The sequence below is a fragment of the Cynocephalus volans genome, chromosome X, assembly GCF_027409185.1.
Source record: "Cynocephalus volans isolate mCynVol1 chromosome X, mCynVol1.pri, whole genome shotgun sequence".
Lineage (NCBI taxonomy): Eukaryota > Metazoa > Chordata > Mammalia > Dermoptera > Cynocephalidae > Cynocephalus > Cynocephalus volans.
Window position 1 is genome coordinate 95709497 of NC_084478.1, and position 72089 is coordinate 95781585.

A 72089-nucleotide genomic window follows, 5' to 3' on the forward strand; every position below is an offset into this window, starting at 1 on the left:
AAATACTTACATAAAATCTCGAAAAATACGTATAAAATCTATGTGAGGAGAATTACAAAGCTCTGATAAACAATATCAAATAAGAACAAAAAAATGTTGAAATATTACATGTTCATGGATAGGAAGAATCAGTATTGTCAAGATGTCAATTCTTAGCAAATTGACTTACAAGTCCAATGCAATCCCAATCAAAATAGTAGCAAATTATCTTGTGGTTATCAGCAAAATGATTTTAAGTTTATATGGAGAAACAAAAGACCCAGGAGAAGAAACTCAGTTTTAAAGGAGAAGAACAAAGTCAAAGAACTGATAATACCTGACTTCAAGATTTAATATAAAGCTACAGTAATCAAGGCAGCATGGTATTGATGAAAGAGTAGATAAAACAAACAGCAGAACATAATAGAGAGCCCAGAAATAGACCCACATAAATATAGCCAATTAATCTCTGACAAAGGAGCAAAGTTAATACAATAGAGAAAATATAGTTTTTTCAACAAGTGATGTGGGAAAAAATTGTATATCCACAGGCAAAAAAAAAATATTCTGGCCTCAGACCTTACACCCTTCACAAAAATGAACTCAAAATGGACCACAGACCTACCTATAAAGTGCAAAACTATAAAACTCTGAGAGGATAACATAAGAGAAAATCTAGTTGATCTTGGATATGGCAATAATATTTAGATAACAATACAAGAGGCATGATCTATGAATGAAATAATTGATAAGCTAGACTTTACTAAAAATAAAAACCTCTGTTCTGTGAAAAATGTCAAGAGAATGAGAAGGCAAGCTACTAACTGTAATAAAATATTTCCAAAAGATTTATTTGATAAAGGACTGGAAAATATGCAAAATATGCAAAGAGCACTTAAAGCTCAGCAATAATAAAATGAAACACCCAATTGAAAAGTGGCTAAAAGAACTGAACAGAAACCTCACCAAAGCAGATATAAAGATGGTTAAGTATGGGCCCTGTGGTGCCGGCACACAACAAAGCAGGTAGGCCTTGCTGCTGCTGCTGCCCAACTCTGTCCTTGGCCTGGCCAAGAGCACATGGAGCACAGAGATGTCCAGCAAGGGCGGCCGAAGCTCGGCAGAGACCACATGCCCTGCAGTACTGGTGCGTGACCCAGTAGGTAGGCCTCCCCACCTCTGCCTGACTCCATCCCCAGCCCGGCTGAGTGCATGCACACCAGAGAGGCAGCTCCCTGGAGAGGCCCAAGACCCAAGGTGACCACACACCAAAGGCACTAGTGGCCAACTGAGAAGACAATGAGACAGCTATAGCAAATTGGCAGCCCCAGCAACATCCTAGCCAGACAATAGTGTAAAACCAGTGAATTGTGAAATCCCCTGCCACAATGACTAAACATCAAAGGAAAGATACCAGAAATATGAAAAATCATGAAAGTGCACCACCAAAGAGTAATCACGCTCAAGCTATAGATCCTATATAGAACAAGAAGACCTTGAAATGTCTGACAAGGAATTTTGAGTAATAATTCAAAGGAAACTAAATGAGATACAAGAAAACACAGCTAGCCAACACGGTGAAATAAGGAAAAGTATACAGGACCTGAAAGAAGAAATGTACAAGGAAATCAATGCCCTGAAAAAGAATGTAGCAGAGCTTGCCGAGCTGAAGAATTCATCAATGAAATAAAAAACACAACAGAGAGATTAACCATCAGGTTTGCAGAAGCAGAAGAGAGAACTTCTGACCTTAAAGATGGGCTGTTTGAAATAACACAGGCAGATGAAAAAAAGAAAAAAGAATTAAAAGCATTGAAGAAAATCTAAGAGAGATATCAGGCAACCTTAAGTGCTCAAATAAAAGAGTAATGGGTATTCCAGAAGGGGAGGAAAAAGGAAATTGCATTGAAAACATAGTCAACAAAATAGTGGCAGAAAACTTCTGAGGTATAGGAAAAGACACAGATCTTCAGATTCAGGAAGCTCAAAGATCCCCAAACATATACAACCCAAAAAGGTCTTCTCCAAGATATGTTATAGTCTAATAGGCAAAACTCATAGACAAAGAGAGAATCTCAAATGCTGCAAGAGAGAAGCGTCAAATCACCTATAAGGGAGCCCCAATCAAACTAAAATCAGACTTTTCATCACAAACCCTAAAAGCCAGAAAGGAATGGGATGATATATTCAAAATACTGAAAGACAGAGATTGTCAGCCCAGAATATTCTACCCCGCAAGGCTATCCTTCTGAAATGAAGGGCAAATAGTATATTTTTCAGACAAACAAAAACTGTGGGAGTTCACTACCACAGGACCACCCTTACAAGAAATTCTCAAGGGAGTACTGGGTTTGGTAACTGAAAGACAACTACCACTGCCATAAAAACTGAAGAAAAATCAAAACCCACTAGTATAATAAAAATGGCATCAATGAAGAGAAAACATCAACAACAAAAGGCTATCTACAACCCAAGGAACCAACAAATACAGAAAACAAACAGTAAATCAAAAGGAAAGGAACAAAAGACACTTAAGACATCCAAACAAAAATCAGTAAAATGCTAGGAGTGAATCAACACATTTCAGTAACAACTCTTAATGGAAAAGGCTTAAATTCCCCAATCAAAAGACACAGACTCGGTGACTGGATTAAAAAGGAGGACCCAACTCTATGCTGCCTTCCAGAGACCCACCTCACCTATGAAGACTCACATAGACTCAGAGTGAAAGGATAGAAAAAGATTTACCATGCAAACCGAAATGAAAAACGAGCTGAAGTAGCTAGTTATATCTAATAAAATAGACTTTAAACTAACAACCATAAAAAAAGATATTGAGGGCCACTACATAATGATAAAAGGATTGATCCATCAAGAAGACATAACAATCATAAATATATATGCACCCAATGTCAGAGCAGACAGATTTATAAAGAAAACTCTATTAGACCTAAAGAAAGAAATAGACACTAATACCACTGATAGCAGGGGACCTGAACACAACATTGTCAATATTGGTCAGATCATCCAGGCAAAGAATCAGCAGAGGAACATAAGATATATACATCATTCTAGACCAATTAGACTTGGTATATATCTACAGAACATTCCATCCAATGACCTCAGAATATTCATTCTTCTCATCAGCACATGGATCATTCTCCAGGATAGATTACATGTTAGGTCACAAATCAAGTCTCTACAAAGTCAAAAAAAATTGGAATTATCCCATGTATTTTTTCAGACCACAATGGATTAAAATTCGAAATCAATAACAAACGAAATCTGGACACTGTACAAACACATGGAAATTAAACAGCATTCTACTTAATGACATATGGTTCCACGAAGAAGTCAAACAGGAAATCAAAAAATTTATTGAAACTAATGAAAATAATGATACATTATACCAAAACCTGTGGGATACTGCAAAAGCAGTAATAATGGGGAAATTTATCACATTAAATGCTTACTTCAGAAGAATGGAAAGATGGCAAGTGGAAAACCAAACACTTCACCTTAAAGAACTAGAAAAACAAGAACAATCCAAACCCAGAGTTAGCAGACGGAAAGAAATCATTAAGATCAGAGCAGAACTGAATGAAATTGAAAACCAAAAAACAATTCAAAAGATCAACGAATCAAAAAGTTGGTTTTTCGAAAAGATAAATAAAATTGACAAATCATTAGCATGGCTAACAAAAAAAAGAAGAGAGAAGACTCAAATAACAAAAATTAGAAATGAAAAAGGTGATATTACAACTGATTCATCTGAAATACAAGGAATCATTCGAGACTACTATAAACAACTATATGCCAACAAATTTGAAAATCTGGAGGAAATGGATAAATTTCTGGACACACACAAGCTCCCAAAACTGAACCATGAAGACGTAGAAAATTTGAGCAGACCAATAACAATAAAGGAGATTGAAGCTGTTATTAGAAGGCTCCCAAGAAAGAAAAGCCCAGGACCAGATGAATTCACAGCAGAATTTTACCAAACATTCAAAGAGGAATTGACACCGATTCTTTTCAAACTATTCCAAAAGATTGAAACGGACGCAAATCTCCCAAACTCATTCTATGAAGCAAACATCATCCTGATACCAAAACCAGGTAAAGATATAACCAAAAAAGAAAACTACAGGCCAATATCCTTGATGAATATAGATGCAAAAATCCTCACTAAAATACTAGCAAACAGAATACAGCAACACATACGAAAAATTATTCATCACGATCAAGTGGGATTCATCCCAGGGATGCAAGGTTGGTTCAACATACTCAAATCAATAAATGTGATACACCATATTAATAAACTCAAACACAAGGACCATAAGATCATCTCTATAGATGCTGAAAAAGCATTTGATAAAGTTCAGCACTCATTCATGACAAAGACCCTCTATAAGTTAGGCATAGAGGGAAAGTATCTCAACATAATTAAAGCCATATATGCCCAACCCACTGCCAATATCATCCTGAATGGGGAAAAGCTGAAAGCTTTTCCTTTAAGAACAGGAACTAGACAAGGATGCCCACTCTCACCACTCCTATTCAACATAGTGTTGGAAGTACTAGCCAGAGCAATCAGAGAAGAGAAGGAAATAAAGGGCATCCAGATTGGAAAAGATGAAGTCAAACTGTCCCTGTTTGCAGATGACATGATCCTATAAATCGAACAGCCTAAAACCTCTACAAAAAAACTGTTGGAATTGATAAATGATTTCAGCACAGTAGCAGGATACAAAATCAACACACAAAAATCAGTAGCATTTCTTTTCTCCAATAGTGAACATGCAGAATGAGAAATCAAGAAAGCCTGCCCATTTACAATAGCCACCAAAAAAATAAAATACTTAGGAATTGAGTTAACCAAGGAGGTGAAAAATCTCTATAATGAGAACTACAAACCACTGCTGAGAGAAATTAGAGAGGATACAAGAAGATGGAAAGATATCCCATGCTCTTGGATTGGAAGAATCAACATAGTGAAAATGTCCATACTACCCAAAGTGATATACAAATTCAATGCAATCCCCATCAAAATTCCAAAGACATTTTTCTCAGAAATAGAAAAATCTATCCAGACATTTATATGGAACAATAAAAGACCACGCATAGCCAAAGCAATGCTGAGCAAAAAAAATAAAGCTGGAGGCATAACACTACCTGACTTTAAGCTATACTACAAAGCTATAATAACCAAAACAGTATGGTACTGGCATAAAAACAGACACACTGACCAATGGAATAGAATAGATAATCCAGAAAGCAACCCACACACTTACTTCCATCTGATCTTTGACAAAGGCACCAAGCCTATTCACTGGGGAAGGGACTGCCTCTTCAGCAAATGGTGCCGGGATAACTGGATATCCATATGCAGGAGAATGAAACTAGATCCATACCTCTCACCGTATACTAAAATCAACTCAAAATGGATTAAGGATTTAAATATACACCCTGAAACAATAAAACTTCTTAAAGAAAACATAGGAGAAACACTTCAGGAAATAGGACTGGACACAGAGTTCATGAATACGACCCCAAAAGCACGGGCAACCAAAGGAAAAATAAACAAATGGGATTATATCAAACTAAAAAGCTTCTGCACAGCAAAAGAAACAATTAACAGAGTTAAAAGACAACCAACAGAGTGGGAGAAAATCTTTGCAAAATATACATCTGACAAAGGATTAATATCTAGAATATATAAGGAACTCAAACAACTTTACAAGAAAAAAACAAGCAACCCAATTAAAAAATGGGCAAAAGAGCTAAGTAGGCATTTCTCTAAGGAAGATATACAAATGACCAACAGACATATGAAAAAATGCTCCACCTCACTCAGCATCCGGGAAATGCAAATCAAAACCACACTGAGATACCATCTAACCCCAGTTAGGATGGCTAAAATCCAAAAGACTCTGAACGATAAATGCTGGCGAGGTTGCGGAGAAAAAGGAACTCTCATACACTGTTGGTGGGACTGCAAAATGGTGCAGCCTCTATGGAAAATGGTATGGAGGTTCCTCAAACAATCGCAGATAGATCTACCATACGACCCAGCTATCCCACTGTTGGGAATATACCCAGAGGAATGGAAATCATCAAGTCGAAGGTATACCTGTTCCCCAATGTTCATCGCAGCACTCTTTACAATAGCCAAGAGTTGGAACCAGCCCAAATGTCCATCATCAGATGAGTGGATACGGAAAATGTGGTACATCTACACAATGGAATACTACTCAGCTATAAAAACGAATGAAATACTGCCATTTGCAACAACATGGATGGTCCTCGAGAGAATTATATTAAGTGAAACTAGTCAGGCACAGAAAGAGAAATACCACATGTTCTCTCTTATTGGTGGGAGCTAAAAATTAATATATAAATTCACACACACACACACACACACACAAAACCAGGGGGGGGGGGAAGAAGATATAACAACCACAATTACTTGAAGTTGATATGACAAGCAAACAGAAAGGACATTGTTGGGGGGGAGGATGGGAGGGAGAAGGGAGGGAAGTTTTGGTGATGGGGTTAGCAGATGGAAAGAAATTAAGATCAGAGCAGAATTTAATGAAATTGAAAACCACAATACAATACCAAAGATCAATGAATCAAAAAGTTGGTTTTTTGAAAAGATAAAATTGAAAACCATTAGCATGGCTAAATAAAAAAAGGAGAGAGAAGATCCAAATAAAAAAATTGGAAATGAAAAAGGCGATATTACAACTGATTCATCTGAAATACAAGGAATCATTCGAGACTACTACAAACAACTACATGCCAACAAATTTGAAAATCTGGAGGAAATGGATAAATTTCTGGACACACACAAGCTCCCAAAACTGAACCATGAAGACGTAGAAAATTTGAACAGACCAATAACAATAAAGGAGATTGAAGCTGTTATTAGAAGGCTCCCAACAAAGAAAAGCCCAGGACCAGATGGATTCACAGCAGAATTTTACCAAACATTCAGAGAGGAATTGATGCCAATTCTCTACAAACTATTCCAAAGGATTGAAACAGACGCAAATCTCCCAAACTCATTCTATGAAGCAAACATCACCGTGATACCAAAACCAGGTATAGATACAATTAAAAAAGAAAACTACAGGCTGATGTCCTTGATGAATATAGATGCAAAAATCCTCAATAAAATACTAGTTAACAGAATACAGCAATGGGAATGAGGTGGAGGTTGGGGGTGGGGTGGGGAGGGATAAGTTGGGTAAAGGGCATAAAGAAAACTCATGACTTGTAATAATAATATACTTATAATAAATAATATTAAAAAATAATTGGTGAATGGATAAGTAGACTATGATACATCCCGAGAATGGAATATTATTCTGCACTAAAACTAAATGAGCTGTCAAGCAATATGAAGACATTAAGAAAACTTAAATGCATATTACTAAGTGAAAGAAGACAATATGAAAAGCCTACATATTTTATTATACCAACTATAAGACATTTATTCCGGAAAAGCCAAAATTATGGGCATGGTCAAAAGATCAGTGTTTGCCAGGGGGAGGGAGGTAAAGGACAGAATACACAGGATTCTTGAGACAGTGAAAATACTCTGTATGACGCTACAGTGGTGGATACATGTAAGTATACATTTGCCAAAACACATAGAATACCCAATACCAAGTGTGGATGCTAAAGTAAACTACGGACTTTGGGATATAATGATGTGTTAACTTAGGCTCATTAATTGTAACAATTGTACTATTGTGATGCAAAATGTCAATAGTGGGGGAGGTTGTACATGTGTGGGTACAGGAGTATATGGGAATTTAATATACTTTCAATTTAACTTTGCTGTGAACCGTAAACTGCTCTAAAAATGAAGTTCATCAACTAAAAAGACAGAAAGCTGGAGAAGCTCAATCAATTTCAGATGGAGCAGATTTCAGAGCAAGAAAAATTATCAGAATGAAGAGGGGAATTACGTAATGAAAGGATTGATTCTCCAAGAAGACTTAATAAGCCTTAATGAATATGCATTTAACTTAGTGTGCCAAAATATGTAATACAAAAGCAGATAGAAATGCAAGGTTAAGTAGATGAATCTACTTTAATTGTTGGATACTTCACCGCCTCTCTGTCAATAATTAATAGATCCAGCAAGCAGAGAATCAATAAGTACATAGTTGAACTTCAGTAGAAACATCAATCAGCTGACAGTAGCTAACTTTGAGACGTCCTATACAGCTACAGTAATCAAGACAGTGTGTTATTGGTGAAAGAATAGGCAAATAGAACAGACTAGAGAGCCCATAAATAGACCCACATACATATAAACTGAATGGATCATACATCTAAATATAAAATACAAAACTATAAAGATAACTTAGGAAAACATCTAGATGGCTATGGGTTTGGTGATCCCTTTTTTGTTTGTTTTATATGACACAAATGCACCATTCATGAAAGAAATAATTGATAAGTTGGACTGCATTAAAATTAAAAACTGCTGCTCAGTGAAAAAAACACTGTCAAGGGAATGAGAAAACAAGCACAGACCCAGAGAGAATATTTGCAAAAGACGTAACTGCACATGATGTTTACAGCAGTTTTATTTGTAATTGCCAAAACTTGCAATGAAGTAAAATGTGCTTTCATTGGTGAGTGGGTAAATAAATGTATACATCCATGTAATAGAATATTGTCCCACTGCTACAAAAAAGAAAAAAATGAGCTATGAAGACATGGAGGAACCTTCTATGTGTATTATTACTGAGTGAAAGGAGCCAATCTGAAACTTCATGCTGTGTTTCCAACGATGAGATTCTAGAAAAGGCAAAACTATGGAGATAGTTAAAAGATCAGTGATTGCTAGGTTTAGGAGGGAGAAAGGGATGAATAAGCAGAAAACAGAGGATTTTAAGGGCAGTGAATGTTACACTTCTCACTGTGTAACAGAGATGAAAAAGAGGATTACTCAAAGCATCATGAATGTGATAAGAAGCCCAAAAGGACTGCACCTCAGCAACTCCTTTGTTAGGAGAAAACTGGGTACAGCCCTGATTCAAAGTTAGGTTCTGTTTTTTATTGTAAAGGCAAGGAAGTTGCATATGAAAAATCAGTTGATTCAGTCATTTCAAAAGGACACAAAGACATGGGCAGTGTGACAAAAGTTATCTATGGCTAAGTATAGATTAAACAATGAAACTAGCAATATCAGTAAAATTAACGTCACATTCCAAAGTACAATTCCTGAAAAGCTAAGTTGGTCAAACTGTTTCATTATCTAAAGTATAAACTCTCCTTAAGCAAAAGTTATATTCTTATGAAAAAATCTAAATACAATTATCTCTAAAGTTTCCTCCAAAAGACAGCTTGCCCCTAGCAAACATTTTTTCACATCTCTCCCTTCAGCAGTTCTTAAAATCTCTTAACAGGATCGGTATGACAACCACGTGTTAGTTCTAAAACCATTAAAGTATACAATCCCATACTTGAACAGTGATTAGAGCTGATTAGATGGGCTGTTGCCACACTATCTGTAGACTGTCGTCTATTAACCGAGGACTGTTGCCCCATACATGCATTTACCTAAAAACCCTATTGTAAAAATCAAATGAGAACCAACATATATTTAATTAGAATTGATTAAATGGGCTGCTGCCATGCTAACTATGGGCTTTGGCCCCCTGACCAGAGACTGTTGCCTCATACATGCATTTACCTAAAATCTTTATTCTAAAAATCAAATGAGAATCAAGATTTCTAACCCTCCACAAGTGAAACTATTCCATATGATACTATAACAGTAGGTACACTCCATTATAAATTTGTCAAATACCATGGAATGTAGAACACCAAGAGTGAACTGTAATATAAGCTATGGACTTTCAGTGATGATGTCTCTGTAGATTCATTGATTATAAAAAATGTACCACTCTAGTGTGATTTGTTGATAGTGGGGAGGCTGTGCATGTGCGAGGTAAGGGGGTGTATTCCTATATACTCTCTCTGGGAATTCTGCTAAATTTTTCTGTGAATGAACAGGTGTTTTAAAAATAAAATATATTAAACATATTTGTGGGCATAAAGTTGTTAATACTATTTCTTTGTTATCATTTTGATGTACAAGGAATCAGTAGTGTTGACTTCTCTTTCATTTCTATATTAGCAATTTATGTCTTCTGTCATTTTTCTTTGTCAGCAGCATAGAGGCTTATCAATTTTATTTATCTTTTCAAAGACTCAACTTCCGGTTTTGTTTATTTTTATATTGATTTCCTCTTCAATCGCTTTGGTTTCTTCTCTCATTTTTATTATTTCTTTAGTTTGCTTGCTTACATCTTAAATTGCCCTTCTTGTTTTCTTGGGTGGAAGCTTAAATTATTTATTTTAGATCTTTCTCTTTTCTAATATATGCAAAACTCCCTCTATTCACTTTCTTCACTCTGTCCCACAAACTCGACAAGTTGTGTTTTCATTTTATTTGGTTCAAAATATTTTAAATGTTTTTCCTGAAACTTTTCTTTGACTTTTTATTTAGTAATGTGCAATTTAATCTTCAAATATTTTGTACTTTTTAGCCATCTTTCTGGTATTTGTTTACATCCAGCTTATATGTTTATGTATTTGTTTATATATGTGTCTATGAGGTACATATAATCTTTGTTTCATAAATAATTTGGGTCTTTTGTGACACAGTAATATAATGTGTAATTAGGTTCTAACTGCCTAAGAAAGTACAACTTAAATCGTGACAATTAGAAAACGATTCTACCAATTTTGACATGTGGAACAGCAATAGCGTAAGTTGAATGTCAAATTTTTGATTCCTCGGTGCTAACAGATGTTTGCAATCATGGCCTTGCAGAGATATATACTGTTGTTTATGAAAAGGTGTTTCCTTTTGATAAGAAATATTGCTACAACAGACACTAAACAGATCATTATCATTCATTTAAAAAACATAACACTAAAATAAAAGCTCCTGCTACCCTTCCAAAAACAAACATTTTGAAACCTACATTAGTCAGTTTTCTGTCACTTAGAATACCTGAAACTGAGTAATTTGTAAGGAAACAAAATGTACTTGTTACCATCTCAGAGGCTGGGAAGTACATGGTCGAGGGACTCATCTGGTGAGGGCCTTCTTCTTAGTGGGGACTCTCTGCAGAATCCCAAGGCAGCACAGGGTATCACATGGTGAGAGGTCTAAGAGTGTGTGTTAACATGGTCACTTGCTCTCCTTATAAAGCCACCAGTGCCACTCCCTTGATAACCCACTCATCCATTGGCTCATTAATTCATTAATCTGTAAATGAATTAATCCATTCATGATGGCTTTATCTTCATGATCCAATCATCTCCCAAAGGCCTCACCTGTCAAAACTGCCACATTCAGGATAAGCTTCCACATAAACTTTGGATGGGACAAACATTCAGACCATAGCAGGCACACACAAAAGGTAAAATACAGTTTGTAATTTGCAAGCTTTGTTTTTGAAAGTACTGAAGTTCAATAAAATATTTGAGCTCCTTTTTATAATTTTCAAAGTATTTTCACACCCATTATTTCATTTGATCATTGCAGTCTTGGGATAATAATTATTCTCTACACTGTATAGATTAAAAAATTAAAAAAATATATAAGGTTTATAAAATTGCTGCCTAGAATAAAATCTAGTCTCCTTGCTCCATGTCCCACACTCTTCCTGGCACAGATGTTAAAATATTTCCCAACTCATTTTATATATTGAGAACATTAATTTCTTGTTTGTTCCAGGCATGTCACTTTTTCATACAGACACCACACTACTATAGAAAAAAAATTATATTGACATAAGTGTATATAGAGTATATATGAAAATTATGAAATATCTACCAAAATAATATAGTTTCTGCACCTTCAGTTTACAATTTACTGAACATGAGACTGGCATGTAGAGGGAGATGTAAACATTATTGGAAATAAAATGCTATCATATTTACCTTTACTGTGTATCATAGCAGTTTCCAATTTCTTTCTATGCATATGCTTATATGTTTACATATTTGTTTATATATGTGTCTATGAGGTATATATAAGGTTTATATAAATAAGGTCATACCATTTATCCTTTAAAAATTTATACTTGTCCATTCCCTTTTCGTTACACAAACACCCTTACATTCCATCAATAGAATGAGGGTAATATTTGGGATTAAAAAATACTTTTTGTTCAATGATACTCTACTCCCTACTCAGTTGAGATATTAATCATGTTCGGAGAATAAAAAGTATTCTCAGAGACACAAGGAATCAGTAAATCTACCACCCACAGACATATTACGTAAAATGTCCAAATTGATTAAGTTAAAATTACTAACAGAAAAATCATGTAGGCAAGAAAAAGTAAGTAATAGTGATGCATGTAAATCTTTAATGTTAACATAGCCATAAATATAAGGCAAATATAAAATTTACATTTGAAATTTGTTGAAGTAGAGCTTTTTATTATGGTAAGATATGCATAACATAAATTTGCCATTTTAACGATTTTTAGGTGTACAGTTCAGTGGTATTTAGTACATTCATATTCTTGGGAAACACCATTCACCTCCATAATTTTTTCATCTTTATAAACTGAAACTTATTACTCATTAAACAATAATTCCCCATTTCCCTCTCCCTGCATCCCCTAACATCCACCATTTTATTTTCTGTCTTTATGAATTTGACTACTCTATGCACCTTGTGTAAAATAAATCATACAATGTTTGTATTCTTGTGTCTGCTTATTTCACTTAGCATAACACCTATTATATTTATCCATGTTGTAGCATGTATCAGAATTTTTTTACTTTTTAAGGCTGAATAATGTTCCATTGTATGTATATACCACATTTTGTTTATTCGTTCACTTGTAAATGGAAACGGGTTGTTTCCACGTTTTGGCTGTTGTGATAAATGCTGCCATGATAATGGATGTAAAAATACCTGTTTGAGTCCCTGCTTTCAATACTTTGGGGTATATACCTAGGGATGAAAATGCTGAATTATGTGGTAATTCTGCTTAACTTTATGAGGAAGGGCCAAACTATTCCATAGTGGCTGCACTATTTTACATTCTAATGACAGGACAGTGCACAAGGTTTTCAATTTCTCCATATGCTCACCAACATTTTATTTTATCTTTCTGTTTGTTTCTTTATAAAACACATCCTAATTGATGTTGATATTTTGATTTACAGTTTTCTAATGGTTAGTGATGACCATATTTTCATGTGCTTATTGCCAATTTGTATGCCTTGTTGGGAAAAATGTCTTTTCAAATTATTTTCTCCTTTTTAAAAAATTGGGTTTAATTAGTTGTTGTTGAATTATAGAAGTACCTTATATTTTCTGAAAATTAATCCCTTATGAGACAGATGATTTGTAGATATTTTCTCCCATTCCTTGGGGTGTCTTTTTACTCTCTTGATAGTGTCCTTATATGAACAAAAGTTTTCAATTTTGTAAAGAACAATTAATCCATTTTTTTTTTTTTTGCTACCTGAGCATTTGGTGTCATGTCCAAATCTAACATCATGAAGCTCTCCCCCTATGTTTTCTTCTAAGTGTTTTATAGTTTTGTCTATTACATTTAGATCTTTAATTTATTTTTAGTTAATTTTTATATGGTAAAAGTTAAAGAGCTAAATTCATTCTTTCAGTTGTGGATATTTAGTTTTCCCAAAACCATTTCTTGAAAACACTGCCCTTTACCTGTTGAAAGATCTTGATGAAAAGCATTTGAGCTTATATGAGGGTACTTTGAAAAGTTCATGGAAAAATAGAATTAAAAGATAAATCAAATCTTTCCATGAACTTTTTAAAGACCCCTGATGGAGTTTGGATGGGTTGTCCCCTCCAAAACTCATGTGGAAATTTGATCCCCAATGTGGCAGTGTTGGAAACTGATTGAGTCATGAGAGTGGACCCCCCCCATGAATGGATTCATGCTCTCCCTAGGGGTGGGGGGATTAATGAGTGAGTTCTCACTCTATCAGTTCCCATGAGAGCAGGTTGTTTAAAAGACTCTGGCACCTCCTCTCTTTCTCTCTCTTGTTTCCTCTTACCATGCGATCTGCTTGTACCTGCTGGCAGCCTGCCACTCTCTGCCATGAGTAGAAGCAGACTGGGGTCCATGCCAGTTGCAGCTGTCCCAGAATCATAAGCCAAATAAACCTCTGTTCTTTATAAATTACCCAGTCTCAGGTATTTCTGTTATAGCAACACAAAACTGACTAATGCAGAAAATTGGTACCAGAAGTGGGGTGTTGCTACACAGATATCAGAAAATGTGGAAGTGCCTTTGCAACTGGGTGTTAGGCAAAGGTTGGAGAAGTTCGGAGGACTCAGAAGAAAACAAAAATGAGAGAAAGTTTGGAATGACTCAGAGACTTGTTACAAGGTGGCAAGCAGAATACTGATACAAATATGGACTGTAAAGACCATTCTAAGGAAGTGTCAGATAGAAATAAGAAGGAATTTATCAGAAACAGGGGCAAAGATCTACCTTGCTGTGAACTGGCAGAGAACGTGGCTGCATTCTGTCCATGGCCTAGGACTTTGTGGAAGCTGGAACTTAGGAGTTGTGAACCAGAGTATTTGGCAGAAAAAATTTCTAAGCAGCAAAGCATTAAGGAAGCTGCATGGCTACTTGTAACAGCCCACACTTAGTTATGGTGGTAAAGGCATGACATAAAGCCAGAATTAAAAGGGAAGCAGAGCATAAATATTTGGAAAATTTTCAGCCTGGTCATGTGGTAGAGAAGCAGAGAGCATGCAATGGTGCAGTCCGGAGACCATTAGCTAAGAAGATTAGTGCAAAAGAAAAGGATTATCAAGAGAAAAAGAAAAAGGCCCTGAAGGCATGGCCAAAGCCTTTGGGGCCAGCCCTTCCATTTCAGGCCCAAAGGACTTGGGAGACAAAATGGTCTTGCGGAACAGGCCTGAGGCACTTTAAAGGGGCTTGCTGCCCATGGCCACATTGGGAAGCTGCTCCCCACACCAGCACCCCAACTCTTTTGGCTGCTCCAGCTGTGGCTAAATTGGCCCCTGGTGTGGCTGGACCTAAAACTTTGGAAAATACAAGCCAGAAGTCTTGGCAGCATCCTCATGGTGTTAGGTCTGCAGGTTCACAAAATGCTAGAGCTGTGAAGGCTTGGGAGCCTCCACCCAGATTTCAAAGGATGTATGGAAAAGCCTGGGGACCCAGAAAAAGATCTGTCACATGGGCAGATTTACTTCATAGAGTCTTCTCTAGAGCAATGCCAAGCAGAAATGTGGAGTCAGAGTTGCAGCAGAGAAACCCCATCAGTGCCATGTCTAGTGGAACCATGAGAGCAGATCTGCCATGGAGACACCAGACCTGTAGAGCTACCAGTGTGCAACATCAGCCTGCAAGAGCTAAAGCATCACCTGGGACCAGGAAAGGCGTAGGAGCAAAGCTGCCAGAGGACTTGGGGACTCAACCCCATACCAACAAACAGAGAGCTTTGAACATTGAATCAAAGTACTCGATTCACCAGCTGTGAGATTTAATGTATGCCCTGTTGTGCTTTGGACATGTTTGGGGTCTATTTCTTCTTTCTTCTGGCCTATTCCTCCATTTTGGAATGGGAATGTGTACCCAATGTCTGTTCCACCATTATATTTTGGCAGTAGATAAATTTGTCTTTGATTATTACAGGTTCATAGCTGGAAGGAGTTTAGCTTTTGGTCTCAGATGAGACTTTGGACTTTGGATTTTTAAGTTGGTGCTGGAACAAGCTAAGAGTTTTGGGACTATTGGGATGGAATAATTGTATTTTGTATGTTAGAGGGACATGAGGTTTGGGGGACCAGGGGCAGAATGATGGAGTTTGGACGTGTTGTCCTCTCCAAAACTCATGTGGAAATTTGATCCCCAATGTGGCAGTATTGGAAACTGACTGAGTCACGGGGGTGGATCCCTCATAAATGGATTAATGCTCTCCCTGGGGGTGGAGGGATTAATGAGTGAGTTCTCGCTCTATCAGTTCCCATGAGAGCAGGTTGTTTAAAAGACTCTGGCACCTCCTCCCTCTTTCTTGCTTCCTCTCACCATGTGATCTGCCTGTACCCACTGGCTGCCTGCCACTTTCCTCCATGAGTAGAAGCAGCCTGAGGCCCATGCCAGATGCAGCTGTCCCAGAATTGTGAGCCAAATAAACCTCTGTTCTTTATATATTACCCAGTCTCAGGTATTTCTGTTACAGCAACACAAAACTGACTAATAAAACCCCTAATATGTGAGAGTATATTTATAGCTTCCATATTCTATTCCATTAATGTATACATCTGTCTTTATGCCAATGCCATGATGCTTTGTTTAGCATAAATTTGTAATAAGTTTTAAAATCAGGAAGTGTGAGATCTCCAATTTTGTTCATCATTTTCAAGATTTCTGCTTGATTTTTGTTTTTATTGTGTCTATCTCTTTGTTTAATTTCTCATACATGTCCTGGATTTTCTTTTCGACTTCACTGTGACTTCTGTCTATTTTTTTCATCCGTCATGTTGAGTTTCCTTAGTATTGCCATTTGGAATTCCTCTTCTGGTGATTCATCAATTTCCTGTTGTTTGGGGTCTGGTATTGGAGAATTGTACTCTTCTTTTGTGGGAGTCATGTTTCCCTGTTTTTTTCATGCTTCTCACATCTCTGCATTGATGTCTGGGTATCTGGTGGTGTACTCATTTCTTTTCATTCTAGTAGTGGTTTCTAAAGGGAGAGACTCTTTACTGTAGAAATCTTCTATATTCGGAGTCATGTTTAGCATTTAAAGTCTGAATCTGGGTGAGGGCAGTAGTGCAGACTTTTCATGACTTCTTCAACTGTGTTGAATCTTGGAGTTGTCTATGGGTGCCTTTGTGGCCTAGGCAGTGGGGCCCTTGGCAGTTTTTTGTTGGGGTGGATTTCTTGTTGTGGTGGGTGATCTGCTGTCAACCAGAGAGCAAGTGTACACTGTTGTAGTAGGTACTGGCAGGTCTGTAGAGGGCCAGTAGATCAACCATTGGGTCTGGAGCAAGCCTGCATGAGTGCTGCAGGTCCCAACAGCTCTCTAGAATTGTGGATGGCTGTGGGGTAAGAGGGACTACCACTGGGCTGGCTGTCAGTGCAGGACCCATGGAGTCAGAAGGTCCATGGGTTATTCAAGGCTGGTGCACACAGACATGGGGAATAACCGCTTACTGAGATTCCATACGGATTTTGGGTTACTTTTTTTTTTTTCATTTTGGCAAAATCACTGTCAGGATGTTGATAGGGACTGCATTGAATTCATAGATTGCTTTGGGTAGCATTGGCACCTTAACAATATTAAATTTTCCAATCCCTGAACTCAGGATATCTCTCCATTTACTGTCTTCCTTAATTTCTTTCAGCAATGCTTTGTAGTTTTCAGTGTGCATGTCTTTCATCTCCACAGTTAAGCTTACCTCTATGTATTTTATTCTATTTGATGGTATTGTAAATTGAACTATTTAAAAAAATTCTTTTTTCAGAATGAACATTTCAGTGTAAAAGAACATAACTGATTCTTGTGTATTGATTTTGCATCCTAAAACTTCACTAAATTTGTCTATTAGTTCTACCAAGTTTTTTGTGGACTGTTTAGGAATTTCTACCGATGAGTATGTCATCTGCAAATAGAAATAATTCTACTTCATTTCCAATTTGGATGTCTTTGATTTTTTCCTGTCTAAATGCTCTGGCTAGAACTTCTATTACTATGTACAGTAAAAGTGGCAAAAGCAGGTATCCTTGCCTTGTTCCTAAACTTAGAGGAGAAGCTTTCAGTGTTTCATCACTGAGTATATGATGTTATCTGTGCATTTTTCATATATGGCTTTTATTACATTGAGGCACTTTCCTTACATTCCCAGTTTCTTGAGTGTTTTAATCATGAAATAATGTCTATTTTAGTCTGTTTGGGCTGCTCTAACAAACTATTTTTTTTTTTTGACCGGTAAGGGGATCGTAACCCTTGGCTTGGTGTCGTCTGCACCACGCTCAGCCAGTGAGCCCCCCGGCCATCCCTATATAGGATCTGAACCGCAGCCTTGGCGCTACCAGAGCCGCACTCCCCCAAGTGAGCCACGGGGCCAGTCCTAAAATAAACTATTTTAACTGGGTGCTTTATACCATCGAAACTTATTTCTTGCATTCTGAGGCTGGGAAGTTCTAGATTAAGGTGCAGGTAGATTTGTTGTCTGATGAGGGCCCACTTCTGGTTCATAAATAGCTGTCTTCTCACTGTGCTTTAATACACTGAAAGGGGCAAAGGAGCCCTCTGGGGTCTTTTTTATTAGGGAACTAGCTCCATTCATAAGGGCTCCACTCTCATGACCTAATTACCTCACAAAGGCCCCACCTCCTAATCCTATGGCATTGGGGGTTAGATTTTTCAATATATAAATTTTGGGGAGGGGGAGCACAAACATTCAGTCCACAGAAATGTTTTGTCAAATGCTTTTCAACATCAATGGAGATAATCATGTGTCACCCCCTTTCAATCTGTTAACGTGATAATTACATTGATTGATTATTGTCCCACTTGAGCATGGTATATACATTTTTAGTTATGCTGATAAACTCTGTTTGTTGGCATTTTGAGTGTTTTTTCATCAATATTAATAAGAGATATTGGTCTGGCTTTGTTGTAGCATAATGCTGGCCTCATAGAATGAGTTGGGAAGCTTTCTCCCTCATCAATTTTTTGAAAGAGTTTTTGAGAGATTGGTATTAATCATTTCTTAAATATTTAGTAAAACTAAACACTCAAAATACTGACAAACAGAATTCAACAGCATATTAAAAAATTTATACACCATGCCCAGAAACACACTCATAAAATTCACAAAAATGCCTTGTACTTTAAGATAGAATGTATACATTTTATCACTTAAAAATTTCAGTCATTTCTAGACATTACTGTATTTTTTATTCAAAATATTTTACGGTGTACTTGTACATATTTTGGGGTACAGTATGTTTTTTCAGTAAATGCATATACTGCACAAGGATTCACTTAGGGTAGATAGCAGAGTTTTGTGCCCATTAGTCTACCACTTGTCCTCCCCCCAGACTCTGGTAACCATTATTCTGCACTTTACTACTATGAAAACTACTTTTTTTTTTTTCTTTAGATTCCACATGTGAGTGATATCAAGCAGTATTTGACTTTTCGTGCCTGACTTACTTCACTTAACATGCCGGCTTCCAGTTCTATCTATATTGATGCAAATGATAGGATATCATTTTTTTTAAATAGCTGAGTAGTATTCCATTGTGTATATATACCAGGTTTTATTTTTTATCCATTCATCCATTGATAGGCATTTAGTTTGATTCCACATGTTGGCTATTGTGAATAGTGCTACAATGAACATAAGAGTACAGGTGTCTTTTTGGTATATTGATTTCATTTCTATTGGGTATATACCCAGTAGTGGGATAGCTGGGTCATAAGGTAGATCTATCTTCAGTTTGCTGAAGAACCTCCATACTGTTTTCCATAGTGGCTGTACCAATTCATACTCCCATCAACAATGTAGGGGAGTTCCTCTTTCTCCACATCATAACCAACACTTGTTATTTTTTGCCTTGTTGATAATAGCCATTCTAAATGGAGTGAGATGATATCTTGTTGTGGTTTTAATTTTCATTTCCCTGATGATTAATGATGTTGAGCATTTTTTCATGTGCCTGTTGACCATTTGTACGTCTTCTTTTGGGAAATGTTTGTTCTGGTCTTTTGCCCATTTTTAAATTGGGTTATTTGTGTTTTTATTTATCATATTTATTTATTTATTTATTATTATTGAGTCATTTAAGTTCCTTATATTTTTCAGGTATTAGCCCCTTATCTGTTGTGTAATTTACAAACACTTTCTTCCATTCTATAGGTCTTCTCTTCACTTTGTTGATAGTGTCCCTTGCTGTGCAATTATAAGTTTAACTCATCACTGCTTTTGCTGTATCCCATAAGCATGCTATGTTTTCATTTTTCATTTGTCTGAAGATATTTCTAGTTTCCCTTTTGATTTCTTCTTTGACCCATTTGTCATTTGAAGGTGTGCTGTTTCATTTCCACATATTTTTCAATTTTACAGTTTTTCTCATTCCACTGATTTTTAGTTTCATTTTGTTGTAATCAGAAAATATACTTGATGGAATTGTAATCTTTTTAAATTTAATAGAACTTTTTGTGTTTTAGTATATGGTCTAAACTGGAGAATGTTTCACGTAAACTTGAGAAAAATGTGTATCTCCTTGTTTTGGGGTGAAATGTCCTGGATATATCTGTTATGTCTAATTGTTTTTGCATAGTTCATGTCCATTGTTTACTTATTGATCCTTTATCTAGTTGGTTTACTAATTGTTGAAAGTCTCCTACAACTAGTGTAAAGCTTTTTATTTCTCTCTTCAATTCTGTCAATTCTTCAACATTGTAGTATTTTGTAGCTCTGATGTGTGGTGCATATAAGAATATGTTTATGATTGTTATATTTTCTTAGTAAATGTACACTTATGAATAAATAATATCCTCCTTTGTCTCTTGTAACAATTTTTGTCTTAAGACTATTTCACCTGATGTTAGTATAGTCAGGCTTGCTCTCTTTTGCTTACTATTTGCATTGAAAAATTTTTTCTGTACTTTCACTTTTAACTTTGTGTCTTTGGATGTAAAACATGTCTCTCAGAGATAGCATATATTTGCATCACATTTTTTTTCTAAATTCATTCTGCCAAGCTCTGTCTTTTGATCAGAAAGTTTCATTCATTTACTGTACATTTAAAGTAATTACCGATAAGGTGGGACTTATGTCTGTTATTTTACTCTGTTTTCTATATGCATTGCAGCTTTTTCATCTCTCATTATCTTCATTACTGCCTTCTTTTGTGTTTAGTTCATTTTTGGGGAGTGAAACATTTTAATTCCCTTCTCGTTTACTTTTGTGAATATTCTAGAGTTATTTTCTTTGTGGTTACCATGGGGATTACATTTCACATCCTAAAAATGTAACACTTTAATTTGAATTTTTACCTTCTTAACTTCAGTAACATGCAAAAACTGCTCATTTACAGCACCATCTCCACTCCTTTAATAGTTGATGTCACAAAATCACATGTTTATACACTACGCATTCAAAAATAAAAACTAATAATTTTGAACACATTGATCTCTTAAATTATGTAGAGAATAAAATGTGGAGTTACAGATAAAAGTTACAATAATACTAATTTCTAAAATTGTCTATGTATTTACCTTTACTGAGATCTTTATTTCTTTATATAGTTTTGAGGAACTATTAGGTATCTTTTCATTTTAACTTGTAGGATTCCCTTTAGAAATTTTTTTAGGGAAAATCTAGTGGTAACAAACTTCTTCCCCTTCTGTTCTTCTGGAAATGTCTTAATTTCTCCTGTGCTTTTCAAAGACAGGATTCTTGTTTGACAGTTTTTTTTTTTCTTTTAGCCTTTTAAATATATGAGCCTACTGCTTACTGGATTCGAAAGTTTCTGATGAGAAATCTGCTTATAATCTCATTGAAGATCCTTTTTATGTGATGAGATGCTTCTGTCTTGCTGCTTGCAAGATAAATTCTTTATAATTGGGTTTTGACAGTTTGATTATAATGGTTCATAGTGTGAATCTTTTTTAGTTCATCTTACCTGTAGTTCATTCAGCTTCTTGAACTATTTTATTCACATCTTTCATCAAATTTTGGAATTTTTTTGCCATTATATTTCTTCAAATATTCTGTCTGCCTTTTCTCTCTCACTTCTCTTCCTGGAACTAACACAATGCATGTTGGTCTGTTTGATGGTGTCCCAAAGATATCTTAGGTTTCTGTTCACTTTCTTAAAGTATTTTTTCTTTCTGTTCCTCAGACTAAAAAATTTCATTTGTTCTATCTTCAAGTTTGAAGTTTGTGTATTCTTTCTTCTTCATGCTTAAATCACCTTTAAAAAAAAATGCTTGATTTTGTCTATTGTACTTTACAGGTCCAGAATTTCCTTTTGGTTTCTTTTAGGTTTTTTTTTTTTTTTTTTTTTTTTTTGGCTCTTTATTGATATTCCCATTTTGTTCATACATTGTTTTCTTGATGTTCTCCATGTCTTTCTGTAGTTATCTGAGCATCTTTAGGACAGTTATTTTACTGTTTTTGTCTAGTAAATCTGCCATCAGATCTTTCTCAGGGACAGTTTCTGTTGGTTTCATTTTTTCCTTTGAATAGGCTATACTTTCCTTGTATGTTTCTTTGTATGCTTTGTGTTTTTTGTTGAAAATTGGACATTTGGATTTAATAACATAGTAACTCTGGAAATCAGATTCTTTCCCTTTCCCAGGGTTTGCTGGGTTTTGTTTGTTTGTTTGTTTGTTTGTTTGTTTTCTGTCTTTGTTTGTTCTGGCTGCTGTAACAAAATACCTTAGACTGGGCAATTTATAAACAACAGAAATTTATTGCTCATAGTACTGGAGGCTGGAAAGTCCAAGATGAAGGTGCTGGCAAATTTGGTTTCTGGTGAAAGCCCACTGCCTTACAGGTGAAGCGTTCTGTGTGTCCTCACATGGTTATAAGGGACAAACAAGCTCCTTTGGGTTCTTTTATTTCAACTTGGAATCTGTTTACCATTTCTTGTAGGGTAGTTATAGAAGCAATAAACTCCCTCAGCTTTTGTTTGTCTGGGAATGTTTTATTTTCTCTTTCATGTTTGACCAATGCTTCTGTCAGATGCACAATTCATGATTGACATTTTTCCTCAACACTTTAAATATATCATTTCATTGGCTTCTGAACTGCAAGGTTTCTGCTGAGAAATCCACTGATAATTTTATTGAGGATTGCTTGCATGTTACATGTTGCTTTTCTCTTGGTGTCTTCAAGAGTCTCTCTTCGGCTTTAAAAGTTTTATTATAATGTGTCTTGTTATATTTTTCTTTGACTTTTCTCCTTGGAGTTTTATCGAGCTACTTGTTTTTGCATATGCATGTATTTTCTCCATGGGCATTTTGTGGCCATTATTTCTTCAAATAACTTCTTTGTCTATTTTTTTTTTTCTTTTTTCATCCTTTGAGAATCCCATAATGCATATGTTTTTTCTGTATGATTGTGTCCCATAACACCCTTAGTTTCTGTTCAGTTTTCTTTATGGTTTGCCTTTCTGCTCCTCATATTTAATAATTTCAAATATATTTTCCTTAAGTTCCCTGACTTTTTCTTCTGTTTGTTTTAGCTACAGAATTTTTCAGTATAGGCATTGTAATTTTTAGTTGTGAAATTTTTGTTTAGTTCTTCATGATATCTATCACTTTGCTTATGCTTTCATTTTGTTCATATATTATTTTCCTGTTTTCTTCTATTTCTTTGTTGATGCTTTCCTTCAGCTCGGTGAACATATTTCAGAGAGTTTTTTGAGAGATTTGTCTAGTACATCTGATGCCTGTGTTTCTTCAGAATTTTTTTTGGCCAGATTATCTTATTCATTTGAATGTGCCTTATTTTCCTATTTCTTCATTTGCCTCGTACCTTTTTGTTTTCTTTGAAAGTAGATTTTTGAAACAGCAGGCACCTCTCCCAGTCTTTTCAGACTGGCTCTGCAATGGGAAGACTATCACTGGTTACCCAGGCATGCTGTGATCCTTGTGATTATCCTCCAGAGAAAGCAGAAGTTCTGAAATATTTTTTGAACATATGTCTTGTCTGGGCCTAGGTTTGTACTTGTTTTGATGTCCCACTATTCATGGCTTCTTTTAACTGTCATAATATCTCAAAGCATCTCACCCCAGCTGCTTCTTGGGATTTTAGACGTTCTAGTGTATTCTTCTACACATACTTTGCTGCCCTAAATGTCTGTGGGTTTGCAGTTCCCCTGCAGTTTTCACAAGCTGTGCCCATCCCTAATTTCCGTGGATTATCCTACCCTGAAATCTAAGCTCTGCTACATTTTGCTCTTTGAACTTAGAGTAAGGTAAAACAGTCCAGTCCCTCAGGGAGCTCCCAGACAGGTTAGTATGATGAACATAAAGTCTTTTCTGTTCCTTAAAGTTTGAAGAAGAAAATTAGTATTTGGCTTACTGCCTCTTTTATATCATGCTGTGCTATACTGTGGAGGTACTGAGACAAATATGAGTAAAAATTGCATAACGTTTCCTACAGTTTTTGCCTTTTTCTTGTTTTGTAGTTTGCTTGGTTTCTGTAGACATTTTGTGCTTTTCTATAAAGTTATTTTAGCCAATGGCTAGTTGTTTTTTCAATGTTTCAATGAGAATACTTTCCTAATATGCTTTTTGTTGCCATCATTTCTTGAAGAAAAGTTTTAATTATAACGTTATTCAGTTACACATAAATTCAATAAATTAAATGTGCTTATATAAAATATTAAATGATTAAATTTGACATAGTGAATTAGAAAACTGAAAAGGATAACAACCATGGAATACATAATAAATTGTCTAAAGTGACTTTCATAATACAAATATTTCTTAATTTATGATAGGGTCATGTCTGGAATAACCCATCATAAATTGAAAATATCATAAGTTGAAAATGTGTTTAATACACCTAACCTATCAAAAATCATAGTTTAGCCTACCCTACCTTAAACATTCTCAGAACACTTACATTAGCCTATGGTTGGTCAAAATTATCTAACATAGAATCTATTTTATAAAAATGTGTTAAATGTCTCATGTAATTTATTAAATACTGTACTAAAACTAAAAAACAAAATGGTTGTGTGGGTACTCAAAGTATGGTTTCTATTTAGGTATATCACTTTTGCACCACTGTAAAATCAAAAAATTGTAAGTCAAACTATCATAAGTTGGACACTTTCTATATAAGTGTTGTTGGCAGATTTTTAAATACACTTATGCATAGCTTAACAATGGGAATACAGTTTTAAAAATGCATCATTAGGCCATTTTGTCATTGTGATAACATCATAGATTTTATTCACACAAACCTAGATGGTATAGCATATAGCCTAATACATAGCTAGGCAACATAGTGTAGTTTATTGTTCCTAGGCTACAAACCTGCATAGCATGTTACTGTACTGAATATTGTAAGAAAACAGGATCCTAATGGCAAGTATTTGTGCAGTAGGAATTTTCCAGCTCCACTATAACCTTGTGGGACCACTATCATAAAAGCGGTTCATTGTTGATAAAAATGTTGTTAGGCAGTGCATGGCTTTAATTATGTTTATTCAAGTTCTGAATAAAAACATAATTCTTAGGGTGTTTAAACTGTTTCATATCTTAAAAAAGTATAGAAAGCATGCCAATTTATTTTGTGAACATAAAGCGTGATAAACCAACATAATAATTAAAAATTAAAACAGCAGTACTACTTTTTATAAGTATTTCTTCCAAATTTTGTAAAAAAAAGCAGTACAAAATGAATCCAGTGATACATTACAATAGAACATGATGATGGAAGGAATATGATGATGGTTAAATATTAGTGAATTTATTAGTATAATTAGTTATATAAGTAGATTAAAAAGGAAAATACATATTTAGTAATGTTAATGATGACATAATACAGAAAAGACATCCAGAGTGGTGTAGTCTGGATAAATGATCCCCTAAATATAAGCAAACAAAACCTTGAAAAAATGGTCGAAAGCCACATTTTCAAAACTCTAGAAATTAATCAAAGGCTTGCAACAAACTCAAAAACGTTAGAAAAGCCTTCTTGACCTCAGTAGGAATATCACGATTTGTAGCATTTTATGTTGACCTATTTCCATTCCCCTCTCCTTGGATCTGCATGAGCACTGAAATTCAGCAGCTTCTCAACCATGTTAATTGTGAAAACTAGCATCACAGTAGCCATCAGAGGGAGTAGAGTAATTTTGGAGATGCTCATGTAGTCCTATCCACAAAACATATTCATTATTTTACCTGTCTTACAGCTCCCTGGAAATGCTGTATCTGATTGAACCAACAAAAGCCTTTCCAGAAACCTAAAGGGAAACTCTATGAAATAAAATGTCTGTAGGGGTCTTTGATAAACTCTGAGAATGCCTAAGGATCTAGAAGGCCCTGTGCTTGCAGACAAATTGTCACATGCCATATAAAGGCCTAAGGTGGCCCGGCCCCAATCCTCAACTCCAGTTGATGTTAATGACCTGCACAATCAAGAAGTGAGGGTTAAGGTAGACTTGTAAATTCCCTGTGTGTCGAAGGCATACCACAGTAGATGCACTGTCTCTCATCAAAGAGTGGAAGTCTTATTGGATCAAGGCATTTAAGAAAATCTCTGATCAATCATTAGCTGACCACCAAGTTAACATATTGGCATACGCTATAGGAAATAAAGACTTTATAAAATTAATCCATAAAATTAACCAAACAGCTAAATAAATGTTGTGCAGCTGCACTTGACAGGGTTTTTAAAAATTATTTCTTTGTTTTGTTTTGGTGGAATTTTAGTCTTAAATGGGCCCCATATCAGATGAGCAGCAGCTTGGCCTGTGGAACAATCTATGGTTAATGAGTCCCAGAGAGTATGCCCATTTCATCTGGACTCCAGCCCTTATAGGATGGGGTAATATAAAAATGTATTTAAAAATAAGTTAAGGCTTAGATCAAGATAGAGAAAAATAGGGGTTTAGTTGTTGGATTAAAATTCGAAAAGGAGTTTTTTGAGAAGACCATTATGTTTCTCAGTTAAACTGGTTATCAGGGATCAATCAGACACACGAAAGTTCTATTGAATGTCTTTTCAAGAGCCCAGCATTGTGTATTCTAAAAAGTGAGATGCATGTCTTGGTTATTATCGGTAATGTCTATAACTCTGAAGAGAATAAGAAGTGTCCTAGTAGTCTTTTGTTGTGGCCTTAGTATATGTGGAGACATGGGTGATTTTGACTTGTATTTTGGGAGTCCATTAGGCAAGAGACTCGCAGGGTTTTTTACCTCAAAGGGGAAATTTTTTAGGTAATAGCCCAATGATTTAAAATAAATGTGAAGATGGGGCCATTGCTTTCCAGGGAATCCAGTGCTAAGGTGATTGCCTGAAGTCCAGCCAAGTGGGTTGTTTCTTGGGTCCTATCCTTTATTGGAGACATCCTGGCTAAGGTATGAAAAGCAGCAATATTCTACTGTGCTCCATCATGTATGATGATTAGCAGTGCCATTCACATAGTCTATAAACTTCCATTATTTTTCACTTAGTTCATCTCAAGGGGCTTTGCAGGTAGTCAGTGTGTCTGGGGGAAGGATGAGTTCCTCCAGTACCCTGACATCTGGCAAAGTACTGAGAATAGGAAAGCCACCCCCTTATGCAGATGGGATATAACAAAGAACCCAGGTTTGTTTACACTCTGTCTTAAGGAGGCCTCAGGAGCCATGCCAAGTTTGTGGAAGGTTGTTTCTATGACTCAAAGCATAATGAACAGCTGGATATGGAAGGTCACAGTCTCTGGGTCTGTGAAAGCCTCTATTTTAGTATTTTCAGTAATTTGTTGTTCAAACTGTGTATAGCATGAGACCAAGAGGGGCAGTTTTTTTTTTTTTTTTTTTGCATGAGAAGCCCAGGGGCCATTATAAGTGGTCCAGAGACTCCAGGAGGCATGAAAAAGTTTGTCAAAGTCTTTACCATGAAGGAATTTTTTTGAAGGCACTAACAGGAGAGATTTGATTTTAATTTATAAGTAGAATTTGTAAGTGAGGAATCTGTTGCCACCAGAATCAAAAAAGTACTAAGAGATATTGGACTTAAATGTGCTTAATGGATGTGTCAAAGAAATCTTCTTGGAAAATATTTGAATTTAATGTCACATCTGTGTTCTTGGAGGAAGGTAAATGTTGTCAATATCTTGTCTGTAAAGATTGTGTGTGATGACAAAGCTGTTTAGGTACCCCATGGGTGACCTGGAAAAGATATGTCTCTTTGGAGGTACAGGCAAACTGCAGCTGAGAGGCTGTTGAAACAGGCACTGAACAGAACATATTAGCTGGTGTATAAGAGCAAAATATTTACAAATTGTTGAATAAAACCAGTAATTTTAATGATATCGGTATTGATTGGGTATGAGGGCCTTGATGGATGGAAACATAGCATTACCTTTGTGGTAATCTATCATGAGGCACCCTTAATTTTTTTCTGATTTAATAATAGGTAAAATTGGGCTAACAAATGGAGAAATAGTGGGGGTAATAACCCCTTAAGGTTTTTGTTTGTTTGTTTTTGTTTTTTTTATTTTTTTAATTAAAGAAATTTAATTGAAACATAGTTGATTGTACATATCTGTGGTGTACAGAGTTGAATATCAATACCTGTGTGCAATATGTGATGCTCAAATCAGGATAATTAGTATATTCAACATTATACAATATAATCCTTTTTCATGGCCCTTTATTAATTGCTCTCTTACCCTCCCCCCCTTCACACTTCTGGTAACTTCAGTTCTGTTCTCTCCATTTGAAAGTTCAATGTATTATTGTGATTGTTGTATCTTTCTTTCTTTCTTTATTTGTTTAATTTTTAGCTCCCACTTATAAGTGAGATCATGTGGTATTTCTCTTCCTGTGCCTGGCTTATTTCACATAATATGATTTTCTCTAAGTTCACCCATGTTGCTGCAAATAGTAGTATTTCATTTTATATGGCGGAGTAGTTTTGCACTGTGTATGTGTAACACATTTTCCTTATCTGATCATCCATTGATGGACATTTACCTTGGTCCTAACCCTTAGCTATGGCAAATAGAGTTGCAGTAAACATGGAAGTGCAAGTATTCCTTTGACATGATGATTTCCACTCCTTTGGGCATATACCCAGCAGTGGAATTGCTAGATAGTACAGCAGTTCTATGTTTAGTTTTTTGAGGAACCTACATAACATTTTCCATAATGGCTGCACCAATTTACAGTCCCACCAACAATGCAGGAGGGTGCTCCCCTTTCTCTGCATCCTCACCAGAGTTTGTTACTCTGTTTTTCTGATAGCCAGTCTAACTGGGGTGTGATGATATCTCAGTTTGGTTTTGATTTGCATTTCCCTGATGCTGAGTGATGCTGAGCATTGTTTTTGTGTCTGTTGGCCATTTGTGTACCTTCCTTTGAGAAATGCCTATTCAGCTCCTTTGCCCATTTTTTTAATCGTTATTTTTCTTTACTAAGATGTTTGAGTTCCTTGTATATTCTGGTTATTAACCCTTTGTTGAATGCATAGCTTGCAAATATTTTCTCCCATTCTGTAGGTTATCCTTTCAATCTGTTCATTTCTTTTGCTGTGCAGAAGTTTTTGTTTGATATAATATCATTTTTCCTTTTGTTGCCTGTGCTTTTGGGGTCATATTCATAAAGTCTTTGCCCAGTCCTACATCCTGAAGTGTTTCCCCTATGTTTTCTTTTAGGAGTTCTATAGTTTTAGGTCTTACATTTAAGTCTTTAATTCATTTTGAGTTGATTTTCTTATATGGCGAGAGGTGTGAGTTTAGTTTTATTCTTCTGCATATTGAAGACATGCATACGCAGAAGAATGCGCATGCATGTTTGTTGTTCCATATGAATGTTGGGACTGTTATTTTTTTCTGTTTATGTGAAGAATGTCATTGGTATTTTGATGGGGATTGCATTGAATCTGTAGATTGCTCTGGGTAGTATGGACATTTTCGAAATATTAATTCTTCCAATCCAAGAGTATGGAATGTCTTTCCATCTTTTTGTGTCCCCTTTAATTTATTTTGGCAGTGATTTGTAGTTCTCATTGTAGATATCTTTTACCTCCTTGGTTAAATTTACTCCTGGGTATTTTACTTTTTTGGTCATTTTTGTAAATGGGCTAACTTTCTTGATTTCTTTTTCTGCTACTTTGTTGTTGGAGTATAAAAATGCTACCGATCTTTGCATATTGATTTTGTATCCTGCAACTTTACTGAAATCATTTATCAACTCTGAGGTTTTTGGGGTTTTTTTGGTAAAAAATTTAATTTTCCCACCAGAATTTTATGTTGCTATGGAAAAGCTACATAACTTCAATTCTTCCCCTTTTTGAATGGCAATACTTAATAAAGTATTTTTTTGTTTTGTTTTTTCTGTTTTTTTATTTTTATTTATTTAATTTTTTAGATATATTTGTTCCACCACCATATGTAAGGTGTACATAGCAAAGAAGGCTTAGCATATTTTTGCATAAATACTTGTGGCCAATTTTATGAATTATCATAGGTTTCATTAATATCTCCAATGCTTTGTTCCTTTTTGTATCCATGCTCATTGTACATGTAACCTAGTTGTTTCTCCCACAAAAGATCCCATCACTTTAGATCCAAATATACCACGCAGATGTGATAATGTGCAATTTCAGAGATGAGGCCCTAAAAATATTTTATGTACACTTGCTCAGGTTCTTTCAACTTTGCCATTGCCATGAGAAGAATGAGCTTGGGATAGAACAATAGTCCCAGGAAAAAGATGACAGAAACATGGCTTAGAGTCACTACAAAAGCAGCTCATACCAAGCGAAGCCTAGATTAGATAATTCCTGCCAACACTCTATGATCAAGTTCTGTTGATAAAAAGAACCACCTAGGTGTGCACCCAGCTGAATTTAACTAAATCACAGCCAATCTGCAAATGCTTATGTATGCCACTGAGATTTGTTCTTGGATATTACAGGCATTATTTTGACAATGGCTAAATGACAAGCACTGAAAAAATGTCAACTGTATGCTGCTTACAGAAGAAATATAAAACATGGGAATACAGAAAAGTTGAAAAAGCTACACTAAGTGAACACTAATGAAAAGAAAGCTGTTGTGAATACGGTAATAACAGATGGATTAGATTTCATGACAAAAAATTACTAAAGATAATGAGAGATATTTTAAAGTAATAAAAGATTAAATAAATTATAACTATACAAAATTATTAATTTGTAGATTCAAAATGAATAAAGAAAAAAATGGACAAAAATAAAAAAGGGAATTAACATTCATAAAAATAGTGGGTTTTTTTGAACTCAAATCTGTCACTGAATTAAGAACAACTAGATAAAATAACAGGAAGGATACATATAAAATTTAAATAACTTGATTAACAATGACACCTAATGTATAATTAAACCCCAATTTTCAGATTACACATTATTTTCAAGTATGAAAATATATTTACCAAATTTGACCATATTTAGGACCAAAAGAAAAGTTTTGACAAACTTCATAATATTGAAATAATACAGAATATGTCCTCTAATTACAGTGAAATTGAAGCAGAAATCAACAACAAATATTAAAAAGAACATCTCAAAATGTTTGGCAATTAAGAACTGCACTTAATAACTTAAGGGTCAAAACAATCCCAATAAAATTAGAAAATATATTAAATTGAATCACAATGAAGGTACTAAATTTCAAAACTTCATGAATATGACTAAATCTATGCTTAGTGGGAAGTTATAGCCTATAATCAAAGCCTCTCTTTCTCTGTGTGTGTGAATACATATATACAGATATACATACACTGAAAATAAATTATTTAAGCTTCTATTTAAAGAATTTAGGAAAAAAGAGTAAAATAATATCTAAGAAAAAAAATAAATAAAGTCAAAATATGCATCAACATTAATGAAATGGAAAATCACCAATTAGTATCAATAGAGCCCAAAATAAACAGTTATGAAAAGAGTGACATAATTAAAAATTAGTAGAAACCATAATGCCGACATAGAATGATAGGACTAATCATCTCAAAAATGTACATTACCAAAATTGACTTAATAAAACATAAAAAAATCACAACTCACCTCAAGCAATTTGACATTAAACCAGTAAACAAAGATTCACCCCTAAAAAAATGAAATTGGCAGGACCATGTGGTTTTGTAAGAGAGAATTATCTCCAAAAAACACATAATCCCAATATTCTGAGGTAATTTAAAAGATTAACAACAGGTGCATTATAGTCACTAATCAAGTGGGAAGTCAACACTATAGTGTGAACAGAAACAACCACTGAAGTGGTACCATTGTGTGGAGAGACAGCATTATTAGTTCATAAGACTTGCATAAGCTGATATGAACCTGGACAAGACCAGTTCATGAAAATAAATAGAAATAAAAATATAAGTCAATCTCACTAAGAAACACATGTGCAAATTCAAAATGGTTTGTAACACTGTCCAGAAAAATTATAACAAGTTTAGGTCAAATATGTCCTGCCTATGTACTCTACAGTGGATGAAATTACTTGTATTTTTTACATAACCAATTTCCTTCAGTTATGTCTTGTCACATAATTTTCAGAGATTATACAACCTACTTGGGGCCCTTTTTCTCCATCTAATAAATATCTACCATATATTTAAACCTAAGTTTAAATCCTATCAATTCTATTAAACTTTTAAAAAATTTGATTATTTCTAACTGTCACATAATTATACACATTTATAAGGTACAGTGTGATATAGTGATACATGTATACAAAATGTAGTGATCAAGTCACAGTAATTACCATAATCAGCCCCTCAAACATCATTTCTTTGTATTGGGAACACTCAAATCCTCTCATCTAGCTATTTGAAAATATACAATAAATTATTGCTAACTGTAGTCACCTACAGTGCCAACAAACATTAGAATTGATTTCTCCTATCCAGCTGCTATCTAGTAATATATAGTAATATATCCTTTAATCAACTTCTCCCTGTATCTCCCCTCCCCACTACCCCTCCAAGCCTCTAGTAACTACTATTCTGCTCTCTACTTCTATGAGATCAACTTTGTTATCTTTGACATATGAATGAGAAATTGTGGTGCTTAGCATTCTGTGCCTGCCCTATTTTAGTTAAAAAAAAAAAGAAAAGTCCTCCAGACTCATCCATGTGGCCACTAATAACAAGATTTTTTCATGACTATGTAGTATTCCATTGTGTATATATACTTGTGTATATGTTCTTTACCCATTCATCTGTGGATGAACACTTACGTTCATTCCTTATCTTGGCTATTGTAAGTAGTGCTGCAATAAACATGGAAGTACAGTTACCTCTGACATAGTGGCGATACTATTTTTAGATTTTTGAGAAACCTCCATGCTGTGTTCTATAATGGCTGTACTAATTCACATTCCCTCCAACAGTGTATGAGTACCCCTTTCTCCTCATCCTCACCATAATTTGTTACTTTTTGTTCTATTGAGAATAGCCTTTCTAACTTGGGTGAGATGATGTCTCATTTTGGGTTGGACTTGCATTTACCTGATGATTAGTGATAAGTATTTTTCATATACCAGGTGGCTACTCCTATGTTGTCTTTTGAGAAATGTCTAGATTATTTGCCCATTCTAAAAATCAGATTATTTGTTTTTTGCTGTTAAGTTGTTTGAATTCTTTGTATATTCTGGATATTAATCCCCTGTTGGATGGATAGTTCACGAGTATAGTCTCCCATTTGTAGGTAATCTATTTCTCTGTTGATTATCTTCTTTGCTATGTAAAAGCTTTTTAGTTTGATATAATCCAATTTGTCTATTTTTGCTTTTGTTTCCTGTGCTTTCAATGTTCTATACATAAAATATTTGCCCAGATCAATGTCCTGAAGCATTTCATCTATGTGTTCTTTTAATAGTTTCCTAGTTTCTGGTCTTACATTGAAGTCTTCGATCTAATTTGAGTTTATGTTTGTATATGGTGAGAAATAGCAGTTTTTGTTTCATTCTTCTTCATATGAATATTCAGTTTTCCCAGTACTATTTGACTGAAGAGACTGTCCTTTCCCCAATGTATGTTCTTGGCTTCTTGGTCAAACACCAATTGTCTGTAATATGTAGATTTATTTCTGGGTTCTCTGTTTTATTCCATTGATCTATGTGTCTGTCTGTATGCCAGTATTATATTCTTTTTGTTACTATAGCTTTGTAATATATTTTGAAGACAGGTAGTGTGATGCCTCCAACTTTGTTCTTTTTGCTCAGAATTGCTTTGATTATTCAGGGTCTATTGTGGTTTCATACAAATTTTACAGTCATTCTTTTCTGAGAAGAATGTCATTGGCAATTTGATAGAGATTGCATTGAATGCTTTTGATAGTATGATCATCTTAACAATATTAATTCTTCTAATCCCTGAACAAGTGATATCTTTATTATTTTTTCTGTGTCTTATTAAATTACTTTAATCAGTATTTTATAGTTCTTGTATATATCTTTCAACTTCTTTGTTAAATTTATTACTAGGTATTTTATATTTTTGTAGCTATTGTAAATGGTATTCCTTTCTTGATTTCCTTTCAGCTAGTTCATTATTGGTGTATAGAAACACTAGTGATTTTTGCATACTGATTTTGTATCCTGCAAGTTTACTGAATTTGTTTATCAATTCTAAGAGTTTTTTGAAGCAATTTTTAGGGTTTCCTATATATAAGATCATGTTCTCTGCACACAGGAACAGTTTGACTTTCTCTCTTCCACTTGGGAAGCCCTTTACTTCTTTCTCTTGCCTAATTGTTCTGGATAGAACTTTTAGTAGTATGTTGAATAAGAGTGGTGAAAATGGGCATCCTTGTCTTGTTCCAATTCTCAGAGGAAATGCTTTCAAATTTTCCCCATTCAGTATGTTAGCTGTGAGTTTGTCATATATGACTTTTATTAGGTCAAGCTACATTCCTTCTGTATCTAACTTGCTGAGAATTTTTAATCAAAAAGGTATGTTGAATTCTATCAAATTCTTTTTCTGCCCATACTGAGGTGATCATATGGCTTTTGTCTTTCATTTTGTTGGTGTGATATATCACCTTTATTATTTTGCTCATATTGTATCATTTTTGCATTCTGGAATAAACCCCTCTGGATCATTGTGTATAATCTTTTTGATGTGTTGTTGGATTTTGGCTGCTAGTATTTTCTTGAAGATTTTTGCATTTATGTTCATCAGGAAAATTGGCCTGTAGTTTTATTCTTTTTTGTTATGTCCTTGTCTGGTTTTGGTATTGGGGTAATGTTGGCCTCATAGAATGAGTTTCAAAGATTTCCCTTCCCTTCAATTTTCTGGAATAGTTTTAGAAGAACTGGTGTTAGTTCTTCTCTAAGTATTTGGTAGAATTCATTGGTAAAGCTGTCTGGTACTGAGCTTTCTTTTTTGCTGGAAGAGTTTTTACTACTGATTCAATCTCATGACTCATTTTTGATTTATTTAGGTTTTCTATTTCTTCCTGGTTCAATCTTGGTTGGTTGTATGCATCAAGGAATTTATTTCCTCCAGGTTTTCCAACTTGTTGGCATATAGTTGGTCAGAGTAGTTTCTAATGATCCCTTGTATTCCCATGGTATCAGTTGTGATGTCTCCTTTTTCTTTTCCAATTTTATTTTGGTCTTTTCTTTTTTTTTTTTCCTCTTAGTGTAGGTAATAGTTTGTTGATTTTGTTTATCTTTTCAAACAAATTAATCTTCTGAGATTTTTCTTAGTCTCAATTTTATTTTTCTTTCATTTATTTATTTTTTTGCTCTGATCTCTATTATTTCTTTACTTCTACTAATTTTGGGCTCTGTTCTTTCGTTTCTAGTTTGTTGAGCTACATCATTCAGTTGTTTATTTGAAATCCTTCTACTTTCTGATATAGGTATTTATTGCTATGAATTTCCTTCTTAGTACTGATTTTACTGTATCCCATAGGTTTTGGTATACTGTGCTTCTAATTTCATTTGTTTTAAGCAACTTTTAAGTTACCATCTTCATTTCTTCCTTGATCCATTGGTCATTCAGAAGCATGTTGTTTAATTTCTACGTATTTGTATGGTTTTCAAAGTTCTTGTAGGCTGCTTAGCTCACTTGGGTGAGCATTAGTAACACCAAGGTCACAGGTTTGAATCACTGTACCAGCTGGCCATCAAGCAAAAAAAGACAAAACAAAACAATAAATCTTATAAAATTATGTTAAGTGAAATAAGTCAGGTACAGAAAGAGAAATACCACATCTCCTCACTCCCAAACTGGAGCTAAAAATAAATAAAAAATAAGTAAGTAAGAAAGAAGGAAAGAAGGAAAGAAAGAGAGAAAGGAAGAAAGAATGTGTTGAATAATATCAATAATATGTTGAACTTTCAAAAGGAAAGAACAGAACTGTGGTTACTAGAGGTGGGAAAGGAGGAGCGGGAAATAGTAAGAAATTGGCTAAGTGTCACGAAGAATGATTATATTTTGTAATGATGAGTATATTAATTATCCTGATTTGATCATCATATGTTGTACACAGGTATTGCTATTCAACTCTGCACCCCACAGATATGTGTAATCAATTATGTTTCAACAAAAAAAGTTCCTCTTGGGCCGACCCCGTGGCTCACTTGGGAGAGTGCGGCGCTGGGAGCACCAAGGTGGTGGGTTCGGATCCTATGTAGGGATGGCCACTGCACTCACTGGCTGAGCACTGTGTGGGCGACACCAAGCCAAGGGTTATGATCCCCTTACCGGTCACACACAAAAAAGTTCCTCTTGTTATTGATTAATAAATTTTGCCTTGGGTTGAATGTCTCCCTAAAACTTAATCCCCACTGTAACTGCTGTGGGTGGGAAATCCTATTATAGTGATTGAAAGTTGGGGCCTTGAAGAGGTGATTAAGTTGATGGTTTGATTGTTTAATGGTGGTAGTAGTTCTGGGGACTTTAAAAGGAAAGTGCATGAACAGCTCTCTCTCTCTCTGCTCCACCATTTTCACAATGTAATACCCAGTGTCAGTGAAATTGCCCCCAAAGAAGGCCTTCACCAGATGTGTTCCTTGGACTTTGGACTTCCTAGCCTCCAAAACTGTAAGCTATAAATTTTGTTTACTTACAAATTACCCAGTTCCAGGTATTATGTTGTAAGCAACAGAACAGACTAATACGGTTTTATTCCATTGTGGTCAGAAAAGATACTTAGTAGGATTTTGATTTTTTAAATTTGTTGGGACTTGTTTTGTGGCCTAACATATGGTCGATTTTGGAGAATATTTTGTGTGCTGATGAGAAGAATGTGTATGCTGTAGCTGTTGGATGAAATATTCTGTAAATGTCTTTTAGGTTCATTTGGATTCTAGTGCAGTTTAAATCTGATTTTTTCTTGTTTATTTTCTGTCTAGATGATTTGTCTAGTGCTGATAGTGGGGTGTTGAAGTTCCCAACTATTATTGTATAGGTGTCTATCTCCTTCTTTAGATCTAAGAACATTTGCTTTTTATATGTGGGTGCTCTGGTGAATACATACATACATATATATATATATGTAATCTTGCTGAATTGACCTCTTTATCATTATATGTTTACCTTTTCATATTTTAGTAGGGTTTTGGCTTGAAATCTATTTTACCTGATATAAGTATAACTATATTCCCTCTTGGTTTCTGTATGTGTAAAATATCTTTATTTACCTGCTCACTTTTAGTGAATGTGTGTCTTCACAGATGAAGTGAGTTTTTTGTAGACAGCACATAGTTGGGTATTGTTTTTTTGGTTGGGTTTTAAAAAAAATTTTCATACATTAAGGCAGTTTCTATATTTTAATTGGGTGATTTAATCTGTTTGCATTCAAGATAATTATTAATAGGTGAGGACTTACTCCTGTCATTTTAAAAAAATTATTTTCTGGTTATTTTGTATATCCTTTATATTTTCTTTTTTATTGCTTATCTTTGCAGTTTGCTAGTTTTCTATAGTGATAAGGTTTTTTTTTCTTTTTCTGTAGTGAAGACATATAATTTTTTTCTCTTTCTCATTTTTGTATTTGCTCTGTGAGAGCATTTTATACTTTCATATGTTTTCATGATTGTACTTATAACCCTTCTGCTTTCAGATGTAGAACTCTTTTACATTCCTTTTAAGGCCAGTCTAGTAGCGATAAATTCCCTTAGGGTTGGCTTGTCTGGGAAAACTTTTTTCCTTCATTTCTGAAGAATATCTCAGTTGAGCATAGTATTCTTCATTGGCAGGTGGTTTTTTTTCAGCACTATGAATATTATCATTCCATTCTCTCCTAGACTGTAAATTTCTGCTGAGAAATCTGCTGTTAGTCTAAAGGTGATTCCTTTATATGGACTTGAGGTTTTCTCTGGCTGTTGTTATGATTTTCATTTTGTCTTTCACTTTTGACAGTTTGGCCATAATGTGCCTCAGAGAGGGCCTCTTCAGGTTGAATCTATTTGGAAACCTTTGAGTTTCCTGGATCTTGATTTCTATATCTTTCCCAAGAGTTGGGAATTTTTCAGCTGTTATTTTTTTAATAGGCTTCTGATGACTTTACCTATTTATTTTCCTCTTGTAAATCACATAATACTGGTATTTGTTTGCTTTGTAGTGTCTCATATGTCCCATAGGCTTTCTTTATTAATTTTTATTCTTTTTTAAATTATTTTTTGTTTGACCATTATTTCAAAAGATCTGTCTTCAAGTTCAGAGATTCCTTTTTCTGTTTGATCTAGTCTGTTGTTAAGGCTTTTATTTGTATCTTTATTTCATTCATTGAACTCTTCAGCTCCAATATTTATGTTTGGTTCTCTAGTGTTTGCAAGCACCTCAGTGATGTAGACTGCAGGTGTCTGAAAAGGCAACAGCATGATTTTTCTTGGGGTAGGGACCACCAGGCAGGCTCTACCTCAGGCCCTGTGAGAGGCATGCAGTGTGCCATGGCTCTATCGATCAAGGATCCAAGGTTGTCATGGCAGTGCTGGGCACCACGTGGGGGTTGGTTCTTGGGCTCTGGGGTATGTGCATCACATGCTGCCATCCTTCTAGTCAAGGGGATGGGGTCATAGCAGTGGTGGGAAATGGACAGTTATTCCTTGGGCCCTCAGGGGCATGCACATTAGTTCCTCTGGTTTTGGGACAATATCTCCACTGTGTTGAATGGCCTGTTCTCTGGAGTACAGGGTGCTGAAAGGGCACAGGTGTCAGGGTCACAGTTGTATCGCTGGATTTACCAGGGGTTGTGGTATTGTAGCTTTTTGTGTGGGTGTGAGGCATGATGGCAGGGTTACAGGAATGCAGAGGTCCAGGGGCTATTGGTCCCCAGGACAGAATGCACTTCATCAGTGGTTCTGTTCTCAAAATGGTGTTGTGCCATAGCAGCCTGGTTCCTGGAGTGTGGGAGGGACTCAATGTGGGTTTTTTCCTCTGGAGCAATGCCAGGCAGCTCAGTGCCTGTGAGGACTGTGGTGCTTTCCTGTACCTAGGACTGTAGGCATTTGTTGTATCAATGGGGACCACTGGAAAACTCCTGCTTATCTTTTCCTCATAAGGAGTCCCTTTTGACTCTGAGACTCTCCCAGTCAGGTGCTTTTCTTTCCACTATATTCTGTCATCCAAATTTCTGTAATTCAGAGAGTTTTCATCACCTCCTTGCTGAATTTCAATGTTTTCCCTTGGATAGTGTACTTAAAGTGTATTTAATTTTTGTTGTATTGGTCCTTCTTTGTGGAAGAGATTAGTGTAGGGTACCTCTAGTTAGCCATGCTAATGAAAACTCTTTTTTCTCTCCAAAACTTTTTCCTTCAAATTTTTAGTGTCTCTTAATAACAGTCATTTGGCACTGATACACTTTTATTGTCATTTTTTATATGTGTGTTACTTAAATAAATTGTAGTTCTAAAAGGTAGGACCTTCGTTCCTAGAAGAGATTTTTTCATATAATAGATCTTCAAAAAATATTAGCTGATGATAACATCAACAACCATTTTAGTACCAAATTAAAAAATGACAGTAGCTAATATAAAAATAGCCATTAAATCCAAATATGATTGAGAATATTTAAACACACTTTAAGTGCTTATAAAAAAACTCCATTAAGGGCTGGCCGGGTAGCTCAGTTGGTTAGAGCATGGTTTTACAATACCTAAAGCTTAAGGGTTTGGATCCCTTTACCGACCAACCACCAAAAAAAAAAAAAAAAAAAAGAAGGAATAAGAAAGAAGAAGAAGAGGAGGAGGAGGAGGAGGAGAAGAAGAAGAAGACACTCCATTAGACATAAGCCAGAGATACCAAGATGGTGTTGAAAGACAAACTTATGACAAAATGAATCTGACATAGTTTACTTGAGCAAAGAATGATTAATGAATTGGGCAGCATTCAGAACCAGAAGATGTTCAGAGAGCTTTTATCTGCACCGTGGACGGTGAATATTTATAGACAGAAAATGGAAGTACAGAAATAACTTTATTGGTTACAGCAATTCATTTGCTTATTTGGATATGATCTAATTAATTGGTAGCCTGTGCTTGGCTTTGTGATTGGCTTGTCCTATCTGTTCCAAATGAATAAATAAATAAATACCCTGAGTTAGGTCTTAGTTTGTTTACATTCTAAGTTAGGTTGCAGTTCAGTCCATAAGGAACTCAAAGTGCTGAGACAGACTTAGGTGAATGGCCTCCTGCTTATTTAATTTATCAATGACATACAAATTTCTAGACCCAAAGATCTCCTCCTCAAATCTCACAGGAAGTCAAGTTATCCACTCAAGCTCAGCACATTAAATTGGCTATATATTTTTTTCTGTTTTACTTGTCTGAGCTAGAGCCTCTAAATGACTATGATTGAAAATGAAGGATCTTGACAAGATTGAAGTTACTGAGTAATACATTCACTCACAAGATTACACTGACTACTTTTACCTGAATTATTTAGATAATGTCCTCAAGTTTCCAATTCACTTTATATAGAAATGTTTAGGACTCAAGGTAGCATTTTAGAGGTGCTTTGTACAAACTTTATTTCTTTCTGAGTTAAAGGCAATGGTTTGGGATATTTCAGACTTATAAATAACAACAATTGGTTGTTTTTTTATTCTTGTTACTAAATAATTGTTAAGGCGTAAGACAAAAACTGATTTCAAAATGGACTGTTTACTATTGACCATTATGGATTTTTAATCATTGATTTTTGTAAGTCATTTAGTGCCAGCTGCCTGACCACTGGACCCTAGGGTGCTGATTATTTAAGCGGCTTAAAAAAAACTTATAAACTTAAATACTTTTTAAAAACCCTTTTAGAAAACTTATATAAGCTCTTCATTAAAAAGAAATTCTGAAATTTAATTTGGATGTTGTGAGAGAATACATGAAGAACAAGCCACACTTGCTTATATAGTAAAATGGTCTTTTTTGAGGTATTTAAATCATTATTTCATTAATGCTATTGATAGTAGGTCAGGCAAAATGCATACATGGATGCATACATGACACAAACACAGTCACGCACACACATACCAGCTAAGAAACCACTTTATTTCAACTGAATTTTTCTTTCTTTCTTTCCTTTTTCTTTTTTTTTCGTGGCTGGCTAGCATCTCAACTGAATTTTGGGATGCAGATATAAATATTAATAATAGCGTAAGTAAGGAGAAAAATTTAAAGTTTTTCAGAACTTTGTTTTCTGTCTGGTTATCTGTTTAGCTAATGTCACTGAAGGTGGAAAAACGTTAATTTGTTGGTAATGCCATGTTACCTATTGACACAGATGAAGTTTTTTACTGCTACCGTGAGGAAAATGGAGTAGTTTAGTCAGGCCCTCTTACCACAGGTCCAGCTGGGTGTGATGCAGCATATCCTTTGTAAACAAGTTGTGTGGGAGTAGAGTTAGTGTGCATGTGCGCTCATGTATACTTTTGCTTGTTGCTATTTTCGTGTGCTCTTTGGTGTGTGAGGCCGCAGTTCTGAACTGCTGGTTGGCAGAGCTCCTGTCTAAAATGAAGCCTATTGTTTCTTCACCCATGGCTGCAAGGACCTTTTCCTATTACCTAGCTCTTAGACCTGTGTGTGAAGGGTTTGTGACCCAGTCTAGACAATGGGCTCAAGGGGTCTGTGAGCTCCAGCCTAGCTTTACAGCTCCTTATTGCTGCTGGTAGATAGAAATTCTAATTCTTTCCACAGACATCGTTTTCCCATTACGCTTCTATTACCATTATTCATCTGGCTTAACAAATATTACACACCTATTAGAATAGCTACAATTTTTAAAAAAAGAATGTCAGTACTAAGAGCACATGAAGATGCAGGGCAGTTAGATCTCATACATTGCTGCTGGATCTGCAAAATTGTACAACCTCTCTGAAACACAGTTTGGAATTTTGTTTAATGAAGTAACTATATGACCTAGCAATTCCATGTATATAGATTTATCTTAGAGAGAAGAAAACTTGTTCGTAACATACTTTTTAAGTGGCCATAACTGAAAATGACTCACTTGTTCTTCAGTGGGTGAATTGTTAAACAAACTGTGGTATATCCATTCAATGACTACTACTCAGCAATAAATAAGAACAAAATATTGATACAAAAACAAGTTGAATGAATTTCAAATACATTGTTAAATGAAAGAATATTTTCTTAAAATGTTACATACTGTATGATTCCATACATTAGACATTTCGGAAAAAGGAAAATTATAGAGATTAAAACCAAATCAGTGGCTGCCAGGGTTTAGGGCTGGGGAGAAAGTCTAAATACAAAGAGGTAGAATGAGAGAATGCTTAGAGTCTTATATTTGTTTTCGTATTCTGTTAGTGGTGGTGGTTAGAATAATCTATGCATGTGCTAAAACTCATCAGAATATACATTTAAAAAATGAGTTTTTCTGTATGTAAATTAAAGCATAAAAAGAGCTAAGCAGAGACCCCAATTGGACTGTTAAAGGGAACAGCATCTGTTTCCTGCCAGAATGTACACATAACCAAGATACAATCAAGTGTCTCTTTAAAGCTTGCAATTTTGAAAATATTGTCTTGAACCTCTTTCCACACATTGTGGAAGTACAAAATCCACCTGTGACACTCTGCTTTCTGAAGACCTTAATATCATATGGCCAATTCCAATCCCGTTTATTCTAATGCAAATTAATGAATCTAATGAATCATTTTTGCAGTCTTGGTGTGCTTTTTTCCTGTTCCACACCATTTTAAAATTTATTCATTTGCTTTGATTTCTGACAAGCCCCGCCCCCAGACAATAAACACAAACAGTCCTCCAAGGCATTTGCATGTGTAGAATGAACATGAAGAGACTGAAGTTGGTGGAGGCCTTCTACATTAATGCAGGCAGCATCAAATTCATTCTATACATCCCACTTTTTAAAAGTTCTTTGAAAGCAGCTATGTTTATTCTAAATGCCTTTATTTGGTTTTATTTTTAATTGTTCCACCTCTTTTGAAGATTATTTACTGCTTTTGTTACCTTACCTCCTACTTAGCCGTGATCTCAAATTTTATTATTTTTATTTTAACTTCTCAATATACATTGTAGTTGATTTTCGTTTCCCTTTACCTGTTCCTCTTTCCCTCCTCTCTCTCTCCCCTCCCACCACCCCACTACATCATATCTGTTCACTGGGCTTAACGAGTTCAAGGAATTGTTGTGATTGTCGTGTCTTCTTCTCCTGTGCCTTTATTTGTTTGTATATTTATTTATTTATTTATTTTTAGCACCCACAAATAAGGGAGAACATGTGGTATTTCTCTTTCTGTGCCTGACTTGTTTCACTTAATTTTCTCTAAGTTCATCCATGTTGTTGCAAATGGTAGTATTTCATTCTAATTTTATTGCAGAGTAGTAATCCATTGTACAAATATACCACAGTTTCCTTATCCACTCATCTGATGATGGGCATATGAGCTGGTTCCAACTCCTGGCTATTATAAATAGTGCTGCAATAAACACTGGAGTACAGGTATCCCTTTGATGTGATGATTTCCATTCCTCTGGGTATATTCCCAGCAGTGGAATAGCTGGGTCATATGGTAGATTTATCTGTGATTGTTTGAGGAATATCCATACCATTTTCCATAAAGGTTGCACCATTTTGCAGTCCCACCAACAGTGTCTGAGTTCCTTTTCCTCCACAATCGCGCCAGCATTATCATTCTCAGTCTTTTTGATACTAGCCATCCTAACTGGAATGAAATGGTATATCAGAGTGGTTTTGATCTGCATTTCCTGAATGCTGAGTGATGTTGAGCATTTTTTTCATGTGCCTGTTGGCCATTTGTATACCTTCCTTTGAGAAATGCCTATTCAGCTCCTTTGCCCATTTTTTAATTGGGTTATTTGTTTTGTTGCTGTAAAGTTGTTTAAGTTTCTTGTATATTCTGGATATTAATCCTTTGTTGGATGTATATTTTGTAAATATTTTCTCCCACCCTGTTGGTTGCCTTTTCAGTCTGTTGATTGTTTCTTTTGCTGTGCAGAAGCTTTTTAGTTTGACATAATCACATTTGTTTATTTTTCCTTTGGTTGCCTGCACTTTGGGGGCTGTATTCATGAAGTCATTATCCACTCCTACTTCCTGGAGTGTTTTCCCTATGTTTTCTTTAAACAGTTCTATTGTTTCAGGATGTATATTTAATTCTTTAATCCATTTTGAGTTGATTTTGTTATTTGGTGAGAGGTGTGGGTCTAATTTCATTGTCCTACATATGAATATCCATTTTTCCCAGCAGCATTTGCTGAAGAGGCAGTCTCTTCCCCAGTGTTTAGACTTGGTGCATTTGTCAAAGATCAGATGGCTGTAGGTGTAGGGGTTGATTTGGGGGCTATATATTCTAGTCCATTGATCCATGTGTCTGTTTTTATGCCAGTACCATGCTGTTTTGGTTATTATAGCTTTGTAGTCTAAGTTTAAGTTAGGTAGCGGTATGCCTCCAGCTTTATTTATTTATTTATTTATTTTTGATCAGAAATGCTTTGGCTATTTGTGGTCTTTTGTTATTCCATATAAATGTCTGGATGGTGTTTTCCATTTCTTAGAACAGTGTCATTGAAATTTTGAAGGAGATTGCATTGAATCTGTTTATAACTTTGGGCAATATGGACATTTTCACAATGTTAGTTTTTCCTATCCAAGAGGGTGGGATATCATTCCATCTTCTTGTTTCCTCTTTATTTTCTCTCACCTGTGGTTTGTAGTTCTCTTTGTAGAGATTTTTCACATCCTGGGTTAACTATATTCCTAAGTATTTTATTTTTTTGGTGGCTACTGTAAAAGGGCTAGCTTTCTTGACTTATTTTTCTGCATGTTCACTGTTGGAGTATACAAATACTACTGATTTGGGGGTGTTGGTTTTGAATCCTGCAACTTTGTTGAAATCATTTATCAACTCTAAGAGTTTCTTTGTAGAAGCTTTAGGCTGTTCAATGAATAAGATCATGTCATCTGCAAACAGGGACAGTTTGACTTCATAATTTCCAATCTGGGTGCCCTGTATTTCCTTCTTTTCTCTGATTGCTCTGGCTAGTACTTCCAGCACTATGTTGAATAGGAGTGGTGAGAGTGGGCATCCTTTCTAGTTCCTATTCTTAAGGGAAAAGCTTTCAGCCTTTCCCCATTCAGGATGATATTGGCGGTGGGCTTATCATATATGGCTTTAAATGTATTATATACTTTCCATCTATACCTAACTTGAAGAAAGCCTTTATCATGAACGAATATTGAATTTTGTCAAATGCTTTTTCAGCATCTATAGAGATGATCATATGGCTTTTGTCTTTGCTTTTATTGATGTGGTGTGTCACATTTATTGATTTGTGTATGTTCATCCCTGGGATGAATCCCATTTCATCAGGGTGTATGATTTTGTGTATGTGTTGCTGTATTCTGTTAGCTAGAATTTTATTCAGTATTTTTGCATCTATATTCATCAAGGTTATTGGCCTGTAGTTTTCTATTTTTGATGTGTCTTTGTTTGGTTTTGGTATCAGGGTGATATTTGCCTCATAGAATTAGTTTGGAAGAATGGTCTCTGTATCAGCCTTTTGGAATAGTTTGTAGAGAATTGGTATCAATTCCTCTTTGGAGGTTTGGTAGAACTCTGCAGTGAACCCATCCAGTCCTGGGCTTTTCTTTGTTGGGAGCCTTCTGATAATAGCTTCAATCCCTTTTATTGTTATTGATCTGTTCAGATTTTCTACATCTTCTTGGCTCAGTTTTGGTACTTCATATGTGTCCAGAAATTTATCCACTGCCTCCAGATATTCAAATTTGTTGGCATATAGTTGCTTACAGTAGTCTCTAATGATTCCTCATATTTCTGAGGTTTCAGTTGGAATATCACCTTTTTCATTTCTGATTATTGTTTTTTGGGCCTTCTTTCTTCTTTTTTTTAGTTAGCCTTGCTAGTGGTTTGACAATTTTATTTATATTTTCAAAAAACCAACTTTTTGTTTCATTGACCTTTTTTTTTAATCATTTTTGGGGTTTCTATTTCATTTAATTCTGTCTGAACTTAATTATTTCTTTCCATCTACTAACTTTGGTTTGGATTGCTCTTGTTTTTCTAGTTCTTTAAGCTGAAGTGTTAGGCTGTTCATTTGCCATCTTTCTATTCTTCTAAAGTAAGCATTTAATGTGAAAAATTTCCCCTTTAGTACTGCTTTTGCAGTATCTCACAGGTTTTGGTAGGGTGTGTCATTATTTTCATTAGTTTCAAGAAATTTTTTGATTTCCTGTTTAATTTCTTCTTGGACCCACATGTCATTAAGTAGAATGCTGTTTAATTTCCAAGTGTTTGTAGAGTTTCCATAGTTTCATTTGTTATTGATTTCTAATTTTAATCCATTCTGATCTGAAAATATACATAGAATAATTCCAATTTTTTAAAATTTGTTGAGACTTGATTTTTGACATTCCCTGTGGTTTTTCCTGGAGAATATTCCATGTGCTGATGAGAAGAATGAATGTTCTGGAGTTGTTTGATGGAATGTTCTATAGATATCTTCCAAATCCTGTTGGTCTAAAGTATTGTTTAGATCTTGTGTTTCTTTATTGATTTTTTGCCTAGAGGATCTGTCCAATGTTGAGAGTGGGGTTTGCAGGTCCCCAGCTGTTATGGTGTTAGTATCTATCTCATTCTTTAGATCTAATAGTGTTTGCTCTATAAATCTGGCTGCTCCAACATTGGATGCATATATATTTATGATTATTATGTCTTCTTGATGGATAGATCCTTTTATCATTATATAGTGGCCTTCTTTATCTCTTTTTATGGTTCTTGGTTTAAAGACTATTTCATCTGACATAAGAGTAGCTACTCTAGCTCTTTTTTGATTTCTATTTGCATGATATATCTTTCTCCATCCTTTCACTCTTAGCCTATGTGTGTCTTTATAGGTGAGGTTTGTCTGTTGATGGCAGCATATTGTTGGGCCCATCTTTTTAATCAGTCAGTCTGTGTCTTTTGAATGGGGAATTTAATGCTTTCACATTTAGAGTTGTTGAAAGGTGTTGATTTACTCCTAGCATTTTATTGATTTCTGTTTAGATGTTTTAAGTGTCTTTTGTTCCTTTCTTTCTGATTTTCTTTTTGTCTTCTGTGTTTGATGGTTTCTTGGGGTGGTAGATAAACTATGTTTTCTCCTTACTGTGAACATTTTTGTTTAATTTTAGGTTTTATTCTTTTTTTATTACTCATGGCAACGATTGTTTCTCAGGTATCAAGCCCAGTACTCCCTAGAGAATTTCTTGTAAGGCTGGTAGTGTGGTAGTGAACTCCCACATTTTTTTGTTTGTCTGAGAAATATACTATTTGTCCTTCATTTCAGAAGGATAGTCTTGCTGGGCTAAGTATTTTTGGCTGGCAATTTTTGTCCTTTAGTATTTTGACTATATCTTCCCATTCTTTTCTGGCTTTTAAGGTTTCTGATGAAAAGTCTGATGTTAGTCTGATTGGGGCTCCCTTATAGGTGACTTGATGCTTCTGTCTTGCAGCTTTTAAGATTCTCTCTTTGTCTTTGAGTATTGCCAGTTTGACTATAATGTGTCTTGGAGAGGACCTTTTTGGGTTGAATATGTTTGGGGAACTTTGGGCCTCCTGAATCTGAAGATCTGTGAGTTTCCCTATACCTGGGAAATTTTCTGCTATTATTTCATTGAATATGTTTTCAATGCCATTTCCTTTTTCCTCCCCTTCTGGAAGACACATGATTTCGATATTTGAGTGCTTAATGTCATCTGTAATCTCTTTTAGATTTTCCTCAATTTTTTAAATTCTTTTTTCTGGTCCACCTGTGTTAATTCAAACAGCCTGTCTTCAAGGTCAGAAATTCTCTCTTCTGCTAGTTCTTGCCTGTTGGTTAGACTCTCTGTTGTGTTTTTTATTTCACTCGATGAATCCTTCCATTCCAAAAGGTCTGCTACATTCTTTTTCAGGGCATTGATGTCTTTGTACATTTCTTCTTTCAGGTCCTGTGTATTTTTTCTCATTTCATTATTTTGTCTAACTGAGTTTTCTTGTATCTCATTTAGTTTCCTTAGAATTGTTGCTCAAAATTCCTTGTCAGTCATTTAAAGGACTTTCTGTGCTATAGGATCTAAAGCTTGAGAGTTATATTCCTTTGCTGGTGATGTATTTTCTTGATTTTTCATATTTCTGGTATCTTTGCTTTGGTGTTTAATCATCGTGGCAGGGGATATCATGGTCCACTCTTTCCACCCTGATGTCTGGCTTGGATCCTGAAGGGACTGCTAATTCTGGGCAGCAGGGACTAGCCTCAGCTGGTGGTCCTGTGGCATATGGTGCCTGACTGTTCTGGCACAGCTGACTCAGTGTGTGTGGGCCCAGTGGCCCACAGGCCTCTCTAGAGGGCGGTGACTGGCCTGGGCTGGGGGTCCCATGGTGCCTGACTGTTCTGGCTAAGCTGACCTAGGTCATGTGGGTCTGGTGGCTCTTGGGCCTCTCTAGGTGGCAGGAACTGACCTGGCTGGGGATCCTGCAGCTTCTGCTTGTTACGCAATAGCTGACTTTCAAATTTTACTTTTTATCCCAAGTGCATTACCAAGAAATTTTTTCCTAAATAAAGAAAATTTCATCCTTTCCAACAAATATCCTGTGTCTAGTAACCTCATAATATATGGACTTAAGATAATAGTGTCACAAAGCTTTTTACTGTATATGATTTTTTTAATCCATTAAGTGTAAGTACTAGTGTATTGCAATCTATTTGAGACATGATTTTTGCCTTTCTTGTTCACTAACACATCCTCAACATTGTAGAGTGTACCAGGCACACAGAAGGCACAGTATTAACATCCATAGGATAAAAGAATAAGTGAGGATATTTAGGAGCTACTTAATTACAATAAAATCCAGTTATGTCACAGATGACATTCAGGTGTAAAATAGGAGAGAATATGACATCCTGAGATTCATACAAAGTAAGGATGGACTATACTTTGGAAATTCCATTAATTTTTAAAAGTGAGATTGTGAATATTATTAAAATAATAAATTCTTAGTTTCTAACTTAACCATACATTAAGACTCGAGTAAATCTCAGGTTATCTTCCTTCTGGGCTATGTTATGTTAGGGTTGCACTTTCTTGTCCTGTATAAATTTAAGTTTTTATTTCTACTACTTAAATATCCAGGAATTCGATTGCTGGGTGGTATGGTACTTGCATGCTTGTTTTTAAAAGAAACCACCAACCTGTTTTCTAGAGTGGCTTCAAAATTCGATATTCCCACAAGCAATGTATGAGTGACTCCCTTTCTCTGTACCCTCACCAGCATTTGGTAGCATCACTATTTTTATTTTATTTATTCTGATATGTGTGTAGTGATATCTCATGATTTTAAATGGTATTTCTCTGATTACTCATATTGTTTAAGATCTTTGTGTGTGTTTGCCACCTGTATTTACTTTTGAGTTAAATGTCTGTTCATTTCTTTTGTGCATTTTGTATTAGATTGTTTACCTACTGTTGAGTTTTAAGAGTTTTGTGTGCGTGTTCAAATATTCCCTTCAAATACTGGGTTTCACTATGCAGTATCTGTGTTATCATGGGAAAGTTATTAAGCACTCTAAACTCAGCTTTCCAATGTGTAAAGTGGGAGTGATAATAATACTGTGATGATAGGTTCTTTTTGTGTGTAAGGGAATTCCATGAGTTGATGCTCTTATAATGCATTGGCATACTAAGAAGTCAGTAAATGGTAGCTCGAACTAATATTCTCCCAAAGCTTTCTCCAAATTATTTTTGTTTGTTTTCATTGATGGATTTGGGGAAGTATATTAATAATAGTCATCAAATTTCAAAAAGAGTAAAATTCTCTGTATCCTCAGTGAACAGAAAAAACTACTAAAAATGTCGTTATTCATATAATAAGGAACTTAGGGCTACATTCCAATTTTTCATTTTTTCTGTGTCATTATCTAAGAGTGTGTGTGTGTGCGTGTGTGTGTGTGTGTGTGTGTGTGATTTTGTAAGAAATTCTTTCATTGCAAATTTAAATAAAAATGCAATCTAGTGTTTTGCTTATTTGACAAAAGTTAGACATATTTGCAGTTAGGAATCATTAGGCTAGAATTTACAGAACCTCTAATTTATTGGTGTTTTCTAAATTCTTGGTCATTCTAACTTTGCTTCATTTCCAAGGAAAATAAAAGGAAATATATAATATTGTCTAAAATAAAGCTACAGGAAAAAGATTATTTTTAAATACTGTAAATAAATTAAATTTTGTGAGTATTGGCAGAGTAGTGAATTAGCAGACACCAAGGAGCCTCATGGGACAGAGTGGGCTTTTCCAAAAACAAAAACAAACAAACAAAATCTGTCTTCTCACTGCCCAGTAAAAGTACTGAAATGCGTTTAAATACCTCTATCATATCCACTTACACAACAAGAGTTGAGCTGTGCCTTGAAGGAAAGCATAAGATATTAGAAAATATATCTTGTGAGAATGTAAGGAAAGAAACTGTGCAAACATGTGAGTATTATGGTGTTGAAAGTGAGAACAGAGCTTTTGACAAAGTGAACATAGATATACGAGGGTACTTCATAAAGTTCATGGAAAGATCCATACTATCTTTTAATTCTATTTTTCCACAAACTTTTTGATGTGCCCCTGTATATAATGCATTTTTATCTTTTCTAATCAAATATATAATATAGTTCATTTTGAATAATAGAACAATAAATTGGAATATCTACACAACTACATAATATTCTGAGCTGTAGACAAGACTTCATTACATTTTCTTAATTATATTTATACCTTATTTTATATTATGGATTAATACCAAAAAAGTAGTTTCTGATTAAGTCTGAGAAAGAAGTAGGATAGAAAAAGAAAACATAACAGCAGGACTTCTCGTCAGGATACTGAAGTGAGGACCATATTGGTGCCATCTTTGATGACGGAATACATTATATGTAGCAGAAGTTGGAAGAAATGTGGTCTTCAAGCTCTAAAAACTAGATCTGCCTCTACCTGTGCCAAATTAAACTGTTGATAAATGTCACAGCCTTGTTGAATTATGAATGCATTCTTTATTTAAATTTTTGAGTTGAATTTTCCAATAACTTGTCAATGATAAAAGACGGATGTTACAAAACAGTTACCCCTATGTGGAGAAAGATAAACTAGTGTGGGAGACCAGAATATGCCACCCTAAAAATGCCTCTTTGGCATAAGAATTGTTGAGCTGCAGGCAATTAAGATGCAGGAAAGCTCTCTGCCCTTCCTCTATTTGCCTAAATGTAGGGCATAATTTTACAAAGACAAAAGGTATTGCCCCACCCCTTTCTACTAGGGAGAACGAAGGTTAACCACTGAGGACAATTGTAGACCCTTACAGGCCTGGAGATGGCAACATAGAAATCTAAATTAACAGGCTTTACTAACTGGCCTTTGTCTGCCATTTATTTGCCTTTCCGCAAGTTGTTGCCCATACAGACTCAAAGTTCTTTTTCTTTGCCTAGTCATTTCTCTAAAAATTTAATATTCTTTGTTAAAGATGCAATATAAGCTGAAATTCAAAACTACCACTTTTAGAATTGCTCATTTCCAGGGTATTTCCCACATACATATGGAATATATATGTTAATAAGCATCTGTTTTTCTCTTACTAATCTGTCATTTGTAACAGGGATCTGTTTCAATTAAGAACTTATGAGGGTTTGAGAAAAAATTATTTTTCCTACTCTACACTAGCAAAAAATAAAAAGGAATTATATCAATTTTTAAAATGCAAGGGTCTATGGGATGTTGAATACAAATTTATAATTTGATACTTTATGTTTTTAGAACTTAGCTTTAAGATCTGAACATCGGATATAAGTTTGGACCACTAAGATATCTTCCAAATCTGTATTCCTGTGATCTAAACTTCTATTTGGAAATCACTGGCATGTCTCATACCACCATTCTCTTCAGAAATGTAACTTTGTACATGAGAATTAAGTTAGAAAGTATGAATTTGTAAAGCCTTTAAAGAACTAACTTAAAATAAACTAAACTCAGCAATTGAGATTTTCATAGCTATCAGAGAGCTACAAATAGACATAGATAAGTTATGGTATGGTATTTATAGATAAGCCTTTTTATTCTGAGCATGGTACAGAATAAATTAAAATGCTTTCTTTTTTAAATAACCATAGCTACATAAAAATGACAGAAAATATATATTCTATATATAGAAAACTTATTTTCGAATATTGCATCACCATTAATCTGAAAACAATTTTTTAGGGTGAACACAAATCTCCATATTTACTGGCTTTGTGTTATAAAAACAGGATGTTAAGTGAGACATTAAACTATTAATATACTTTTCAAAAAGAAATATGAGAAGATGATAGCGTTAATGCTTTTTCCATTAGAAAAATACAATTAAAACATGATTTAAAATTCATAATAATTTATAATGATTGTGGTTATTGAATTGAAAACATTTTATCTATAATATTTAAATTATAAGCAGAATTAATGGACATGTTTTTATTATTGAAATACTAGTAACTGTACTGCAGTGAAAACTGTGAAATCCTAGTTCTTGTCTCAGAAGAACCATGGTTATCAGTTTTGTAGATATAATTCTAGGCTTTTGTTATTATTTTTTAATTGTGTTTTCATATATTAAAATGTGATGTTTAATATAAATTCCAACAAAATTTTATCCAAACAGTTGAAGGAATTCTATATAAATATAATAATTATAAATAAGAGCCATATTTTAAAAAGAAGTACAATGTATAGCATCATCTTATAAAATATTAAGACATAATATAAAACCATAAAAAGAATGATATATATATGTAAATTTATGCATATATGTACACACATATATATATATATATACATAATCTCCAATAATTAGAGCTTGCTGAATTTTTATTCAATCTACAACATTTAGTAAATATTTTAGTTTATTCATTGGTCAAATTATGAAATAAGAATGTTAAAATTCCCATTATAATTGTGTTTTATATCAAGTTCTTCAGGGGAAAGAAATGTGATTTAGTCATATTCCTCAGTTCTGACACACAACTATCATTGGTCAGGTTTCGCCCACCTTTATTCCTAATTTTTATCATATTTTATAGATCTATTCCTCTGAATAATTCCAACCTAGGTTGTTCCTGCTCCTTACACCACAAACAGTGCTGCAATAAGTATCTTCATATATATGCCATTATAGACCCACATGTGAATTTCTCTGGGATATATACACAGGACTGAAATTGCACTGTCACAAGTGTTTATATTTCCCCCAGTCCTCACTCATACTTGGTGTTATCCTCGTTTTAAAATTTTGCCAATCTGTTAAGTGTATATTTGTGGCTCATGATAGTCTTAATTTATAATTTTTCATTATTATTTGAGCCTCTGTGTGTATGTATACATGTGTGTTCATAAAGGGTTTCCTTTTTGGTGATTGACTTCTCCATATCCTTTGCCTTCTTCCCTGACTATTTTTATTGACTTGCATGAATTTCTTAAATATTTGGGAGAGTAATTGTTAGTCAGTTTTAGATGTTGAATATATCTCCTCTGATATTATTATCTGCTGGCTAAAGCTTTGATTTATAGTTGTGGGATCTTCCCAACCCCTGGATGTATAGTTGTTTTTCTATGTTTTATTAATTTGCTCAATAGTTTTCCCTTTCCCCTTCAGATTTAATCTATCTTTTAAAGCCACCTTTGGATATTAGAAATTGTTAATCCAGTTATGCTTTAATTTTATGGAGAACCAGTTTCTCAATACACAACTCAAGGCAAGAAAAATGTTCTACTGTCTGACATTAAAGCATAATTAACTGTGGATTCACTATTATTAAATATCAAATTCCCATATAAATATGATTCTGTTAGTAGATTTCTATTCTCTTCTTTAGACCAATTTGCTCTTCCTAATCATGTACATAAGGCTTTTCTTTTATTAGTTTTGTATTATGTCTTAATATTTATAAGGTGATGCCACACATTGTACCTCTTTTTAAAATCTGTCTCTTCTTTATAATTATTAAATTTATATGGAATTCCTTAAAATATCTGGATAAGATTTTGTTGGAAATTATATTAAACATCACTTTTTAATAATATTTGACACACTAAGAGTGGTATCTTAATTTCTAGTACACTTTCTAAATTGTAATACTGGTATAGAAGAACAAAACAGACATTTATGAATTGATATTTTATTCAGGAAATTTGGAGGACAGTATCCTTTCACCAACATATTGTCTATTGAGTATGCAGTATTTTATGCGTAAAATATTACATAATCTGCAAATAATTTTTCTTGTACATTTTAATCTTGACATCTATTTTTAAATGTGATGTATTCTAAATTATTAATAAATGCCTCTCATTCTATTGTTAAATGGCAGTAGTAATAATAGGGATTTTTTTCTTATTTCTGATATGGACGGCATTCATTGAATATAATGATTTTCTACAGTGGTTATATTTTAGAATCTCCTAAGATGAGAGTTTAAATTTACTACAGCTCTTGGAAACATCATCAAGATGGCAGACTAGGAAGCTCTGGGCCCTTGTCCTCCCATGAAAACATAAACAAGGAAAAGAGGAAAAGAAAACTTGAAAACTAATATAACTTTATACGCGCTCTGGAAATCAGTTAATGATCTATAGCCACTAAGTGTATGCCCAATCAAGAAAAAGTCACATTTAAAAAGATAGGAAATTTCATGGCATTTTTACCTATCCTTGACCCACATCTTCCCTGGTGTGATGCAGTGCAGTTTGGGAAAACCAGGGGCAGATGTCCAGTTCCCTTCTTAAAATTGGAGAGAGCAGAGCAGACTAAATTTGCCAAGTTCTAAACTGTCTAAAATTCAATAGTCATGTTTGACTAGTGGCTACCCTATTGGATAGTATTGTACTATATAAAACCTTGTTAGTTATGCAGATTGGAAATGTTTTCTCCCAATGTCATCTGTTGGCTCTATCCATTATAGTTGTAGAAAGAAACCCTATAATTATTACATTATTTATAGTGAGAATATCCAACATCATAAGAATAAAGAATAGTGCAGTGACCCTCCAAGTACACATTACTCAGCTTCAAAAACACATTTTTGCCATTATTATTTTATGAATACACTCTTTTTTTCTGGAATATTTTAATACAAATCTCAAACGTTATTATACATATATACATGTGTGTGTGTGTGTGTGTGTGTGTGTGTGTGTGTGTGTGTGTGCGTGTGTGTATAAAATGTTTTGACTATCAATTGCTGTGTAACAGAAGGTCATAAAATTAGTAACCCCCAAAACTATTTTGTGGTTCAGGAATTTGGAAAAGGCTCAGTTGAGTGGTCCATCTCTGACCCACATGTTGTCATCTGGGGCTGCTGAAGCTGGAGGATCTACTTCCAAGAGCAGTTTTGTACTCACATGTCTGACAACTCCATGTTCCTTAGCATCTCTCTTTATACAGCATTTCATCTTCCATAGCCTCACAATGTGGACTGTATTTCTCATAGCATGGTGGTCTCAGTGAAGTCACCTGTCTTACATAGAAATTGGCTTCCAGAGGAATGAAACACTCTGTCAGTCTTCTTAAAAGCAAGGCTGAAGACCGGCAAGGCATCATTTCTGCTATATTCTGTTGGCCAAAGGTATACTGAAGACCTGCCATAATTATTTCACACACACACACAGTATGCACACTCACACACACACAATAAATGATAGAAGTCATCATATTTTTGCTTACTGTTTGTAGTTTCAAAATTTTCTTTAACAAGCGTTTCCACATTTTTAGAATTTTTCTTAAGAAATTATAATGCATGTTTATCAAATTCATCAAGAACATTTAGAGCAGCACATTTTCGTAATAGTGTAAAACTGGAAACAACCTAAATGGCCAACATGGAGGATGAACTGAGCAAGTTTTGATATATCCATAAAATAGAATACCACGAAGCCATTTAAAATAATATTTAATATTTAAAATAATATTTCATAATATGTAACCCTGTTTATTATATCTTAAGTGAAAAACTACATTACAATACATTTTGTACAACATAACCAGGAATTTTTTTAAAAAAATAATGAATGAAAGTTTGATCAATTTGACTACAAAACAATTTCAAATAGTTTTCTTTTTAAAAGTCTAAAATTAAACCATAAAAGGCAAGCTGTGCAAATATTTGCACTGTCTATTATATATTTCTTAGTATAGTTGTAGGTGCAAATATTGTTGGAGTATTTCATTTGTTTCAGGATCTATCCCAAATACTTTATATGCATTATCTCATTAAGTCTTCATAAACCTATTATAAGGTATGTGCATTTAGAAGTCCTATTTTATGAATGAGAACACTGAGATAGAAACACAAAACTTGCCTAAAGTTGTTCTAGTTATTAAGTGATAGTGCTGAGATATTAACCTGGGCAGCCTGAATTTATAAGCTCTTCTTACTGCCACAATGCTCTGTTGTTTATTTAATGTCAGGTTTTACAGGAAAAATAATTGGAACACTGTATATGAAAATGTTCCTCAAGTTTATATCTAGATTTTAGAATTATAGGATAAAAAGAATATACCCCCACACATATATTTTCCTTTTGCATGATTTCAGATTGTTCCAAATAGTCTTTGTTAAATAAACATTAAAGTCAGATTGTGTTTTATAAAGTTCACCATCCAAACCCGATTTTTAACAGAAGCATCTTAGTGTAAAATTTACATAAAATTTAACATAAAATAACATAAAAGTGATTGCTAATTACAGCCATGGATAAAACAAGGGAAACTGAGACTATATAATTACATGAATTTGTTCTTGTTTGATAAACTGTTTTTGAGCAAAAGATAAGCATGGACTATTTCATAATCTACTTAGTTTTAATACTTTTCCTCAGACAATTATCTTACTTATTGTGTAACTTTTATCTAAAGGAGATCATTTGTGAAGCTTTTAAAAAATCTAGAAATGTATTTAAACTGGATTCATAAGCTAAGGTCCCCCTATATATTTCCCATTCCTTTTGGTCCTGTGCATTTAGTTCTATAAACACAGATTCATTAACTTTTTAAAAGAAATGCTGTGATGTGCAACAAACGTAGGCAAGATAGACAACCAAGAATTTACAAGATATACTTAGCAAGTGGAGTGCTAATATTACCCTGCTTATTTTCATACAGCATAAAAATGAAATAGGGAAACATTTTCTTAAAAAAAGAGAGCCATTAAAATGTAAATTTGGACAAGGTATATTAACTTTAAAGGTAGACAATTCTTGTTTCATTGGAAACTTACTGCAACATCCTAAAACGTATTGATCATATTTACATGTATTTCTTTCACTGTGTTTCCTCAGAAACTCTGGGAAGCTAGTGCATTAAATTAGATGAGTAAAATTAAAGTTCTGATATGAACTTCTATTTATCAAGATTTGGAAATTCCATATTCTGGAATAAGTCTGGGTAATCTAAGATGAACAGTGTTTAATTCAGTAATTCAACAGATATTTATTAAATGTACCAGACACTGTTACAGTTGATAAAAACATAGGGCAGAACAAACTTCTGCCCTTGTGGATCTTAATTTCTGGTTGAATACCTACAGCATTCACTACATGCTAGTTACTCTTTTACCATCAACATTATATCATTTAATCGTTGGAAAATTAACCCCCATGAGATAGGGCCTATTAATATCACCTTTTTATGGGTGAGAAAACTAACACAGATTGTATTAAATAATTTGTTCAAGGTCATATAGCTAGTAAATGGCAAAAGCAGGATTTGGATCTAAGCATTCTTTCTCCAGAATCTAAGCTGTTAATGTCTGTTATATAATAACACAAATTATCAAGATAAACAACATTCAGTACAGTTTTTGCCTTTTTAAATAAAAGTAATATATACTTATAAGAAATTTAGAAAAAAATAGATAAGAAAAGAGAATAATTTTTACACATATCTAGTAGTTCTACTACGTAAAATGGTAATGTTTTAGTAAATGTTTCCAGTCTTTCTAACCTGATTTCTGTTTAAAAAGTTAACCCTGATGATTTACACAGAATAGAGTACAGGGGTCAAGGGCCAAAACAGGGTCATTATTTAAGAGTCTACTGCTGTATTCGAGGTGATAGATGATGATGTCTGGACTAATGTAGCAGTGGGGTCAAAAGTGATTGTTTGAGGAAACAGTTTGAAGGTTGTGTCAATATGATGGGCTGATTGATTTAGATGTGGGTTTTGATAGAAAGAGACCCAGATAATTTCAGGATGTTTGACTCATCAAATGGAATTATTAGATGGTAAAATACAGATATTTTTTTTTTCAATTTTGGACATGTAAATACTGATAGATATCCATTAGTTATCCAAGTGAGGATATCAAATAGGCAGTTGAATCTATGAGTCTGTTGATTAAGGGAGAGGTCTGTGCCAAACATGCACATTATTGATTTATCAGTATATGTACTTAAAGCCATAAAACTGGATATCACCTAGGAAGTTGTGATAACTGGAAAAAAAGCTATAATTTTCTACACTCCCTGTATACATACTTCTTTGATTGTAATCTTGTGGTTCCTCCCAGTGAAAAAGTACGTGTAGAGTTGCATTTATCCAAGGTTGTGGATTACATATTATGACAAGGCATAGGAAAGATAAGGAAGTAGGTGAAGAAATGATTATGGCTTACCACTGAGTTTGAGAAGGATAAGAAGAGAAATGAAAATATGAGGGGTGAATGGAGGTTAAAAAAACAAAAATGGTAGGTTCAATGGTAAAGTAGTACCAGGCTTGTGAGTGCCTGAGAATTTCCCCATCTCCCTACTAATACTAAGCAAACATGGTCTTCTGAGTTTGATGCTAGTGCATGGTAATTATCTTTAGTATTGTATACCTCAAAATAAAATCTCCTGTTTCTACATTCTAATTTCTCTCCATGTCACAGCTAAGTTAACAGCTTTTGTTCTTTCTTAACCCTCAGTTATTAAAATACACTGAATTAAAGCTTATGCTTCACTCAGTCACACACACACACATGCACACACAAACACACACATACAGTCCCCCAGAAGGTATTCCTTTTAAGAACCATAACAGTATTTATCTTAGAATAACAGTATCTAAATGCTAACGTTAACTTGTAGTCAGAATGGCAATGTTTTCTTCTTTAAAGAATCACTGAAAAAGTTGGGCTTAGAGTTCAATTTCATTTTTACTCACATTACTCCCTTCATTTTATATGTTGTAATATAAAGGAGGTCAGGGAGCAATTACATAAGAATTTTTGTCTTGGAAAATATGTTTCCTTCTAGTTGTCATTTATTAAAGAACAGCAAATTGCCTGGAGTTCCACAGAAATTCAGGGCAAGTTTTGTTTGACTTTAGACTTCTTATTATTTTGCTTTGTCTTTGTCCCAGATGTGTTCCTGAGAGTGCTTTTGAGGAGAAATAAGTACCAATTTATCAAGCAAAGAATTACACAGAGAAATGATACAGACTATCCCCATGTGGTCAGGAGCTTTGTGACATCACAGATCTAGTAACCACAAAACACAGTTCTCTGAAGACATCAGACTCAATATATTGTCACCATTAACAAGACATACAGAATAAATCATTAGGAAGACTTTCGGGCATAAAATTGAAAATGTGTATCCAATCTTGCACAGGCCTTGCTCATTCCATATTTTAGATAGCATATAAATCTATGACTTCTGACCCTTGAGAAAAATAGTTAGGAAAGAAAATATTTGGAATTATCAAGGAAATGGAAAGCCTGCAATATTAGATGATGCTAAAAAAGAAGAGAGTCATTTCCTAGAATTATAAAGGCTGAGAAAAGACATGATCAAACAGCCAAACAGTACAATTTGGAAACATGGATTTATATATAATGTCAATGAAATTTCAGAATGTTAAGATTGGAAAATAACCCTTTAAGACTCAAAAAGTGCATTCAAAGCAGATCACTACTTTACATTCACTCTACTAGTCTTAGATAATAAGTTACTCCAAGAGACCTAAAAACATAAAGATATTTAGATGCTAGTGATGAATAACAAATATAATGGGTTACTTGAGAAACTGGTTACTTTATGAGCACACCTTTATGAAATTTTGAGGTTTTTCACAAAACATCATTTGCTATAAATGACACAAAGAATAATACCTTTCCTGAAAGAAATAAGAGACCAAGCTTCATTGAGAATGCTACATTATTAAGAAAAGATGATGTAGCTGAATGATATGTCAGGGTTCCGCTGCAGATAAACAATTCCAGCATTTTAAACAGATTTAAGACAGGGGCTTTTGGAGCAGGCTCTTTGCTGTACTTCCACAAATGATTCTCAGGATACCACTAGAGAGTTGACTCAGCAGAAATGCTCCCATTTCTGTCCCGTTCAAGAAGTTGCAAATCACAAAGTGGCCAGTACAACTATTGGTTACCTGAGCTTTGATTCAGTGAACAGGAAGCTGCCACCAGAACTACTGGCTTAAAAGTCATGGGCGAAACTGCTAGATGTGTACCAGCAAAAAATGTATTCCCTGTTTGCTTTATACACCCCACATAATCTGAAACAGGACTCTGGAATTTCTGCTGATGCATCTGAAGAAAAGCTCAATACCTTCATGATGGTAACTGTCAAAACCAGAATCAGTAGCAGATGCAGACCTTCTGCTAAATTTTCACCTTCTAGTTCTCCTGTGAGAACTTCTGATTGGTGGAACCCAAAATACCTACAAAGTCTTAGTTGCAAGCAAGTCTGAGGAATGCAGTTATTTAGTTAGTCCAGAAAAAGAAGGCATTCTAGGAGGGGAAATGGAGGTTGAAAATCAGCTGATCCACACAGTTGACCAGCTCAGTGGTGAGTATGGAGTCAAAACTGACTATCTTGATCCCATCCTTTGTCTTTTCACCCTTGACTATAAAAACTTGCATGGGCATCTGTTTTCAACTTTTGCCTGCTCTCTCAAGGATAAGAGTTACCTAATTACTCGCTAATATTTTAAAATTAACTAGAAGAGTTTTTATTTTTATGTGCTAATTTTTTTAAATGTGTATATATTTCTGTATGTGTTGGGGGCCACTTATGTAAAGAAAAATGTTTCTTGACTTTTTATTACATTATTAAGTACAGTAGACTGAGTAAATATAGTAAATCAAAATATCGTGTAACTTGAAATTGTTTCAAAATTCTACATAGTATTTATTTACTCATTGTTTCTGAATTCAAAACACAATGGTTGTATCTAAATTTACTCTAAATTAATGCAAATTTTCCATCAATTAGAGTGTACCCACTGATGTGTTTTAATGTGAATCTTTGATACCTCTACCTCAGTTCTAGAATATTATTCTAGTAATAAGCAAAATTACTCTTAACATTTTCATTTTTAAAATGTCATTTCACTTAAAAAATAATAAACTATTAACTTGTTATTCATGGACATTCGGATACAGGTAAAGAGCGAGAAAAGTGCATGATGTAGTGTAAGAGCCGTTCCAATGTGTTACAAAAGTAGAACATTAGAAGAAATCTAGGAAAATAACATTTCAAATGTCAAAATTATCTTCTTTCTAATTTATTTGCATTGTCTGAACTAGATAGCATTAGATGTCCATGATGTATGTTTGTTCTCTTTCCTCAAAGCACAGTGTAAATAATATTTATTGTTTGACTTTATATCTATTATTACTACTCCTTCCAAATATTCTTATCTAACAGTGAGCAAATTTTTTGAGTCACAATTTCGCCCCTTTATTTTATACTTAGAGATGCAATGCATCACTTGGAACAGAAGCCTATTTCAAAAGTTACTGTTAAGGACCATAAAGCAGGGAACTAATATGTAGTTTTACAACAAGAGCTTTGTCTTAACAGCATTACTAACTGTGACATTTATCCTGCTTAACCTCACCCAGTGTATCCTGGGGAAATGTCAGCATAGTCCTGTGCTGCTAATACAAGTGAATTATCGAAGAAGTTTGACAGTATATTCATCAAAATATATTACACTTTTGTAATGAACATCTGTTACAGGAGTTCCGAATCAAAATAGCTTAATATGCCAATTAAATAGAAAACGGAACAATTATACTTTTATATTCTGCAGACTTTTAAATTATTCAGTGCAAGCACCACATATTTTTCAAAATACTGGCATGTGTTTAAATATCAATAATTTTATTTTCACCATGCTTGTTATACAATTTATAAATGCTTGTTATGAATACAATTTGATTTGCAAGGAAAGATTGTTTTCTATATGAAGTTTCCTTTGAGTTACGCATGCTGAGTTGAATCTCTGCCATTTTTTTTTAAAAGTTCTCTGGCAATAACCTGTTATAGTCAATTTTTGCCAAGTAGATTTACTGAGAAGGTGTATTTCAAATTTTTCTCTCCTGAATATAATTAATATTTTTGATATTATCAGGGTGGCATACAAGTTTCACAGAGTAAAGGATCAATCTCCTCTGCAGTCTCTTCTTTCTTCCAAGTAAAATTGCTATGAAGACCCAGCAGAGATAAAAACTTAGAACCGAGTAGAAAATTAACACTTGTGGAAAATTAATTTTTAAAATGTATACATTTCTTCCCAAAGAAAAAGATGAATTGCAACAATTTTTTATTTAAAGAGAACAAGTGCTAACAAAACAAAACAATACACCAACAATGATCTAATACACCTTGGCAATGAAACACAAATTGAATATAGTCAGTACTCTACTTTGTAATACCCCCACTATTTATTCCTTAAATTAGAGACCAGAGCCTGTACTTAGAAGTAAGTTGGGTGTTAAGTGGATGCTAACTTTTGATGCAGTCGTATTAATTCTCTTATACAAAGGGAAAAAGAAAGGAATCTCTTTGCTAGCATTGCTTCCTTTGAATTAAACATTTTCATACTTCAAATATCAGAGAAGTATATTGTACATGTACACCAGGAACTGGATGGAAAATTCTGCAGCTAAACTTGACCCACAGCAGTAGAAAAAAGAATGAGGTTTGTCCATAGCAATTAGAAAGATTACCCACCTAAGGTTTACCCACACTCGCTAATGCAAAATTTCAACCTGGAAAGATCTTGTCTAGTGTATGTGCAACTGAATAGATACGAAAATAAAATAGCAACAGGAGGTTAAAAAAAAAAAAAAAAAACTTAAGATCAGAAAAAATGTACATTTTGAGTAATTATCTGTGTAGGATCCAAAAGAAAATTTTAGGAAAAATATTATTACTTTCAAAATAATTAAAAGGAAAATTGACTTTGAAAGTAGAGAATAGGGAAAGAGCATGACATTTGGAGGCAGAAGACATAGTTTCAAATCCCTGCTCCTTCACTTACTAATTTTGTGATTTGGCCCAACCCAGTACGCACTGACTGGAGAGGCCCAAGTCCTGCAGAGACCATGCACCCTGCGGTGCCAGCACATGACTAAGAAGGTGGGCCCCACCACTGCCAGACCCCATCCCCAGCCTGGCCAATTGCACACAGAACAGAGGGGCACCCGTCAGAGAGGCCCGAGAGCTGCAGAGACCGTGCACCCCATGGCAAAAGCACACAACCAAGCAGGTGGGCCTCACTGCCATTGGACCCTGTCCCCAGCCTAGCCAACTGCATGCCAACCAGAGAGGTGCCCCACTGGAGAGTCCCGAGATCCACAGAGACCACATGCTCAGTGGCATAGCGCATGACCGAGTAGGTAGGCCTCGCTGCTGCCGGACTCCATCCCCAGCCTGGCCGAGTGCATGCAGACGAGAGAGTGCCCCATCAGAGAGGCCTGAGTCCCACAGAGACCACACATCCAAGGTGCCAGTGGGTGACAAAGCAGAAACTGAGGCAGCCGTGCCAAATTGGCAGCCCCAGCAACATCCTAGCCAAACAAAAGTGTCAAACCAGTGGTATATGAATTCCCTTGCCACAATGACTAAACATCAAAGTAAAGATAGCAGAAATATGAAAAATCATGAAAGTACACCACCACAGGGTAATAACTCTCAAGCTCTAGATCCTATAGAACAAGAAGCCCTTTAAATGTCTGACAAGAAATTTTGAGTGATAATTCTAAGGAAACTGAGATACAAGAAAACTCAGCTAGACAGAATGATGAAATGAGGAAAAGAATACAGGGCCTGAAAGAAGAAATGTACAAGGAAATCAATGACCTGAAAAGAATGTAGCAGAGCTTGCCGAGCTGAAGAATTCATTCAATGAAATAAAAAACACAACAGAGAGTTTAACCATCAGGCTTTCAGAAGCAAAAGGGAGAACTTCTGACCTTGAAGATGGGCTGTTTGAAATAACGCAGGAAGACAAAAAAATGAAAGAAAAAGAATTTAAAACATTGAAGAAAGTCTGAGAGAGATATCAGGCAACAAGTGCTCAAATAACAGAATCATGGGTATTCCAGATGGGCAGGAAAAAGGAGATTGCACTGAAAACATAGTCAACAAAATAGTGGCAGAAAAATTCCCAGGTATAGGAAAAGACAAAGATCTTCAGATTCAGGAAGCTCAAAGATCCCAAAATGTATTCAACCCAAAAAGGTCTTCTCCAAGACATGTTATAGTCAAATTGGAAAAACTCAAAGACAAAGAAAGAATCTTAAAAGCTTCAGGAGAGAAGAATCAAATCATCTATAAGGGAGCCCCAATCAGACTAACATGAGACTTTTCATCACAAACCCTAAAAGCCAGAAAGGAATGGGATGATATATTCAAAATACTAAGACACAGAGATTGCCAGACAAAAATACTCTACCCTGCAAGGCTACGCTTCTGAAATGAAGGGCAAATAGTATATTTCTCAGACAAACAAAACTGTGGGAGTTCACTACCACATGACCACCCTTACAAGAAATTCTCAAGGGAGAATTGGGTTTGGTAAATGAAAAATAATTACCACTGTCTTAAAAACTCAAGAAAATTCAAAACCCACTAGAATAATAAAAATGGCATCCATGAAGAGAAAACAAACAAAAAATAAAGGCTATCTACAACCCAAGGAACCAACAAATACAGAAAGCAAACAGTAAATCAGAAAGAAAGGAACAAAAGACACTTAACACATCCAAACAAAAATCAATAAAATGCTAGGAGTAAATCCACACTTTTCAATAACAACTCTTAATGTAAAATGATTCAATTCTCCAATCAAAGACACAGACCAATTGACTGGATTAAAAAGGAGGACTCAACTATATGCTGCCTTCAAGATACCCACCTCACCTATAAAGACTCACGTAGACTAAGTGTGAAAGGGTGGTAAAAGATTTACCATGCAAATAGAAATGAAAAATGACCTGGAGTAGCTATTTTTATGTCTGATAAAATAGACTTTAAACTAAAAACCATAAAAAGAGATAATGAAGGCCACAACATAATGATAAAAGGAGGACTCATCAAGAAGACATAACAATCATAAATATATATGCACCCAATGTCATAGCAGCCAGATTTATAAAGCAAAATCTATTAGACCTAAAGAAGGAAATAGACACTAATACCATAATAGCAGGGGACCTGAACACAACACTCTCAACAATGGACAGATCATCTAGGCAAAGAATCAGAAGAGAAACACAAGATCTAAACAATACTCCAGACCAATTGGTCTTGGCAGATATCTACAGAACTTTCCATCCAACAACCTCAGAATATTCATTCTTCTCACCAGCACATGGAGCACTATCCAGGATAGATCACACGTTAGGTCACAAATCAAGACTCAACAAATTCAAAAAAATTGGAATTATCCCGTGTATTTTTTCAGACCACAATGGATTAAAATTAGAAATCAATAACAAGTGAAACTCTGGAAACTATACAAAGCCATGGAAATTAAAGAGCATTCTACTTAATGACATATGGGTCCAAAAGGAAATTAAACAGGAAATCAAAAAATTTCTTGAAACTAATGAAAACAATGATACATCACACCAAAACTGTGGGATACTGCAAAAGCAGTTCTAAGGGGGAAATTTATCACATTTAATGCTTACTTCAGAAGAATGGAAAGATGGCAATTAAACAACCTAATACTCCACCTTAAAGAACTAGAAAAATAAGTCAATCTAAACCCAAAGTTAGCAGGCAGAAAGAAATCATTAATATCAAAGCAGAACTTAATGAAATTAAAACCACAAAATTGATACAAAAGATCAATTAATCAAAAAGTTTGTTTTTTGAAAGGATAAATAATATTGAAAATCATTAGCATGCCTAATAAAAAAAGGAGAGAGAAGACCCAATTAACAAAAATTAGAAATGAAAAAGGTGATATTACAACTGATACCTCTGAAATACAAGGAATCATTCACGACTACTATAACAAACTATATGCCAAGAAATTTGAAAATCTGGAGGAAATGGATAAATTTCTGGACACATACAAACTACGAAAGTGAGCCAAGATGATGTAGAAAATCTGATCAGACCAGTAACAATAAAAGAGATTGCAGCTGTTATCAGAAGACTCCCAACAAAGAAAAGCCTAGGACCAGATGGGTTCACAGCAGAATTCTGCCAAACATTCAAAGAGGAATTGACACCAATTCTCTACAAAATATTCCAATAGATTGAAACAGAGGCAATTCTCCCAAACTCATTCTATGAAGCAAACATCACCCTGATACCAAAACCAGGTAAAGATAAACTAAAAAAGAAACTACAGGTCAATATTCTTGATGAATATACATGCAAAAATTCTCAATATAATACTAGCTAACGGAATACAGCAACACGTACATGAAATTACACACCACAATCAAGTGGGATTCATCCCAGGACTGCAAGGTTGGTTTATCATATGCAGATCTATAAATGTGACACACCATATCAATAAAATCAAACACAAGGACCATATGATCATCTCTATAGATGCTGAAAAAGCATTTGATAAAATTCAACACTCGTTCATGACTCTCTACAAGTTAGGTATAGATGGAAATTATCTCAACATAATTAAAGCCACATATGATAAACCCACTGTTAATATCATCCTGAAGGGGGAAAAGCTGAAAGCTTTTCCTAAAAGAATAGGAAGTAGACAAGGATGCCCTCTCTCACCTGTGCTATTTGACATAGTGTTGGAAGTACTAGCCAGAGCAATCAGAGAAGAGAAGGAAATAAAGGGCATCCAGATTGGAAAAGATGAAGTCAAACAGTCCCTCTTTACAGATGGCATGATCCTTTATATCTAACAGCCTAAACCCTCTACAAAAAAACTCTTGGAATTGATAAATGATTTCAATAAATTTGCCGGATACAAAATCAACACACAAAAGTCAGTAGAATTTCTATTCTCCAACAGTGAACATGCAGAAAGAGAAATCAAGAAAGCCTGCAAATTTACAATAGCAACCAAAAAAATAAAATACTTAGGAATAGAGTTAACCAAGGATGTGAAAAATCTCTATGATGAGAACTACAAACCACGGCTGAGAGAATTTAAAGAGGACACAAGAAGACGGAAAGATATCCCATGCTCTTGGATTGAAAGAACCAACATTGTGAAAATGTCCATACTACCCAAAGTCATATACAAATTCATGCAATCCCCATCAAAAATCCAATGACATTTTAATCAGAAATGGAAAAAAACTATCCAGACATTTATATGAAATAACAAAAGACCACACATAGCCAAAGCAATTCTGAGCAAAAAAAAATAAATAATAAATAAATAAATAAATAAATAAAATAACATAATAATAATAATAAAGCTGGAGGCATAACACTACCTGACTTTAAACTATACTACAAAGCTGTAATAAACAAAACAGAATGGTACTGGCATAAAAACAGACACACTGATCAATGGAATAGAACAGAGAATCCAGAAATCAACCCACACACCTACAGCCACCTGATCTTTGACAAAGGCACCAAGCCTATGCACTGGGGAAGAGAGTGCCTCTTCTGCAAATGGTGCTGGGATAACTGGATATCCATATGCAGGAGAATGAAACTTGACCCATACCTCTCACCTACACTAAAATCAACTCAAAATGGATTAAAGAATTAAATATACACCCTGAAGCATTATAGCTTCTTTAAGAAAACATAAGAGAAACACTTCATGAAGTAGGGCTGGACAAAGACTTCATGAATATGACCCCATAAGCACGGGCAACCAAAGGAAAAATAAACAAATGTGATTATATCAAACTAAAAAGCTTCTGCACAGCAAAAGAAACAATTAACAAAGTTAAAAGACACCCAACAGAATGGGAGAAAATATTTGCCAACTATACATCTGACAACCATTTAATATCCACAATATACAAGGGACTGAAACAATTCTACAACATAAAAACACGTAACTCAATGGGCAAAGGAATTAAATAAGTATTTCTCAAAGGAAGATATGCAAATGGTCAACAGACACATGAAAAAATGCTCAACATCACTCAGCATTCGGGAAATACAAATCAAAACCTCACTGAGATACCATCTCACCACAGTTAGGATGGCTAATATCCAAAAGACTGAAAATGATAAATGCTGACGAGGTTGCAGAGAAAAAGGAACTCTCATACATTGTTGGTGGGACTGCAAAATGGTGCAGCCTCTATGGAAAATGGTATGGAGGTTCCTCAAACAATTGCAGATAGATCTACCATATGACCCAGGTATCCCACTGCTGGGAATATACCTGGAGTAATGGAAATCATCAAGTCGAAGGTATACCTGTTCTCCAATGTTCATTGCAGCACTCTTTATAGTAGCTAAGAGTTGGAACCAACGCAAATGTACATTATCAGATGAGTGGATATGGAAAATGTGGTACATCTACACAATGGCATACTACTCTGCTATGAAAAAGAATGAAATACTGCCATTTGCAACAGCATTGATAGACCTAGAGAGAATTCTATTAAATGAAACGGGTCATGTACAGAAAGAGAAATATCAGGTGTTCTCACTTATTTGTGGGAGCTAAAAATAAATAAATAAATACTCAAATAAACTGGGGGGGGGAGAAGATACAATTCCAATTCCGTGAAGTTGATAGCATAAGCGAACAGATATGAGGTTGTTGAGAGGGAGAGGGTGAGGGAGGAGGGAGGGAGGTTTCGGTAATGGGCCACAATAATCAACCACATTGTATATTGACAAAATAAAATTAAATTTAAAAAAAATTGAAAGTAGAGCACAAAAATGTAAAAGAGAGCAAGTTGAAGTAAAAAGCAACAGAGCATGGTAAAAAAGGACTAAAAGGAAAAAAAAATGTAATAGTAAAATTAATGTCTACAAATCTGTATAAATATTTAGTTAATGTCTTAGAGAATATATAGGAACACTTTCTGAATTTAGAGAAAAGGGACCAAGAAATAAAAATGGTATAAGAGATAAAGGAAATAGGGAAGAAATTAAGGAAAGAAAAGATAATAGATATGGAGATCAGAGGGAAGATAACTGACTTACAGGTGCATGATATGCTTTAAGAAAAGATCAGAACAAAAGGAAGGAAAATTAATCTTAAAAAAGGCATAGTATAATATTTTCTAATGTTGAAAAAGCACTTGTTTGCAAAGCACTAGTTTTTTTCCAGGCAAGATTATTGAGAATATATCTTTACTTGGAAATACCATTCACAATGATAAGGGCAAAAATCAATAAAAATTAATGATATCTCATGAATATTCATAATAAATAAATAATAATACAAAGGATAAAGGAAGATTATGACACATGTTTATGCAATAAAATTAGGTTACCTGCAAAGAAACCAAATAGTAATTTATCTCTGTGACTTTTCTGTATAATGAGAAATGAGAGGTGGTGATATAATAATATTAGTGTTTTTATGGGAAAGGTTGGCATATCAAATTGTAAAACAATTCAACTGTTTTTTCATACATGAATATAATAAGAGGATATTCTCAATATATAGGACTTCAGACAGTATGGTGCCAATGAAACATTCTAGAAAAATGTTATCAAAAGCATATTGGAAAAGAAAAAAGGATGAAGCAAAATTAAGAGATCAACAATGACTCAGTCAGGATATAAAATGACAGGCACTGGGGACAAAGACCAGTAAAATATAAAATGGTCTGAGTAACTGGTAAAAATGTGGATATAAATTATGTTCAAATACAAATAATTATCCCTGAAAGTTAATGTGCTAGGTAAAAAAATAATTTAAAAGCCTGTATGAGATTGAAATCAGCTCATTAAACTAAAAAACCCAGAGCAGGAAAGAAGCCAAGTTCTTGTCATGCTATTATATCCTCTGCATCCACTCGTCTCGATGTCTGCTGCCTAGACTTTTTAATTATATGATCCAGTTGATTTTCATTTCTTTCTTCAAGCAATTTGAAATTTATCTCTCACAAGAAAAAAGTACTCTTACTGAGATATAAAAAAAGCAATTTGAAACATTAATATACCATACTTTTTCACTCAAGGATTGCAAAACATTTGAAAGAGAAATAAGATCCGGTAATGATGAATACCTTAAGAACACGTTTTTACATTTAGTGCTGCTTGGAATGTGCATCTCTAGACCCATTCAAGAAAGTAATTTAGAAACATGTCATAAAATTAAAAATAAAAATGTATTTGACCCAGCAGTCTCATTGTAGTTCAGCATAAAACAAAACAAAACAAAGCAAAAATTAGTAGGCAGGAATGTATGTACTAAATAGTTGATCACAGTGTTGTTTATAGTGACTGGAACAGCTACAACTAAATATTCATAATAGAATAAACTATGGGAAAGCCAAACTATTGGATATGCAGCTATGAAACATTATAATTTAGAATGGTGTCTACTAACCTAGAAGGCTGCACATGATATTCTATTAAAGCAGTTTAAAAAGTTGCAAAATAACACATGTACAGTGATCAACTTTTTCTATTAAACAAATGAAATCTAAAGAGTTTATATGGTATTCAGCCAACAAAGGACTGAAATTTCTTACAGCATGACTCCATGATATATATTTGCCAGTGGAGAGAAAAGATGCTGAAAGTTAATTTCTCACATGTACTTTATTGGAGTATTTATCCTATATATTGTAACTCCAAATGTAGAATTGATATATACGATGGAGAGAAAACAGAAGCCACAAACAAATCTCTAAAGAGATAGATAAAATATGTGGGTAACATACACAAATTAAATGTTACAGAAAATTAAAATTCACATAAGACATTTTAATGAAAACCAGGATATGTGAGTTTATTAGCCCATTTCTGTTGTTTATACCAAAATACTTAAAACTGGGTAATTTATAAGAAAATGAAATTTATTTGCGTACAGTTTCAGAGGCTGGTAAGTCCAAAGTCCAGGGAACACATCTGGTGAGGGTCTTGGTGGTTGCTTTACAGTAATGCAGGGGTCTCACATGGCAGTAAATGGTGGAACAGAGAGAGAGAGAGAGAGCTTCATACACTCTCCTTTTAAAGCCCTCAGAAACACGCCCCTGACCACCATTATGAATCCATTCACTAAAGCATTGTCCTGCAATCTAATCTCCTCTTCAAGGCCCCACCTTATGATTACCATGATAGTATTTCCCACCCTCTACAGATACAGTGGGGATTAAGTTTTGGGGGGACATTCAACCCAAGGCATGTAGCATCTCCATTATTTCTCCTAGGATAGAATAGCAAGAAAAACTGTTAACATTTCTCTGAGCACTAGAGAAACCGTTAACAGTGGGCCTAATTAATCATCTTACTTTTATTGAATAAAATATGTACACATGACTTTAGGAAGAAAAACATTAGTTTCTGAAGACACAGGTTTTTTTTTTTTTCTGTCACAAAATACTAAAATTCAATTATAAGAAAAACAAAATTGAGTTTCTTGAAGTCGTGTAGTATAGAGGAAACCAAATTAAAATGGCACTTAATAAGTGATAAT